Source organism: Pristiophorus japonicus, chromosome 6, assembly GCF_044704955.1.
Source record: "Pristiophorus japonicus isolate sPriJap1 chromosome 6, sPriJap1.hap1, whole genome shotgun sequence".
Lineage (NCBI taxonomy): Eukaryota > Metazoa > Chordata > Chondrichthyes > Pristiophoridae > Pristiophorus > Pristiophorus japonicus.
In genome coordinates this window covers 157,292,884-157,354,289 of record NC_091982.1, presented here as the reverse complement: position 1 = coordinate 157,354,289, position 61,406 = coordinate 157,292,884, and the positions used below count along the sequence as shown (strand labels likewise).

The following is a 61,406-nucleotide window of genomic DNA, read 5'->3' as shown; positions in this document are numbered from 1 at the left end:
TTGTGGTATCTATCAATGATTTAGACTTGAATGTAGGGGGTATGATTAAGAAATTTGCAGATGATATACAAATTGGCCATGTGTGGTTGATAATGAAGCAGAAAGCTGTAGACTGCAGGAAGATATCAATGAACTGGTCAGGTGGGCAGAACAGTGGCAAATGGAATTCAATCCGGAGAAGTGTGAGGTAATGCATTTGGAGAGGGCTAACAAGGCAAGGGAATACACAATAAATGGTACGACACTGAGAAGTGTAGAGGAACAAAGTGTCCTTGGAGTGCAGGCCCACAGATCCCTTAAGGTAGCAGGTCAGGTAGCATACGGAATGCTTGTCTTTATTAGCCGAGGCATAGAATACAAGAGCAGGGAGGTCATGCTTGAACTGTATAAAACACGAGTTAGGCCACAGCTAGATTACTGCATGCAGTTCTGGTCACATTACAGGAAAGATGTGATTGCACTAGAGAGGGTACAGAGGAGATTTGAGGATGTTGCCTGGACTGGAGAATTTTAGCTATGAGGAAAGATTAGATAGGCTGGGTTTGTTTTCTTTGGAACAGAGGAGGCTGAGGGGAGAACTTATTGAGGTGTGTAAAATTATGAGCGGCCTAGATAGAGTGGATAGCAAGGGCCTATTTCCCTTAGCAGAGGGGTCAACAACAGGGGGCATAGCTTTAAAGTAATTGGTCGGAGGTTTAGAGGATATGAGGGAAATGTTTTTCACCAAGAGGGTGGTGGGGGTCTGGAACTCATTGCCTGAAAGGGTGGTAGAGGCAGAAACCCTCACCACATTCAACAAGTACTTGGATATGCACTTGAAGTGCCGTAACCCACAGGGCTACGGACCAAGAACTGGAAAGTGGGATTAGGCTGGATAGCTCTTTGTTGGTCGGCGTGGAAACGATGGGCTGAAATGGCCTCCTTCTGTGCTGTAAATTTCTATGATTCTATGAGGACAGCTGGTTCTTGTTCCACTGATCCAGTGCTACTCCCCTGGAACAACACCTCAGCATCCCCACCAATCTGCTGGAGCACAGTTTGGTGGGCTGCTGCAATGTGTGATCCCCAGCCGACTGTGGACCCAGCAGCGATAGCAGCAGTCAGCCCAGATGTGGCATCCAGCTGAGACTGCGTGAGAGCAGTATGAGACTCAATGACAGCTCTCACTGACTGCACTACAGCACCCAGACTTGCGCGGCATCAAGCTGAGACTGCACGAGAGCAGTCTGAGTTTCCATGTCACCAACCATTGTCTGCATTACAGCACTAAGACATTTAATTGCTTCTGCCTGTGCTGCAATGGAAGCTGCCACGTTGCCCATGACACGTGTTGTGAGGTCTGGATCTTCATGGTCTCTCTGGGAGTCCACCATCGTCTGCAGACCGGCAATGATGGGCTCCATGGTGTGCACAAAGCTCTGTGCAATGTTGGACTCCTCCACGCTCCTTACCACTGCCAAGTGGCTCTCGGGCACCCTGGCCATTGCACCAATGATGTCAGAGTGCATGGCCATCACCCTTTGTGTGAATGCCTTCCCATCTAGGTCCTCATCTGAGTCCTGTGCAGCAGAACACACGGCAAACTTACCCTCCGGGGAGCTGGCTCCTGAGGTTCCCTTTCTGCTTAGCCTTGCTGCAGCCCGCTGGTGCATCACCCAGTGCCGACCCCTCTACTAGCCTAACCTATAATGAACGCGTAGTGCCAGTATCTGAACTGGTGCCTGCAGGTGAGAGAAGCAATGACGAAGTGCTCAGCTCCTCCTCCTCCTGCTCTTCCTCTCCCTCCAGAATCTCTTGTGGCGGGAGTGGGTGGCTTAGGTGCAGCCTGGTTATCTAAAAGCATGAATGGCTCAGGGCTCGCAGTGGGGCAGGAATGGAGCAAGGAATGCAGACAGTAGCAGGAGCTGGAAAGTGATAAAGCCTTATGGTGTGGGGGTGGGGGAGGGTGGTTAAGAGGTATGAGAGAAGGAAAGGAGATTGGAAAGTGATAAAGCACCACCTGCGGGCCAATGAGCCACAGTACTCACTCCTCAAGATCAGTCAATGGCCGTAGTTCAGGTTCCCCTCCAGTCCACAGCTGCTCTCTTCTGTTATGTGCTATCTTGGTCTGCAAAAGAAAGGAACTTGTGTGAGTAAGAGTCCAGCTATGTATGTGGAAGATATGCCTGATGTGGTTGAATAACTGTGAATGTAGGCAAGTCATGAGATGAGGATGTGTGTGTGAGTATCTGCAGATGCTTGGTGGTTGAGTGGTGGGGAAGTGGTGGTTTGCTCAGTGTGCACAGACAGAGGTTGAGAGACTGGTATGGAGGTGGGGGAGTGTTGGTTTGCTCAGTGTGCACAGACAGAGGTTGAGAGACTGGTATGGAGGTGGGGGAGTGTTGGTTTGCTCAGTGTGCACAGACAGAGGTTGAGAGACTGGTATGGAGGTGGGGGAGTGTTGGTTTGCTCAGTGTGCACAGACAGAGGTTGAGAGGCTGGTATGGAGGAGGTGTGGAAGCTTGTACTCACCTTCACCACTGACATCGATCGTTGAATTCTTTGTTGCACTGGGTGAGGCTTCTCTGCATCTGTGGCTGACACCTCCCAGGCCATCTCTTGCCACACGGCCCGGAAAACCTCCAGTGATGGCCTCCTTCCCGATGCAGGGAACAGCGACTCCCTCGTCTCCAGTGCCGCCACCAATGCCTCCAGAGCTACATTGGTGAATCTTGTAGCCTTCTCCCTTGAAGTGGGATTGCCAGCAGCCATTTCACAAGCTTCCCCAGCTCCAGAGATGAATGACTGAAGTGTAGCAATGCTGAAAATGAGCAGCAGCAGGTTGAAACGACCTCCCCTTTAAGAACTAGATTGAGCTGGAGTCAAGGATTGAGGCTGATTGCTGGATGGAACTCAGCTGAAATTGGGTAAGTGGCTGCGAATAGCTCCTCTGCAGCGTCTAGCTGAGGTCATTAGCATCTCATTTACCGCCCCCTTCACTCCTGGGCGGAAGTGGCGAATTTCACACAATTTGGCAAGGCATTTCGCCGGGCACTAAATTTTCTAAAAGTAAATACTTACCGACCCAAACGGGAGCTGCTAAATTTCGTCACCCCAATATCAGTAACTTAGGAACAGAAAGAGGCCATTCAACCCCTCAAGCCTGTGCTGCCATTCAATCAGATCATGTACTTCAACCCCATTTACCCACCATTGCTCCATATCGCTTGACAACCTGACCTAACAAAAATATCGCAATCTCAGTAACCTCTTCCTCATATATATCACCAACAGATTCATCATCACACTTTTTAAATATGAATCAACTGAAATGGGTATAAAAGCAAAATACTGCCGATGCTGGCATCTGAAATTAAAACAGAGAATGCTGGAAATCTCAGCGGGTTGGGCAGCACCTTTAGAGAGAAAAACCAAATTAACATTTCGGGTCGACGACCCTTTGTCAGAACTGCCGAATGTTCGAAAAGGGCACATTCTTAAACACTGAATGGGGGAGGGGAAGAAAGAACACAAGGGAAGGTCTGTGATAGGGTGGAAGGAAGGAGAGATTAGAGAGACAAAAGGGATGATGGGCCGAATTGGAATGGTAATGATAGAGGTTAGAAAAAGGTTAATCTGGATAGGGTGTGAATGGCGTAATAATGACCAGCTGCCATTGGAGAGAAAGAGAAAAAAAAAAGCAGGAAAAAGAAAAAAAGACATAAGATAGGGGTGGTCGGGGGGGGGGGGGGGGGGGTGGTCGGGGGGTGGAAGGGAGCCCAAATGGCCAGAAGTTACGCTCTGAAATTGTTGAACTCAATGTTGAGTCCAGATGGCTGTAAAGTGCCTAAACGAAAGATGAGGTGCTATTCCTCGAGCTTACGTTGAGCTTCATTGGAACAGTGTAGGAGACCGAGGATGGAGATATCAGAGTGGGAGTGGAGTGGAGAATTAAAATGACAGGCAAACACTGCCCTTTTACCTCCTCCCTTCCCACTATGCAGGGCCCCAAATGCTCCTTCCAGGTGAAACAGCGATTTACTTGTACTTCTTTCAATTTAGTATACTGTATTCACTGCTCACGATGTGGTCTCCTCTACATTGGGGAGACTAAGCGCAGATTGGGTGACCGCTTTGTTGAACACCTCTGTTCAGTCCGTAAGTGTGACCCTGAGTCTCCGGTTGCCTGTCATTTTAATTCTCCGCTCCATTCCCACTCTGATATCTCCATCCTCGGCCTCCTACTCTGTTCTAATGAAGCTCAACGTAAGCTCAAGGAACAGCACCCCATCTTTCGATTAAGCACTTTACAGCCTTATGGACTCAACATCGAGTTCAACAATTTCAGAGCATAATGTCTGGCCATCTTGGGCTCCCTCCCCCCCGCCCTCATCTTATGTTTTTTTTCTTCTTTTTTTTTCTCTTTGACTCTAATAGCAGCTGGTCATTATTCCGCCATTCACACCCTATCCAGATTAACCTTTTTCTAACCTCTATCATTACCATTTCAATTCGGCCCATCATCCCTTTTGTCTCTCTAATCTCTCCTGCCTTCCACCCTATCACAGACCTTCCGTTTTTTCCCCTCCCCCTTTCAGTGTTTTAGAATATGCCCTTTTCGAACATTCTCCAGTTCTGACGAAGGGTCGTCGACCCGAAATGTTAACTTTGTTTTTCTCTCCACAAATGCTGCCTGACCCGCTGAGATTTCCAGCATTCTCTGTTTTTACAACTGAAATGGGTGTTGGACAAGGTGATGTTGGAGGCAATTCTCATGATACTGTTTGATTTTGGAAGCCATATGGGTGTGAAAATCTCTCTTTAAAATTCCCACAAGAATAAGGGCTTGATAGCATTTTGTGCCAACTTTGCTGTTACATTTCAATCAAAATGTTCATAATATCAATGTTTATTTACAGAACTCAAAAGACACGAATCAATCGTCAAATAAATCCCTCAAGCCTGCTGATCTAGGACGGGATTAAAGCTGGATATCGATTGGCTCATTAAACTATTGACATGTCCCTTTAACTGTACCATTGCGACTGGATGACGTTTACTTTCGTGACTCAGATCTCAAATCCAAGGAAAAGTACATCAACTGTCAGCGACTGGAAAGTGTGCAGAAGATCACTGTGTCAACAGCAAGCTGAGAGGTTGTCATTTCTGAATGCTGGTACCATTCGACTGGAAGCACAATGACTTTTCTTGGGGTCAATGTTTCCCATTTTAGAGTGACCTTGTCAGCCATTGTGCTTTCCAATGCTGCCAACAGTAGTGAGAACTGCAGCGATTCACTGAAAGGCATCCCTTACCAGCACTTAAATTTGTTGCTGATATCTATCGCTCTGTGCCTCACAGGCACATTGTCGGCCAACCCACTGCTCCTGGTGCTAATTTTGTTAAAAACAAGGTTTCGCCAGGAGACGAGGTATCTGCTTCTGGCCAACATAATGGTCTCCGACCTTATTTTCCTCCTATTTAACAGCTTTATAGCTATTAGCAATGCAGCGCAGCAGTGCATGCCCAAGCTCCTTTGTGATGCCGCACTGATTGGGCTGACCATAGCCTACGCCAGCAGTGTCATTACCATCACCATCATGGCCATTGATACCTACGTGGCGGTTAGCTTGCCGCTGCGCTACATGTCACTCGTACCCCCGTCACGGACCATCAAACTTATAATGGTCATTTGGATTCTGGCATCAATGTATTCGTTCTCCCTCTTAACGGTGATTCTGGCCAGGCAGCCGGCCCTCTCTCGCCAGCAAAAGCTGTGCATCATGCTGCTGACCCTGGATTCGGCTCATTTCGGCTATCAGCTGACATTAGGCGTCCACATCTTCCTCGTGGGCAGTACTCTGGCATGCTTGTCGCTGGTACTGTCCTGCTACATTATGCTGTACTACAAAACCAGGAGTTCGGGGATCTGGAACAGTGTCCACTCCAGGGCAAGAATGACCCTGCTGATACACGGGATCGTGCTCTTCTTGTACTTCGTTCCTGGTTTGTTTATTGGCATCACAATACTGTTTGACGGCATGCACCTCATCAACAACAGCACCAGACTGTGGCTCAACACCATCAACAGTCACGTTTTCACCATGCTCCCACGGCTGCTATGCCCTTTCCTTTATGGGTTGAGGTACAGAGAACTAGCAGGGACAGTCAAGAGTCTATTCATTGTGAGAAGGCATCGCGTACATTCAATCAACACATAGGGGTCCAAAATTTCTAGAGGGTGTAGTTTGTATTTATTAAAAAAAAACATTTTGGGGATTATGGGCTCGCTGGCAAGGCTGGCATTATTGCCCATCCCTACTTGACCTTGAGAAGGTGGTGGTGAGCCGCCTTCTTGAACCGCTGCAGTCCGTGTGGTGAAGGTACTCCCACAACCCTGTTATAAGAGCATAAGAAATAGGAACAGGAGTAGGCCATACGGCCCCTCGAGCCTGCTCCGTCATGGCTGATCTGATCATGGACTCAGCTCCACTTCCCCGCCCACTCCCCATAACCCCATATCGTTTAAGAAACTGTCTATTTCTGTCTTAAATTTATTGAATGTTCCAGCTTCCACAGCTCTCTGAGGCAGCAAATTCCACAGATTTACAACCCTCAGAGAAGAAATTTCTTCTCATCTCAGTTTTAAATGGGCGGCTCCTTATTCTAAGATTATGCCCTCTAGTTCTAGTCTCCCCCATCAGTGGAAACATCCTCTCTGCATCCACCTTGTCAAGCCCCTCATAATCTTATATGTTTCGATAAGATCACCTCTCATTCTTCTGAATGCCAATGAGTAGAGGCCCAAACTACTCAACTTTTCCTCATACGTCAACCTCCTCATCCCCAGAATCAACCTAGTGAACCTTCTCTAGACTGCCTCCAAAGCAGGTATATCCTTTCGTAAATATGGAAACCAAAACTGCATGCAGTATTCCAGGTGTGGCCTCACCAATACCTTATATAGCTGTAGCAAGACTTCCCTGCTTTTATGCTCCATCCCCTTTGCAATAAAGTCCAAGATACCATTGGCCTTCCTGATCACTTGCTGTACCTGCATACTTTCCTTTTGCGTTTCATGCACAAGTACCCCGAGGTCACGCTGTACTGCGGCACTTTGCTATCATTCTCCATTTAAATAATAACTTGCTCTTTGATTTTTTTCTGCCAAAGTGCATGACCTCACACTTTCCAACATTATACTCCATCTGCCAAATTTTTTCCCACTCACTTAGCCTATGATTTTTTTTGTGTCCTCCTCATACATTGCTTTTCCTCCCATCTTTGTATCATCAGCAAAGCTGGCTACATTACACTCAGTCCCTTCTTCCAAGTTGTTAACATAGATTGTAAATAGTTGGGGTCCCAGCACTGATCCCTGCGGCACCCCACTAGTTACTGGTTGCCAACCAGAGAATGAACCATTTATCCTGACTCTCTGTTTTCTGTTAGCAATCCTCTATCCATGCTAATATATTACCCCCAACCCTGTGAACTTTTATCTTGTGCAGTAACCTTTTATGTGGCACCTTGTCAAATGCCTTCTGGAAGTCCAAACACCACATCCACTGGTTCCCCTTTATCCACCCTGTTCGTTACATCCTCAAAGAACTCCAGCAAATTTGTCAAACATGATTTCCCCTTCATAAATCCATGCTGACTCTGCCTGACCGAATTTTGTTTTTCTAAATGTCCTGCTACTGCTTCTTTAATAATGAACTGCAACATTTTCCTAACCACAGATGTTAGGCTAACTGGTCTATAGTTTCCTGCATTTTGTCTGCCTCCTTTTTTAAATAGAGATTTAAAGATAGAAAGATCCCGGATTTTGACCCAGCGACGATGAAGGAACGGCGATATAAGTCCAAGTCAGGATAGTGTGTGACTTGGAAAGGAACTTGGAGGTGATAGTGCTCCCATGCGCCTGCTGCCCTTGTACTTCTCGATGGGAGAGGGCGCAGATTTGGACCCTCTACTGGCGCAGGTGAAGCGAAGTGGAATCCCTTCACATCCTAGCTCCAGGCCCCTAATCCCAGTGAAGAGGTCACCTGCACAGCTGGAGGTGGTTGCTCGTTCCTGCAATGGCGTATCAGTGGTGCCCAGCTTGAGCCACTGTCGGAATGTCGGAGCGTCGCCATGCCACTCCGACGGCGGAGAGAAGGCCCGGCGAGATGCCGAGAAAAGGAATCTTCTTCTAATGGAGCAAGTGAGCCTGTTGGGGAGGTGATCAATTCCCTCTAGGATCGATTATTTTTCCCGAGCAACGATGTGTGTTTTTTTAGTGGGGCTCGGAAAATGTTTGCGATACAAGATCGGCTGGGATTGTGCCTGGGCCCCAATTGGAATTTTAGGGCCATTGTTTATTTGGGCTGTTGGTGATGTTGCCCCTACCTGCTCCTCAGCCCGTCTAAGTCCGGGTCATCTCTTGAAGCTCAGAGCAACTATCAATAGCCAATCGGGACAACCATAAAACATTGATATTGGATTGACAAGCTTGAAGACTGTCCTGCTTTAAGGTGCTCCTGTCCAGAACCCAGATCTAGAACAGATTGGTCTGAACCTTGATATGTGACCTTGTCGCTTTGTTTTTTAAAGAATATATTTTACTGGAAACATTTGAAAAATAAAATGCCAGACAGGTGGAGAACTGTCACAAATTCTTAAATATATTTAATAAATGACTGGAGATATGCTGCCTTTTATTTGTACAGACATGTAAATATATTCTTAACATACATACTTGACAGATCAGTTAAGAATTTGTAGACATTGCGAAACTGGAATGTTGTTGGAGAGAAGAAGCTGAATCACACGGCATTTTAATATTGCTTTGCATTTGTAAGACAGAGTGAGTATGGGAAGTAGAAAGGGTGACTTATCCTAATTGAAAGAATCATCTATAGATTATTAAAATTGTCACATCTTCCACAGAAAAGTCTCATGTAAACTTCCTTTAGAGTTTTGCATGTTAATTTAAAGTAATTGGTAGGTTTGGAGGGGAAATATTTCCGGAGGGTGGTGGGGATCTGGAACTCACTGCCTGAAAGGGTGGTAGAGGCACCACATTTAAAAAGTACTTGGATATGCACTTGGAAGTGCCGTAACCTACAAGGCTATGGACCAAGAGCTGGAAAGTGGGATGAGGCTGGATTGCTCTTTGTTGGCTGGCGCGGACACGATGGGCCGAAATGGCCTCCTACCGTGCTGTAAATGTCTGATTCTATGAATTATGCTTACACATTGTCTGATTCTATGAATTATGCCTGCACATGCCTTCTCGATTTGTACGGAGTCTACAGCACAGAAACAGGCCATTAGGTCCAATTGGTCTATACTTCACATGAGACTCCTCCCACTCTAACTATCTCCTCACACTCTGGCCCTCATATCGCACTATTCCCTGTTCTCTCGTGTATGCCAGATTGGCAGGATGTGCCCAGCTGTGTGCAATGCTGCAAGCTTAGCGGCCATCATTGCCCCAATGTCATGGCCCGGATTCAAGCCTGTGCTTAAAGGATGAGAAGCCTTAACCATTTGTCCACCTTGGTTTGGAAGTAACTGCTTTCCCCTGCAATGCCTGTAGGTGGTGCTGAGTAGGACTCTCCCAGCTTAGTGGAGTTTGGTAACATTACGGATGTCACAAACCCTTTGACCTTCCACAGTCCAAGTATTGGGGGGAAAAATGCTTTAATTCTATGCAGTTGCAGGCTTTGGCCACATGGTAGTGCTGTAGTTTCTTTTACCTTTTACAATCCCCATGCTCTCCGCCATCTTCCTTCCTACAGAAGGTGGGAAATTGTGAAGGACCGCTTATTTGCAACAGAAAAATGCTCTGATTGGGTTCCCTTGATCACGTGACCTGATTGCTGATTGGTCACCTTGGAAGACAAAACACACCCAGTAGTTTCTCTGGAATGTGTAATTAGCACCGCCTTGCGTATGTAATCAGTGACTTTGCAAAGTGTAATTTGAGCCATTCTGACTGCAGACTCCAGACAGGAGCTCACTCTCCCCTCAGTCTCTCTCTACCCCACTCTCTCCCTCTCCCCAGCCTTGCTCTCTCTCTCTCTCTCTCCCAGCCTCTCTCTCTGCTCACTCTCTCTTTCTGCCTCATTCTTTCTCTCCCCAGTATCTCTCTCTCCAGTCTCTACCCAATCTCTCTCGCTGCTCCACTCTCTATCTCTCTCTCTCCCCAGTCTCTCTCATAGAAACATAGAAAATAGGTGCAGGAGTAGGCCGTTCGGCCCTTCGAGCCTGCTCCACCATTCAATATGATCATGGCTGATCATGCAACTTCAGTACCCCTTTCCTGCTTACCAAGGTATGTTTTATCTGTAGGGTTTTGACATCTTCCTCCCAGTCTCTCTCCCACTACCTCTGATTTTTGCTCTCTCAGAAGGCAGCAAAAATTTTCTTGTAGATAATCACAGCAATATTTTAAGCAAAGGTCCTGGAGATAATCCAAAAGCCCGAGAAGCAGCTCCATGTGGCTCGTGGTCGACACCACTTCTGGCTTCCTCCTATGTTGCATTGCGCATGTGCGACTGAATTCTACCACATTCTACCCTGCGTAAACTTGAGGTCATTCAAAACTCGGCAGCCCGTATCCTAACTTGCACCAAGTCTCACTCATCTATCACCCCTGTGCTCGCTGATCTACATTGGCACCCGGTTAACCAACACCTCAATTTCAAAATTCTCATCCTTATTTACAAATCCCTCCATGGCCTCGCCCCTCCCTATCTCAGTAATCTCTTTCACACAAAAAACTGTTGCAAATAATCACTCTGAATTGTGAAGTGGCAGAGAGTCCAATTTGCATTCAATGCAACCTTAACATTTAAAACATATATGGTCAGCTCCCTTCACCCTTAAATTGAAATTAATGTGTGGCTTTGCAGACATGGCACAAAAGGAATGGATAGCTCATAAGTCTTCATTCTTCTTGTATTTCCCACTTTACACAATTGCTAAAATTGTCTAACGTGTTATTGATTGGGGGTATATAGGACCTGACAGAAATAAAGAAAAATGTAAAGTATAATACATTATTACACTTAATAATATCTCCACTTAACAATATCTTTGCCATCTCCAGGTTTCAGTACTCCAACGTTCTCCTGGCTGGCCTTCCATCCTGTAAGTGGTTTCCCTTAGGTGTATTCGACGCACCCCTATGTTACAATAGTTCTAAACCTGGGAGTGATTACTGAACAGATGAGTGAGTCACGGACAAATACCCCGGTCTCAACCGGCAATGCTTTATTCAAGTTAAAACACACCTGCACCCAGTAAGAACACATTCCGGTAGTATAATACAGGCAAGTCTCGATTATCCGGATCCCTCGGGGATTGGGCTATTCCGGGTAAATGATTTTTCCGTTAGGGTGAGTCTACATTTTAAACTTTAATGAATCAATACAATCAGCTACAAACAGTAACAAAAGATTTTGGACATTACCAGCATGCATGTACAGGTTCTGCGCCTGGAACCTGGTGCCGGCCCTGCCCCCATTCCCAATGTCAGCGGCGGCCGCGAGAGACAGCGGCTGCAGCAGCGCACACACACACACACTAGCAAAGCAAGGGCTTGCTCACTGCTTCTCCTGGTAAAAACGTGTCTCTTCTGCTTTCTTCTCTCCGTCCCATGCGGAGTGCTCGGTTCTTGTAGAGGTGAAGCAGTGAGAGCAAGAGAGAGAGAGCTGTGGCCACATGGCCCCTTTTATATCCCCACACTGTGTCTTTTCAGGCCGAATAAAGTTTTTCCTTGTTTCGAGACTTCCTGTTTGTGTGGCTTCTTCTGGCCCAATAAAGTTTTTTCCTTGTTTCGAGGCTTCCTGTTTTGAGTCCAGTGATGGGTTTTCGCTTCCGACTGGTCTGGGGCTTAATGGCTTTCTTTTGTTCTGGTTTCCCGCCTCTCAGGGTTATCTCATTCCAGGTAATGGCTCTAATCACTGATCAGTTCATATCTGAACTAACTCTGACGAGTTCATATTGCTTAACAATGGACCCCCCATTCCCCCATTACCTGTGGTGAGTTACCCTATCCTGGCCATTGTCTGCCCAGACCAGCGTGGAAAAGTACCTGGGCCCCTCCCACAAATAGGCTTCCAGTTTTTTTCTGCAGTGAGAAAATATTAAAACGCAATGTCCAGATATTGTCCAATAATTCTTGGGGACCCTCCTCCACATCCTACATCCTCCACCCTCCAATACCTTCAACTCATCTGCTGCCTATATCCCATCCCGTACCATGTCCCGCTCACCCCTGGCCTCACTGACCTAAGTTGGCTCCCAGTCCCCCAACAGGTCAAATGTAAAATTCTCCTAGCTGTGTTTAAATCCCTTCATGGTCTTGCCCTCCCTATCTCTGTGTTCCCCCCCCAACATAATAATACCTCCTGCCAGGAGCTCTCTGTTTTTCTTGACTCTGACCTACTGTGCAATCACTCTTTCCTTCATCCCTCCATTGACAGTCTTGCCTTCAGCTACCTAGGCCCCACATTCTGGAAATCCCTCCCGAAATGAATCCACTTCCCACCTCGTTCCCCTCCTTATAGCTCATCTCTGACCAAACTTTTGGTTATCCCTCCTAATATCTCCTTATTTGGCTCACTGTCCATTTTTCCTTAAGCCTCTGTAACATGCTTTGGGACATTTTTCTATGTTAACGGTACTATATAAATGACATTTATTGTTGTTCCAAGCTCACTCTGCAATTTGTTTCTATGTTATTCCAGTCTTACTCTGCTGTCTTTTATTCTAAACTCATTTCTGTCTATTAATCCAGAGTTGTTCTGCTCTCTGCTTCCTGTTACTCTAGGTTCACTCTGCTTTCTGTTTCTCCGTTATTCCCATTTCAATCTGCTGTATGCTTCCTGCTATGCCAGGTTCATACTGTTCTCTATTTCTTTGTTATTCCAGGCTCACTCTGCTCTCCATTATCCCAGACTCACTCGCTCTCCATTATCCCAGACTCATTCCATTATTCCAGACTCACTCTGTTATCCCAGACTCACTCCATTATCCATGATAGAAACATAGAAACATAGAAACTAGGTGCAGGAGTAGGCCGTTCGGCCCTTTGAGCCTGCACCACCATTCAATAAGATCATGGCTGATCATTCCCTCAGTACCCCTTTCCTATTTTCTCTCCATATCCCTTGATTCCTTTAGCCGTAAGGGCCATATCTAACTCCCTCTTGAATATATCCAATGAACTGGCATCAACAATTCTCTGCGGCAGGGAATTCCACAGGTTAACAACTCTCTGAGTGAAGAAGTTTCTCCTCATCTCAGTCCTAAATGGCCTATCCCTTATTCTAAGACTGTGTCCCCTGGTTCTGGGACATTCATCGGGAACATCCTTCCCGCATCTAACCTGTCCAGTCCCGTTAGAATCTTGTAAGTTTCTATGAGATCCCCTCTCATCCTTCTAAACTCCAGTGTATAAAGGCCCAGTTGATCCAGTCTCTCCTCATATGTCAGACCAGCCATCCCGGGAATCAGTCTGCTGAGCCTTCGCTGCACTCCCTCAATAGCAAGAACGTCCTTCCTCAGATTAGGAGGCCAAAGCTGAACACAATATTTCAGGTGAGGCCTCGCCAAGGCCCTGTACAACTGCAGTAAGACCTCCCTGCTCCTATACTCAAATCTGCTAGCTATGAAGGTCAACATACCATTTGCCTTCTTCACCGCCTGCTGTACCTGCATGCCAACTTTCAATGACTGATGAACCATGATACCCAGGTCTCGTTGACACCTCTTACACCAGCCATCCTTCCAAACTGCTTCCCCGCTCAGGGCCTTGTTGCAAAACCTGACCTTTAAAAAGGCCAGGAGCAGCTGGCTCATTAGAAACCCTTACCTCCATGCTGAATTTCTCAGTGGTGATAACGCTCAAATTAAGACAGCCACACTGCTGAAAAATCCACTTTGGAAGGGTTCATTAGTGCTGGGACCCATTTGTTCACTATTGGAGCTGAATATGGGGTGGCCCAACCACATAAAAATTTCAGCACTAATGGCCACAAAAAGGTTGGGGGAGCACCAACTTTCCAGCGGTACTGAATTTCGGGCCCAATATCTCATAGATGGTGAGAGTCAGTAAAGAAAAGAGAGAGCTATACTCGCAGTGTGCCTGGACCAAGCTGAAATCTTAACTGTTTTGTTCCTTTTGAAAACAGGCTGATAAAAACCTTTTGTTAAGATTAATGGCGCTGTTTACGCATTCATCGGAAGTCTCTTTGCTTTATTTGGTGTTTAGTGTACTCTGTTACTGCACAAAGGTACCATGCATATTGATCCCCAAATGCACTGAGTGTTTTTGCTGAACACAGCTGGGTTCTCATCTATTATGCGCTGAGCAATGTTCCCTAAGCAACCGTGCCGCCCGCAATGAAAATCCTAGAGATAGGAGATCTAAACAAGCCAATAAATCTGTGCTCGATAGTCCTGACAATGACCGTGTATTCTCCATGACAGAATAATGTCAGTGCATGCTACATCACATGGACTTGTGGTCAATCCACCCTCAGTTTGATTAAGATTTTCAAAATGTTCTCATTCACACCATTCACTCTTATATCCAGCATCTTTATCTCAAGGGGTCATGATTATAAAAGGGAGGAAGTTATGCTTCAGTTGTATAGAGCATTGGTCAGACCCCATCTGAAGTACTGTGTTCAGTTTTGGGCACCGCACCTCAGGAAGGATATATTGATATATTTATGGATTGAGGGGGTGCAGCGCAGAATGATACCCGGGCTTTGAGGATTAATTTATAGAAACATAGAAACATAGAAAATAGGTGCAGGAGTAGGCCATTCGGCCCTTCTAGCCTGCACCGCCATTCAATGAGTTCATGGCTGAACATGCAACTTCAGTACCCCATTCCTGCTTTCTCGCCATACCCCTTGATCCCCCTAGTAGTAAGGACTTCATCTAACTCCTTTTTGAATATATTTAGTGAATTGGCCTCAACAACTTTCTGTGGTAGAGAATTCCACAGGTTCACCACTCTCTGGGTGAAGAAGTTTCTCCTCATCTCGGTCCTAAATGGCTTACCCCTTATCCTTCGACTGTGACCCCTGGTTCTGGACTTCCCCAACATTGGGAACATTCTTCCTGCATTTAACCCGTCTAAACCCATCAGAATTTTAAACGTTTCTATGAGGTCCCCTCTCATTCTTCTGAACTCCAGTGAATACAAGCCCAGTTGATCCAGTCTTTCTTGATAGGTCAGTCCCGCCATTCCGGGAATCAGTCCGCTGCACTCCCTCAATAGCAAGAATGTCCTTCCTCAGGTTAGGAGACCAAAACTGTACCCAATACTCCAGGTGTGGCCTCACCAAGCCCCTGTACAACTGTAGCAACACCTCCCTGCCCCTGTACTCAAATCCCCTCGCTATGAAGGCCAACATGCCATTTGCTTTCTTAACCGCCTGCTGTACCTGCATGCCAACCTTCAATGACTGATGTACCATGACACCCAGGTCTCGTTGTACCTCCCCTTTTCCTAATCTGTCACCATTCAGATAATAGTCTGTCTCTCTGTTTTTACCACCAAAGTGGATAACCTCACATTTATCCACATTATACTTCATCTGCCACGCATTTGCCCACTCACCTAACCTATCCAAGTCGCTCTGCAGCCTCATAGCATCCTCCTCGCAGCTCACAATGCCACCCAACTTAGTGTCATCCGCAAATTTGGAGATACTACATTTAATCCCCTCGTCTAAATCATTAATGTACCGTGTAAACAGCTGGGGCCCCAGCACAGAACCTTGCGGTACCCCACTAGTCACTGCCTGCCATTCTGAAAAGTCCCCATTTACTCCTACTCTTTGCTTCCTGTCTGACAACCAGTTCTCAATCCATGTCAGCACACTACCCCCAATCCCATGTGCTTTAACTTTGCACATTAATCTCTTGTGTGGGACCTTGTCGAAAGCCTTCTGAAAGTCCAAATATACCACATCAACTGGTTCTCCCTTGTCCACTCTACTGGAAACATCCTCAAAAAATTCCAGAAGATTTGTCAAGCATGATTTCCCTTTTACAAATCCATGCTGACTTGGACCTATCATGTCACCTCTTTCCAAATGCGCTGCTCTGACATCCTTAATAATTGATTCCATCATTTTACCCACTACCGATGTCAGGCTGACCGGTCTATAATTCCCTGTTTTCTATCTCCCTCCTTTTTTAAAAAGTGGGGTTACATTGGCTACCCTCCACTCGATAGGAACTGATCCAGAGTCTATGGAATGTTGGAAAATGACTGTCAATGCATCCGCTATTTCCAAGGCCACCTCCTTAAGTACTCTGGGATGCAGTCCATCAGGCCCTGGGGATTTATCGGCCTTCAATCCCATCAATTTCCCCAACACAATTTCCTGACTAATAAAGATTTCCCTCAGTTCCTCCTCCTTACTAGACCCTCTGACCCCTTTTATATCCGGAAGGTTGTTTGTGTCCTCCTTAGTGAATACCGAACCAAAGTACTTGTTCAATTGGTCCGCCATTTCTTTGTTCCCAGTTATGACTTCCCCTGATTCTGACTGCAGGGGACCTATGTTTGTCTTTACTAACCTTTTTCTCTTTACATACCTATAGAAACTTTTGCAATCCGTCTTAATGTTCCCTGCAAGCTTCTTCTCGTACTCCATTTTCCCTGCCCTAATCAAACCCTTTGTCCTCCTCTGCTGAGTTCTAAATTTCTCCCAGTCCCCGGGTTCGCTGCTATTTCTGGCCAATTTGTATGCCACTTCCTTGGCTTTAATACTATCCCTGATTTCCCTTGATAGCCACGGTTGAGCCACCTTCCCTTTTTTATTTTTACGTCAGACAGGAATGTACAATTGTCGTAGTTCATCCATGCGGTCTCTAAATGTCTGCCATTGCCCATCCACAGTCAACCCCTTCAGTATCATTCGCCAATCTATCCTAGCCAATTCACGCCTCATACCTTCAAAGTTACCCTTCTTTAAGTTCTGGACCATGGTCTCTGAATTAACTGTTTCATTCTCCATCCTAATGCAGAATTCCATCATATTACGGTCACTCTTCCCCAAGGGGCCTCGCACAACGAGATTGCTAATTAATCCTCTCTCATTACACAACACCCAGTCTAAGATGGCCTCCCCCCTAGTTGGTTCCTCGACATATTGGTCTAGAAAACCATCCCATATGCACTCCAGGAAATCCTCCTCCACCGTATTGCTTCCAGTTTGGTTAGCCCAATCTATGTGCATATTAAAGTCACCCATTATAACTGCTGCACCTTTATTGCATGCACCCCTAATTTCCTGTTTGATGCCCTCCCCAACATCACTACTACTGTTTGGAGGTCTGTACACAACTCCCACTAACATTTTTTGCCCTTTGGTGTTCTGCAGCTCTACCCATATAGATTCCACATCATCCAAGCTAATGTCCTTCCTAACTATTGCATTAATCTCCTCCTTAACCAGCAATGCTACCCCACCTCCTTTTCCTTTTATTCTATCCTTCCTGAATGTTGAATACCCCTGGATGTTGAGTTCCCAGCCCTGATCATCCTGGAGCCACGTCTCTGTAATCCTAATCACATTATATTTGTTAACATCTATTTGCACAGTTAATTCATCCACCTTATTACGGATACTCCTTGCATTAAGACACAAAGCCTTCAGGCTTGTTTTTTTTTAACACCCTTTGTCCTTTTAGAATTTTGCTATACAGTGGCCCTTTTTGTTCTTTGCCTTGGGTTTCTCTGCCCTCCACTTTTCCTCATCTCCTTTCTATCTTTTGCTTTTGTCTCCTTTTTGTTTCCTTCTGTCTCCCTGCATTGGTTCCCATCCCCCTGCCATATGAGGACAAGTTGCATAAATTTGGCTTGTATTCCTTTGAGTTTAGGAAATTGAGGGGTGGTCTGAGAGGCTGTAGAGGAGGTTTACTAGATTGTACCAGGGATGTGGGATTTCAGTTATGTGGAGAAACTAGAGAAGCTGGAATTGTTCTCCTTAGAGCAGAGACGATAAAGGCTAGATTTAATCGAGATGTTCAAACTTTTGAAGAGTTTTGATAAAAGTAGCGAGGGGTAAAATGTTTCCACTGGTAGAAGGGCTGATAACCCAAGGACACAGATTTAAGATAATTAGCAAAATTACCAAGGGCAAGAGGAGGAGAAATGTTTTTTACACAGCAACTGGTTATGATTTAGAATGCATTGCCTGAGGGTGTTGGAAGCTAATTCAATAGTAACTTTCAAAAGGAACATAACAACATAAGAGCATAAGAAACAGGAACAGGAGTAGGCCATTTGGCCCCTCGAGCCTGCTCCAACATTCTATAAGATCATGGCTGATCTGATCCTGGCCTCAACTCCACTTCTCTGCCCACTTTCTGTTATGTATGCAATAAAGGTTCAAACTGAGTACTGTTTAACTAAGCAAGGTACAACCTTGCTTCTGCTTTATTTAGGCCCAAAGTGCCTGACTCACAAAATGGCTGGCCTTTTATACCAGAGCAGCACCATGTGCATGCTGCTCAGTTGCCTCCAACAATGACACCATCTAGTGACTACAAACAGCATCTACATATATGACACGTCCCATAACCCTTGACTCCCTTATCTTTCAAAAATCAGTCTATTTCCATCTTAACTACATTCAACGAACCAGCTCGCTGAGGGACAGAATTCCAAAGATTCATGACCCAGGAGAGAAGAAATTCCTCCTCATTTCCATTTAAATTTTATTCTGAAACTAGGGATTCTAGAACCCCTCGTTCTAGATTCCCCCACGAGGAGAAACATCCTCCCTGCATCTACCCTGTCAAGCCCCCTCAGAATCTTATACATTTCAATAAGATCAGAAGAAGTCTTCTAAACTCTAATGAGTATAGGCCCAACCTGCTCAACCTTTCTTCATATGAAAACCTCTTCATCTCAGGAATCAACCTCGTGAACCTTCTCTGAACTGCCTCCAGTGCAAATATATCCTTCCTTAAATAAGGAGACCAAAACTGTACACAGTACTCCAGGTGTGGTCTTAGCAACACCCTGTACAGTTGTAGCAGGACTTCCCTACTTTTATACTCCATCCCCCTTGCAATAAAGGCCAACATTCAATTTGCCTTCCTAATTACTTGCTGTACCTGCATGCTATCTTTTTGTGTTTCATGTACAAAGACCCCCAAATCCCTCTGTTCCATCGCATTTTGTAATCTCTCCCTATTTAAATAATTAGATTTTTTATTTTTCCTACCAAAGTGGATAACCTCACATTTTCCCACATTATACTCCATCTGCCAAATTTTTGCTCACTCACGTAGCCTATCTATATCCTTTTGTAGATTCTTTGCGTCCTCCTCACAACTTGCTTTCCCACCTTTCTTTGCATCATCAGCAAATTTGGCTGCATTATACTCGGTCCATTCATCCAAGTTATTAATATAAATTGTAAATAGTTGAGGCCCCAGCACTGATCCCTGTGGCACCCTACTAGTTACAGTTTGCCAACCTGAAAATGACCCATTTATCCCGACACTCTGCTTTCTGTTAGTTAGCCAATCCTCTATCCATGCTAATATATTACCCCCAACCACGTGAGCTGTTATCTTGTGCAGTAATCTTTTATGTGGCACCTTATCAAATGCTTTCTGAAAATTCAAATACACGACATCTACTGGTTCCCCTTTATCCACCCTGCTTGTTATATCCTCAAAGAACTCCAGCAAATTTGTCAAACATGATTTCCCTTTCATAAAACCATGCTGATTCTGCTTGACTGCATTATGATTTTCTAAATGTCCTGCTACTACTTCCTTAATGATGGGCTCCAGCATTTTCCTAATGACAGATATTCGGCTAACTGGTCTATAGTTTCTTGCTTTCTGTCTCCCTCCTTTCTTAAATAGGGGCGTTATATTTGCGGTTTTCCAATCCGCTGGGACCTTTCCACAATCCAGTGAATTTTGGTAGATTACACCCAATGCATCCACTATCTCTGCTGCCACCTCTTTTAAGACCTAGGATGTAGGCCATCAGGTTCAGGGGACTTGTCCACCTTTAGTCCCATTAGTTTGCCTAGTACTTTTTCTCTAGTGATAGTGGTTGTTTTAAGTTCCCCCTCCCCCCAATAGCCCCTTGATTTTCAATAATTGGGATGCTTTTAGTGTCTTCCACTGTGAAGACTAATAGAAAATATTCATTCAAAGTCTCTACCATTTCTCTGTTTCCCATTATTAATTCCCCAGTACTTTGGCTACTCGCTTCCTTTTTATGTACCTGTCGAAGCTCTAACTGTCTGTTTTTATATTTCTTGCTAGTTTACTCCCATAAGCTATCTTCTCTCACTATCATTTTTTTAGTTGTTCTTTGCTGGTTTCTGAAAATTTCCCAATCCTCTGGCCTTCCACTATTCTTCACAATATTGTATGCCTTTGTTTTCAATTTGATACAATCCTTTATTTCATTACATATCCACGGATGGTTCCTCCTTCTCTTTGAGTCTTTCTTTCTCACTAGAATATATCTTTGCTGAGAGTTATGAAATATCACCTAAATGTTTGCCACTGCTTTTCTATAGTCTTACCCTTTAATATATTTTCCCAATCCACTTTAACCAGCTTTGCCTTCGTACCTTTGTAATTACCTTTATTTAAATTCAGGACACTGGTTTGAGAACTAGCTTTCTCACCCTCAAACTGAATTTGAAATTCTACTATGCTATGATCACTCTTCCCAAGAGGATCCTTCACTACAAGATCATTAATTAATCCAGACTCGTTACACATTACCAGATCTAAAATAGTCTGCTCCCTGGTTGGTTCCACAACGTATTGTTCCAAAAACCATCCCACATACACTCTATGAGCTCTTCCTTCAGGTTACCTTTGCCAATTTGATTTGTCCAATCAAAATGAAGATTAAAATCGCCCATGATTATTGATGTAGCTTTCTTACAAGCCTCTATTATTTCTTGATTTATACTCTGCCCTACAGTGTGGCTACTGCTTGGGGGCCTGTAGACCACCCCCACCAGTGACTTCTTACCCTTATTATTTCTTATCTCCACCCAAACTGATTCTACATCTTGATCTTCTGAGCCTATATCATTTATCACTACTGCACTGATCTCATCCCTTATTAACAGAGCTACCCACCTCCTTTTCCTTTCTACCTATCCTTACGAAATGGCAAATACCCCTTATTATTTTTGGTCACCATGCAACCATGTCTCTCTAATGGCAATCAGATCATACCCATTTATTTCTACTTGTGTCGTCAACTCATCTATCTTATTACGAATGCTGCGTGCGTTTAGATATAGAGCTTTTAATTTTGTCTTATATGTATACACTCTGTACCTTCCTGTCACATTGGAAATATACTTGAAAAGGAAAAAATTCAGGCCCAAGTGGAAAGAGCAAAGGAGTGAGACTAATAGGTAGCTCTTTCAAAGATGGTCCAAATGGCATCCTTCTGTGCTGTAAGATTCTATGGATTCTATCCTCACTTTACACTGTGGCATTTCGATCCCTGTCTCATTAGGGAGGCTTTCTTTGGCTGTCTTTTTTCTGGGGAATCGATTTGAACGGTTTAGAATTTTGCCTTTTTGAAATGCTCCATTTATAATTCCATGTGGAATAATTTACAGATGGGAATGATCACAAGGCCATAATCAAAATGATTGGTTTGGATCATGTTACAATGTCTGAGAGAAAAACTTCAGGAACATCATCTGATTAAAGCCTCAAAGCACCTCAGGATGTTTGCTTTTTTATGTAGCACAGACTGTGAACTTCAAAGGATAGTTTTCGTTCTATGTTCTTTTTACCGGGCAAGTAGCAAAGGTGCGCCACATCAATGTTGCATGGTGATGTGGATGATTGATATCTGTGTTACAATTATTGCAAATTTACCTTGTGACAACCAACAGTTGTTTACTTGGAAATGATAAGCTTGCTATTGCCTCAACAGGTTACATAATGTAGGATCAAAACATACTGAGTCAGGATATACTATACAATACATGGTCAATATTTATCAGTTACCAAGTCGGAATATATTATATATACTGCGTACCAAGTTGGAATATATTATATAACAAAGACACAGGCCTAGTACATATTAGGTACTGAGTCAAGAAATATATAATAAAGGCTCAGTATATATTAAGTGCTGAGTAAGAACACGGTATATAATTGGCAAGTTTCGGGATCTTTTGACTGTTTTTCTGCAGAAAGGATTTGGAAAAAAGTTACTTTAAACATTGGGGGAGAAATTCGGCTGCTTTGTGCTTCCCGTTAGCGCATGTGGCGGCAGTAACAGGATGCTAAGAGGTTACCAACTGGGTGTGGCGAATTCAGCAATGCCCGCAAACCTCCCTGGCGATTTTGCATTGGCACTAACACTTCCCGCCTTGCTCGCTAATGCATAGATCGTGACATCATCAAGCGCACAGCGCCCTGTTACCGCCCGGATGTGAAATTCACTCCCACCCCCTGCTGCATCGCCAGGCGTCAAACAAAGGCAGCAACAGGAGGCATTGTCACCTCGGCCGAAGAGTGATAATTAAAGGCAGTGGTGGTCAGGTAGGGCAAGTGTTATTCTTCGCACCAGTCTGGTGCCTGCAAGATCGTAGAAGATTGGCTTTTACTTATGGCACTCACTGTAAATAGCTATATAAACATTTCTAATGGAAATTCCAATGTTAAAATATCAACATTCACGTGTTATACTTACCTATAACAGCTCCCTGTCACACCATCACATGGTGCTGTACAGTCTGCTCAATCCCTTCCAGTTTCCTCTGCTCAGCTTCATCTCCATAGCAGTCGGTAAATAAATATGAATTTTAAAATTATGTCCCCATAGTGCCTGCTTTATCTGTGCGCTGGATTGAAACTGCTTCCTTGCGCCCTGATTTAATTCCTCCCCACGAGTTCTGCTACAGGACCTGTTCCCTGCCACCCCATCTCCTCATGCCTTTTCTCCCCATTGGATTCAGTGTCAACACTGTTTTACTTTATTTTTCAAATACTTCTCACTCCAACTCTTCACAAATCGCTACTTTCCTGGTAGTTTTATTTTCTATTAGTTTACTTGTTAGACTCCACCTCCCCACCTGCTCTTTAGAAACCTGTGCCACCATTGAAGCTTTAGCACTTTGTCAGCTTCCCAGCTGATTCAATTCATTTTCTACACTATTCTGAATGATTGTGCACTGTTCCTAACTTCCTTTCCATGTTCTGCTGAAGTAAGTTTCTAAAAATTCATTCTCGTGATGTGGGCATCGCTGGCAGGGCTGGTATTTTATTGCTCATCCCTAATTGCCTTTGAGTGGTGGTGGTGAGCCGCCTTCTTGAACCGCTGCAGTTCGTGTGGTAAAGGTACTCCCACAGTGCTGTTAGATAGGGAAATCCAGGATTGTAACATAGGATCGATGAAGGAACGACAATATATGTCCAAGTCAGGATTGTTGTGACTTAGAAAAGAACGTGGAGGTGATGGTGTTCCCATGCGTCCGCTGCCCTTGTCCTTCTAGAAGGTGGAGGTCACAGGTTTGGGAGGTGTTGTTGAAGATGCCTTGGCGAGTTGCTGCAGTGCATCCTATAGATGAAACACACTGCAGCCACGGTGTGCCAATGGCGGAGGTCGTGGATGCTTAAGCTGATCGATTGGGTGTTGATCAAACAAACTGCTTTGTCCTGGATGGTGTCGCATTTCTTGAGTGTTGTTGGAGCTGCACCCATCCAGGCAGTTGGAGAGTATTCCATCACACTCCTGACTTGTGCCTTGCAGGTGGTGGAGAGGCTTTAGGGAGTGAGAATGAGAGCCAGTCACCAGAGAATACTCAACCTCTGTAGTAACCACGACAGTTCTGTGGCTGTTCCAGTTGAGCTTCTGGTCAAAGTTGATGGTTACGCTATTTGTGAGTTCATTTGACTCGTTTCCATGCTGTACTGAATTAACTTACTGACCCATTAATGCCGAAGATAGACCAATTTTCTGGTAGGCCTGAAAATGGGCCTGCATCCTGGCTGCCTGGAACAGATGGGAGACTGCTTAGCTGTGTAAATCGGAGTACTACACCGGTTGTGGGACTCCAATTGCAATTATCAGGTACAAATGGACAGACTGTGTGCTGAGCTTGTTCCACCCATTTATATCGATGGGACGGCTGGAGGCTGCTCACTGAACGACCCAGGAACGTAAGAACATAACATAAGAATGAGGAGCAGGAGTAGGCTATACGGCCCTTCCGCCATTTAGTAAGATCATGGCTGATCTTTGACCTCAACTCTACTTTCCCGCCCGATCCCCATTTCCCTTGATTCCCTACAGCTCAGAAAGCTATCTCTCTCAACCTTGAATATATTCAAAGACATCCACAGCCCTTTGGGGTAGAGAATTCCAAAGAAATTCCTTCTCATCTCAGTCTTAAAAGGCCGGCCCCTTATCCTGAGACTGTGCCCCCTAGTTCCAAACTCTAGGGGAAACAACCTCTCAGCATCTGCCCTGTCAATCCCCCTCGATGGGCCTGAAATTACAGTGGTTTCACAGGCGCGAAAACCCAGAACTTGTGATCTGTCACATTTTGCTGGTGCAGAGTTGGGCTATTTACCCAACTACTGCCCAGCAAATGCCCATGATACCCTTACGCCTGGCAAACATAACCAGCAATCTGGCCTGCTTTTACCAGTGCAAGGGTTAAAAGAAATGTTAAAATACATTTTGAAAATGATTAAAACATACACATACATTTAAAATTAGCTAAGGTAAATTTTGGCCTGTTTTAAAATGGTTAAATTTATTTTTCAAAAAATTAAACTTTTATTTTAAATGGTCTTTAAAGGGTCTTTTAATTCATGTTGAACATGGGAATGTTTATTTTTATTTAAGTGGTGTGAATTCTTATTTATTTGGGGATTTCTAATATGCTTATGGGGATGTTAATGATATTTCCATAAGTATCATAGGAATCCCCATTTTGATTGGTTGACCGGACCCACATGCTCCAAGGGATGCTTGCTAACCGCCTGCGCCCCTGGGATCCATGGGCCTTTACTGCCGGTACGAGGAGGAAACTCTCCGTTGCTGTGGAGCCAGGAAGTAAGTACGGAAATATTTTGTGGGTCGAAAGTGCGGGTGTGGCCGCAAATTCAGGGCCAATATCCTATATGTTCCAATGAGATCACCTCCAATTCTTCGAAATTCCAGAGAGTATCGGCCCAATCTATTCAATCCTTCCTCATAGGACAATCCTCTCAGCCCAGGAATTAATCTAGTTGCATCACCTCAAAGGCAAGTATATCCTACTTCAGATAAGAAGCTTTTATTTTTTTCCTTTGTGCTCCTCCTAGGCCCCAAAAACATCTGGCCTGCTGCTGACCAATTCGGGACCGGTACCCCGCCCACCCCCCGTCCTCTCCCTGGGCCCGACCTGCCAGCCGGGTGTGGGAGCCAGCTAAATTCCTGCCCTCCCGGAACAGGCAAGTCGTATCCCAGTGCCCAGTTGGAGCCGCAACCGAGACTCCAGGATGGTATGTTGCCTCCCTGGTGCAAGGGTCAAGGATGTCTCGGAGCAGGACATTCTGAAAAGGGAGGGTGAATAGCCAGTTGTCGTGGTACACATTGGTACCAACGATATAGGTAAGAAAAGGGATGAGGTCCTACGAGACGAATTTAAGGAGCTAGGAGCTAAATTAAAATGTAGGACCTCAAAAGTAGTAATCTCGGGATTGCTATCAGTGCCACATGCTAGTCAGAGTAGGAATCGCAGGATAGCTCAGATGAATAGGTGGCTTGAGCAGTGGTGCAGCAGGGAGGGATTCACATTCCTGGGGCATTGAAACCGGTTCTGGGGGAGGTGGGACCAGTACAAACCGGATGGTCTGCACCTAGGCAGGACCGGAACCAATGTCCAAGGGGAAGTGTTTGCCAGTGCTGTTGGGGAGGAGTTAAACTAATATGGCAGCGGGATGGGAACCAATGCAGGGAGACAGAGGGAAACAAAAAGGAGACAAAAGCAAAAGACAGAAAGGAGATGAGTAAAAGTGGAGGGCAGAGAAACCCAAGGCAAAAAACAAAAAGGGCCACTGAATATAAAGGGGCTGCAGAAGGGGTCAAAACTAAAAATTATGTTTTAAAAACTAGTATTAAAACACTCTACCTAAACGCACGCAGCATTCGAAATAAAGTAAATGAGTTGATGGCACAAATCATTACAAATGGGTATGATTTGGTGGCCATTACAGAAACGTGGTTGCAGGATGGCTAAGACTGGGAATTAAACATACAGGGGTATCTGACAATTCGGAAAGATAGACAAGAAAGGAAAGGAGGTGGGGTAGCTCTGTTAATAAAGGATGATATCAGGGCAGTTGTGAGAGACGATATTGGCTCTAATGAACAAAATGTTGAATCATTGTGTGTGGCGATTAGAGATAGAAAGGGGAAAAAGTCACTGGTGGGCGTAGTTTATAGGCCCCCAAATAATAACTTCACGGTGGGGCGGGCAATAATCAAGGGAATAATGGAGGCATGTGAAAAAGGAACGGCAGTAGTTATGGGGGATTTTAACCTACATATCGATTGGTCAAATCAAATTGCACGGGGTAGCCCGGAGGAGGAATTCATAGAATGCATACGGGATTGTTTCTTAGAACAGTATGTTACAGAACCTACAAGGGAGCAAGCTATCTTAGATCTGGTCCTGTGTAATGAGACAGGAATAATAAACGATCTCCTAGTAAAAGATCCTCTCGGAATGAGTGATCACAGTATGGTTGAATTTGTAATACAGATTGAGGATGAGGAAGTAGTGTCTAAAACGAGCGTACTATGCTTAAACAAAGGGGACTACAGTGGGATGAGGGCGGAGTTGGCTAAAGTAGATTGGAAACACAGACTAAACGGTGGCACAATTGAGGAACAGTGGAGGACTTTTAAGGAGCTCTTTCATAGTGCTGAACAAAAATATATTCCAGTGAAAAAGAAGGGCGGTAAGAGAAGGCATAACCAGCCGTGGATAACGAAGGAAATAAAGGAGAGTATCAAATTAAAGACCAATGCATATAAGGTGGCCAAGGTTAGTGGGAAACTAGAAGATTGGGAAAATTTTAAACAACAGCAAAGAATAACTAAAAAAGCAATAAAGAAAGGAAAGATAGATTACGAAGGTAAACTTGCGCAAAACATAAAAACAGATAGTAAAAGCTTTTACAGATATATAAAACGGAAAAGAGTGACTAAAGTAAATGTTGGTCCCGTAGAAGATGAGAAGGGGGATTTTATAATGGGAAATGTGGAAATGGCCGAGACCTTAAACAATTATTTTGCTTCGGTCTTCACAGTGGAAGACACAAAAACCATGCCAAAAATTGCTGGTCACAGGAATGTGGGAAGGGAGGACCTTGAGACAATCACTATCACTAGGGGGGTAGTGCTGGACATGCTAATGGGGCTCAAGGTAGAATAGTCCCCTGGTCCTGATGAAATGCATCCCAGGGTATTAAAAGAGATGGCGGAAGTTATAGCAGATGCATTCGTTATAATCTACCAAAATTCTCTGGACTCTGGGGAGGTACCAGTGGATTGGAAAGCAGTTGATGTAACGCCTCTGTTTAAAAAAGGGGGCAGACAAAAGGCAGGTAACTATAGGCCGGTTAGTTTAATATCTGTAGTGGGGAAAATGCTTGAAACTATCATTAAGGAAGAAATAGCGGGACATCTGGATAGGAATAGTGCAATCAAGCAGACGCAACATAGATTCATGAAGGGGAAATCATGTTTAACTAATTTACTGGAATTATTTGAGGATATAACGAGCATGGTGGATAGAGGTGTACCGATGGATGTGGTGTATTTAGATTTCCAAAAGGCATTCGATAAGGTGCCACACAAAAGGTTACTGCAGAAGATAAAGGTACGTGGAGTCAGAGGAAATGTATTAGCATGGAGAGAGAATTGGCTGGCTAACAGAAAGCAGAGAGTCGGGATAAATGGGTCCTTTTCGGGTTGGAAATCGGTGGTTAGTGGTGTGCCACAGGGATTGGTGCTGGGACCACAACTGTTTACAATATACATAGATGACCTGGAAGAGGGGACAGAGTGTAGTGTAACAAAATTTGCAGATGACACAAAGATTAGTGGGAAAGCGGGTTGTGTAGAGGACATAGAGAGGCTGCAAAGAGATTTAGATAGGTTAAGCGAATGGGCTAAGGATTGGCAGATGGAATACAATGTCGGAAAGTGTAAGGTCATCCACCTTGGGAAAAAAAACAGGAAAAGGGAATATTATTTGAATGGGGAGAAATTACAACATGCTGCGGTGCAGAGGGACCTGGGGGTCTTTGTGCATGAATCCCAAAAAGTTAGTTTGCAGGTGCAGCAGGTAATCAGGAAGGCGAATGGAATGTTGACCTTCATTGCGAAAGGGATGGAGTACAAAAGCAGGAAGGTCCTGCTGCAACTGTATAGGGTATTGGTGAGGCCGCACCTCGAGTACTGCATGCAGTTTTGGTCATCTTACTTAAGGAAGGATATACTAGCTTTGGAGGGGGTACAGAGACGATTCACTCGGCTGATTCTGGAGATGAGGGGGTTACCTTATGATGATAGATTGAGTAGACTGGGTCTTTACTCGTTGGAGTTCAGAAGGATGAGGGGTGATCTTATAGAAACATTTAAAATCATGAAAGGGATAGACAAGATAGAGGCAGAGAGGTTGTTTCCACTGGTCGGGGAGACTAGAACTAGGGGGCACAGCCTCAAAATACAGGGGAGCCAATTTAAAACCGAGTTGAGAAGGAATTTCTTCTCCCAGAGGGTTGTGAATCTGTGGAATTCACTGCCCAAGGAAGCAGTTGAGGCTAGCTCATTGAATGTATTCAAGTCACAGATCGATAGATTTTTAACCAATAAGGGAATTAAGGGTTACGGGGAGCTGGCGGGTAAGTGGAGCTGAGTCCACGGCCAGATCAGCCATGATCTTGTTGAATGGCGGAGCAGGCTCGAGGGGCTAGATGGCCTACTCCTGTTCCTAATTCTTATGTTCTTATGTGCCTGTAGCTCACTGACAGCCTGACGATGAGGTTCGGGCTTCACGCCAGCAGAAACGAGTTGGAAGTGGAGCCACTTTGCTGCCGTTTTGGGCACTACTTGAAAATTGCCTGCGAGATGTCAGAGGCCCTTGTCGTGTCAACAGGTACCACCAGATGAAGTAGTACAGGAAGTCTGATCCTAAAACACAAGCATCGTCATCATCATAGGCAGTCCCTCGAGTCGAGGATGACTTGCTTCCATGTCAAAAAGTTCACAGGTGTTTCAATGAAGGGCCTAAAATTCCAGGTCCTGAACTAAATCTTGAAGGGCGGAAGATGCCTGTTCGTGGAATTTTTTAATGTATGGTGACCGTTGCACACCAGCCACCACACGGGCTTGACAGAGCTAGGTCTTGGTCCAGTGGCAAGGTTTAACCAAGACGACTGGAGACCAGCTCTGCTGCACGGACCTAGTGCGCACACACATCGCAGTGTGGGCTGGCCCGTGTTGTCTCTGGGCCCTCGCCTCTTCCGGGCCCCGAACTCACACCTCTCCCGGGCCCCAATCACATCGCTTTACAATCTCTCATCGCTCCTTCGCCCTGATCTCGCCACTCCTGCTGTACCTGCCCACGCTACAATCACTGACCTGGATCTCGGTGATGTCCCTCTCCGATGGTGTTCGCAGGCCGGGGGCCGTGCAGACTGCTGGGCCAGGCCGCCACGCTGCTCCTGCTGCTCCCCAGCCTGCTCCGATGGTGCTCGCAGGCCTGGGGCCGCGCAGACTGTATGGATTATCTGTCTGCAGTATGCCTTTGTATTGGCTATAGAAGCCTTGAGCTGAGTAGTTGGCTTGAGACGATGATAGCTGTGGCTAACAATGAACCTTGTTTCTTATTTACAAATAGTTGGGCTAAAAAGAACTTCCATTGAAAAATTATACTGAAATGCATTGTATTTAATCTGTACTACTGCATTAAGACCTCCCTGCTCCAATACTCAAATCCCCAAATCCCCTAGCTATGAAGGTAAACATGCCATTTGCCTTCTTCACAGCCTGCTGTACCTGCACACCAACTTTCAATGACTGATGTACCATGACACCCAGGTCTCGTTGCACCTCCCCTTTTCCTAATCTGCCGCCATTCAGATAATATTCTGTCTTCATGTTTTTGCCGCCAAAGTGGATAACCTCACATTTATCCACATTATACTGCGTAATATGGATAAATGTGAGGTTATCCACTTTGGTGGCAAAAACAGGCAGGCAGAATATTATCTGAATGGCGGCAGATTAGGAAAAGGGGAGGTGCAATGAGACCTGGGTGTCATGGTACATCAGTCATTGAAAGTTGGCGTGCAGGTACAGCAGGCGGTGAAGAAGGCAAATGGTATGTTGGCCTTCATAGCTAGGGGATTTGACTATAGGAGCAGGGAGGTCTTACTGCAGTTATACAGGGCCTTGGTGAGGCCTCACCTAGAATATTGTGTTCAGTTTTGGTCTCCTAATCTGAGGAAGGACGTTCTTGCGGGAGTGTAGCGAAGGTGCACCAGACTGATTCCCGGGATAGCAGGGCTGATATATGAGGAGAGACTGGATCGACTGGGCCTATATTTACATAAGAATGAGAGGGGATCTCATAGAAACATATAAAATTCTGACAGGACTGGACCGGTTAGATGCAGGAAGAATGTTCCCGATGTTGGAGAAGTCCAGAACCAGGGGACACAGTCTAAGGATAAGGAGTAAGCCATTTAGGACCATTTAGGAGGAAAAACTTCTTCACTTAGAGAGTTGTTAACTTGTGGAATTCTCTACCGCAGCGAGTTGTTGATGCCAGTTCGTTAGATATATTCAAGAGAGAGTTGGATATGGCCCTGACGGCTAAAGGGATCAAGGGGTGTGGAGAGAAAGCAGGAAAGGGTAACTGAGGTGAATGATCAGCCATGATCTTATTTAATGATGGTGCAGGCTCGAAGGGCCGAATGGCCTACTCCTGCACCTATTTTCTATGTTTCTATGTACTTCATACTTTTAGTAGACTTGCTAAGTTAAATATAATATACGGACTGAGTCGAGGTCACTTTGTCAAGGACTGAGTATCACAACAATGTGGTAATTCATTGAAAATAGCATTGCAAAACAGTGCAGTAGTATTACAACAGTAATTACACAATGTGACAGATTGCAGCACATCATTGAAATCTAAAAAACTTACTTTATGTGTTAATACAAGGTGCAAGCACAGGAATTGTGTTATGAGCAGATGGCTTGTATATTTGACCGTGGTGGTTGCTGGAAGCACAGGAAAACAAAGAAGCTGTACGGGGACTTTGCAACGGAGAAGTCAGAGTTTTCCTATACTTAATGGGCCGAAAATTGTGGCCTCTCCCGGTGTGTACGATGTGCACATGCACCAGAAGAGACCCCGCAAAAGCCGGTTCTCGGCGCGCAATGCGCATGCACTAAAAACCGGCTTTTGTGATCTGTCAAAATTTCTTTAGGCAGTCCCTATGCATCCCCGCAGGAAGGACATCCGTGGGGCAGAGAATGGGCTATTTGCCCAGCGAATGTCCTTCAAACTCTTACACCTTGCAAAAGCAGGTGTATAGCTTACTTTACCAGCATAAGAGTTTTAAAACATTGATTAAATTAAATTTTTCTCTCATTTTCGTATTAAATCCCTGTCCATTAATGCAAGTTTATTTTTAACCCTCGTAAAAAAATTCAAAAAAGTATATTTTTCTGAAACGTTTAATTACATTCAATCCAATGAATTTAAATATGGGAGGTGTTTTTTTTAATTTATTGTGCTGTGTTTCTTGTTTTAGGAAGGTATTCTCATTGATAGTATTGGAAGGCCAAACAAACAGAGTTCCCATTATTATCAATAATAATATGAGATAGTGACTGGTGGTCCAGGCCCGCATGATTCCAGCAGATGCATTCTGAGCACCTCGGTGTCTTTGCCCAAGTTCAAGTAAGTTTTTAGCTTTTCCTTCTAGTCTTAAATTTTTTTTGTTAAATGTTTTACTTGCTATCTCCCACTCCTTCCCCAATGCTGCTCTCCACACACTCTGCCTCCTTTTACACACTCATTGCCTTTGCCAACTTTCCTGAGCGTTCTCTCCATTTACAACAACAACTTACATCAACTTGCATTTAAGTGCAGTCAAACATCCCTCACGGGAACTTAATCAGACAAAAATTGGCACCGAGTGAAAGAACGAGACATTCGGACAGGGACTTGGTCAAAGAGGTAGGTTTTAAGGAGCGTCCTAGAGGAGGTGGAGAGGCAGAGAGGTTTAGGGAGGGAACTCCAGAGCTTAAGGCATAGACGGCCAGAATTGGAGGATTGCAAAGTTCCCGGTGGGTTGTAGGGGTCGAGGAGGTTACAGAGTTAAGGAGGAGCGAGGCCAAGGAGCTATTGGCATGAGCGATTTATTTGCTGCACCATGTTGGGTACATTTGAAAAACAATCTTATAACCTGCTGCCCTGAATACAATTTTAACTTTGGACCTCTGGCCTTGCTTTCTGCTACTGTCTGCCCTGACCCTGCCTCACTATTAATAAACCTCCCTCATCTAAATTAATAAGTCCACACTTTTCCCCATGCTAAGAAAAAATAAGTAAATGATCTCACCTTAAATACATCCCTACAAATCTCTTTCCAAGTGCTGCCTTCTACAAATTTATCCTTCTCCCCATCTTAATGACAATTCATTCTATTCCTATTCCAAGGCTGGCACGTCAGAGAAATACTGAGGGAGTGCTGCACTGTCGGAGGTGCCATTTAGTAAATGAGATGTTAAACAGAGGACTCGACTGCCATCTCATAAAAGGTCCCAAGACACTATTGGAAGAGCAGGAGAGTTGTGCCGGTGTCCTGGACAACATCTATCCCTCAACCAACAATTAAGAGAGATGATCTGGTCATTTATTTCATTGGTGTTTGTGGGAGCATGCTGCGCGCAAGTTGTCTATCAAGGTTCCGTACATTATAACAGTGACTACACTTCAAAATTATTTAGTTGGCTGTAAAATGTTTGGGACATCCTAAGATTGTGAGAGGCGTTATAGAAATGCAAGTACTTTCTTCTTTTACTCTAACTTACTATGAGCAAAGCCGAGGCACATTCACTGGTATATTATACAAGTCAGTGAATATATTGTATAATGTGTAACTGGTATACTTTATAATCAATTACTTTCAGTGCATTTAAAACAGAGAAAGAGAGACACATATAACTGTACAACACGTTTCCCACATTAAAACAGTGACTACACTCAAAGTACTTTATTGGCTGTAAAGCGCTTTGAGACGTCCGGTGGTCATGAAAGGCGCTATATAAATCCAAGTATTTCTTTCTTTAACACTTGTAATAATCCTAGTTTTGTTTAAATGCATTCTGACAGCCCTGAGGGAGGGTTATGCAAATACTGTGACCTTGCAGGTTTAACATATAGGTTCCACTTGATTGATGTCTTTTAAAAAGATGAAAGATTTGATGACCTTTGCTAACTCTCTGTACCTCATTCCATACAGGTAGGGAGCCAGGGCCTTTGGTGCCATCATTATTATATTAGACATGGTCTGAGCTATGAACATAGTGGACTCGAACCTGACCGTGCTGCAATTATACAAAATCCTTTCCATCAACAACAACAACATTGAACAAAAGTAGAAAACAAAGACAACAGAGTGCATCAGAAAGGTGAGTCTCGCCCGGGAGGAAAAGCCGTTCCATATCCCGGAATTCCTTGTCTTCCAGTACAACATGAAATAGCAGCTCAGCAGCAAACACAAGCATGACAGCAGCAGGACAATGATGAAGCTATAAAAAAGCTGGGCGAGGACTGCACCGTGCGGGACGATCATGAAAATGTAGTCTATCTCACAGAATTGTAGCTCGCAAAACGGAGACTGTTGGGTTGTTAGCATTACTACGGTGATGATGAACTGCGGCAAAGCAACCAAGATCCACATAAAGATGGCCAGTCTAACAGCCCTGGAGGGAGGAAACAATGTGATATAATGCAGAGGCCAGTTAACAGCTAAGTAGGTATCTAGCACCATGGCTGTGATTGTCATTATCCCACAGCAGCATGTGGTCGCTAGAGTAAAAAGCAGCAATTCACACACCACCTTGGGAATGTTCAGCTGGGAAATGTTGCAAAGCTGGATGCAAAAGTTTAGCACCGAGTAAATGAAGTCGCTGATCAAGGTGTTGCTGAGCAGCAGGTATCTGGATTCTTGGCGGAGGTGGCTGCTGGTAAAAATGGCTAGCAGGATCAGCGGGCTGGCTACCAAAGATGCAAAGAAGCAGATTGCTCCAGGGATGATGATGAGCCTGCTTTGGCCCTGTATCAAAGCGTGAACCCATTGCAAGTATATTTCCTCAAGCGTACTGGAGACGTTTGTGTAGTTTGTTGATGAGTCGTTGGAGTGGACATGAAAAGTACATTCAACATCGGGTAAAGTCATCTTGCTGCTTTTAGTGAAGATTCACAAATCAACTTCATCCTCTGGAACAATAATTAGAATCCCTTCTTTTCTTTCCAAAAGTTTATTCAGTTCCATCATTTTTCCCAGATGAACCTCAAGATCACATTGCGGATCTTTCCCACAGGAAACAGTTGTTTAAGTTTACATTGTTTGACAGTGCACCTCTCCTGTTACCTGCCCTCGAAATCCAGATTGCCCATATCCTGTGCACACTGTCACTGTGGCCCCTGAATGTAACAGCATGGAAGCCCGATATCTACTTCAAGCTCAAATCTCCTCCCTGCGTCTCTCTGAAACGTCTGAGCAAGTGTCGCTCTCCAAATCGTTGCAACTGATGTATTTTTGTTTCATGGTTGGTGCATGGCAATGAACAGATGGCAGTAGTCAACAAAGCTAATGCACACATTCCACTTTTCCTAATGAGTTACACAAACTCTGGCAGGTGGCTCATGACAACAATGACTTTCTGTTTGTTTAACAAACACATTTATTTATTACCTGTTAATTTATCTGATTATTTCTTTTTCTGAGAATGTCTAAAAATATCCTTTGTAACCCCCTGGTAATGATTCCTTGCAGTGCCATTTTTCTTACCTTCGAACAACAGAAAGAAGACTTGGGCCCTTGGAGTTCATTGACACTTTGAATTTCACTGCGAAGGAAGGCAAACCAAAGCCAAGAGATCACTATTAGCAATATCAGTGGGAAAATGCTTAATGCCTTCATATGACATTCCTGTTGACTATTTTAGCTGAGGTGATAAACAATCTTAACTATGAGGATTATCCTTTGTCAAAGTAGCAGACCGTGGAATGTCATCCAAACATGCCAAATGTTCACCCGCTAAAATCAACCACCTCTATCCTTAACTTCCCAGTGTCCTGTGTCAGAGTTACTGTTGACAGAGGCGCGCAATTTCCTTATGCTGCTCCTGTTCCACCACTGTAACTTAACCAGAAGTCGAGTGGAAACCCTGTTTACACTGCACTTCCGCCGAAGTTACAGCGGTGGCACAGGAGCAGCTTCGAAGAAATTTCAAGCTGATAATCTAGCAGAATCTCTGCTATGTGCTGTACATATGGTGTGTTGTGCCTGAAGCAACTGTACTCTTATACTTATGGGGCCAGCATAGTACTCTTAACTTCATCACATAAAGGCAAGATTCTCTCGTGCACCAGATTGAAAGCTCTTAACCTGCAGTACCAAAAGGTCGTAGTGACGAGATCAGACCTGGATTTCAAACACAACCTCGCCAATTTTTGGTTCATTGGGGAGCCCTTAAATTTTGCCTATTTTGGATAGAAGTTAGCCTGTCCTTTTAAAGCAAATGGCACAGCAGAGGCAGAAGATACCCTGGCTGTGAGCATTCTGTACTGCCATGTACACTCGTGATGAAGTAGTGACTGTGATTTGTGGCTGAAGTCTGGTGTGGGGTGGACAACCAGATTCTTGGCCACTGAGAGTTGGGGAAGGAGCAGAGGGAATTTATATTACATTTAGCCCATCAGCCAAGCATCACTGGAGAGGTAACTAGTTTGGGAAAGAGCTGGGAATCTGCAGCAGATTCCTGGTAAATGTGGCGGTTTAAACTGATCAGCCTGCTGAATGGTAGGATCAGAATAATTGCTGATTTTGCAAATGGTCAACAACTAAATCCTTACTTGTACCAATTTGCACAACTTTGGTGAAGATGGTGTTTGACAACATGAACTAGAAACATGTCGAAAAGAACCTGTTAAATGATTCACAGGGAGAAAATAACAGATAACAGCTTGGAAAGTACTGCTGATGGCATTCTCAGTGCATTCTTCTTACATTCCTTGGTCCACTATAGTAAACTGGGAAACTGTAATGACTAGAAAAGACGGTACATGGGATTTGTCTGTTAAGGACAATTTTCAAAGAGACTAGATTTATATCAGAGGCAAAAGACACATTAGTTCGATCTGGGATTCTGAACCTGGAATCCATTCAGATTGAGGTAGAATCATTGAAATTTACAGCATGTAAGGAGGCCATTTTGGCCCACCATGTCTGCGCTGGCCGACAAAGAACTATCCAGCCTAATCCCACTTTCCAGCTCTTGGTCCGTAGCCCTGTAGGTTATGGCACTTCAAGTGCACATCCAAGTACTTTTTAAAGGTGGTGAGGGTTTCTGCCTCTACCACCCTTTCAGGCAGTGAGTTTCAGATCCCCACCACCCTCTGGGTGAAGAAATTTCCCCTCAAATCCCCTCTAAACCTTCTACCAATTACTTTAAATCCATGCCCCCTGCTTGTTGACCTCGGCGAAGGGAAATAGGTCCTTCCTATCCACTCTATCTAGGCCCCTCATAATTTTCTACACCTCAGTAAGGTCTTCCTTAAGAAAAAGATTAGTAAAGACAAACGTAGATCCCTTGCAGTCAGATTCAGGTGAAATTATAATGGGGAACAAAGAAATGGCTGACCAATTGAACCAATACTTCGGTTCTGTCTTCACGAAGGAAGATACAAATAACCTTCCGAAGGTACTAGGGGACAGTGGGTCTAGTGAGAAGGAGGAACTGAAGGATATCATTATTAGGCGGGAAATTATATTAGGGAAATTGATGGGATTGAAGCCGGATAATTCCCCGGGGCCTGATAGTCTGCATCCCAGAGTGCTCAAGGAAGTGGCCCTAGAAATAGTGGATGCATTGGTGATCATTTTCCAACAGACTATTGACTCTGGATCAGTTCCCATGGACTGGAGGGTAGCTAATGTAACACCACTTTTTAAAAAATGAGGGAGAGAGAAAATGGGTAATTATAGACCGGTTAGCTTGACATCAGTAGTGGGGAAAATGTTGGAATCGATCATGAAGGACGAAATAGCAGCGCATTTGGAAAGCGGTGACAGGATCGGATCAAGTCAACATGGATTTATGAAAGGGAAATCATGCTTGATGAATCTTCTGGAATTTTTTGAGGATGTAACTAGCAGAGTGGACAAGGGAGAACCAGTGGATGTGGTGTATTTGGACTTTCAGAAGGCTTTTGACAAGATACCGCACAAGGGATTGTTGTGCAAAATCAAAGCACATGGTATTGGGGGCAATATACTGACGTGGATAGGGAACTGGTTGGCAGACAGGAAGCAGAGAGTCGGGATAAACGGGTCCTTTTCAGAATGGCAGGCAGTGACTAGTGGAGTGCCGCAGGGCTCAGTGCTGGGACCCCAGCTCTTTACAATATACATTAACGATTTGGATGAAGGAATTGAGTGTAATATCTCCAAGTTTGCAGATGACACTAAACTGGGTGGCGGAGTGAGCTGTGAGGAGGACACTAAGAGGCTGCAGGGTGACTTGGACAGGTTAGATGAGTGGGCAAATGCATGGCAGATGCAGTATGATGTGGATAAATGTGTGGTTATCCATTTTGGGGGCAAAAACACAAAGGCAGAATATTATCTGAATGGCGGCAGACTAGGAAAAGGGGAGGTACAACGAGACCTGGGTGTCATTGTTCATCAGTCACTGAAAGTGGGCAGGCAGGTACAGCAGGCGGTAAAGAAGGCAAATGGTATGTTGCCCTTCATAGCTAGGGGATTTGAGTATAGAAGCAGGGAGGTCTTACTGCAGTTGTACAGGGCCTTAGTGAGGCCTCACCTGGAATATTGTGTTCAGTTCTGGTCTCCTAGTCTGAGGAAGGACATTCTTGCTATTGAGGGAGTGCAGCGAAGGTTCACCAGACTGATTCCAGGGATGGCTGGGCTGTCATATGAGGAGAGACTGGATCAACTGGGCCTTTATTCACTGGAGTTTAGGAGGATGAGAGGGGATCGCATAGAAACATATAAGATTCTGACAGGACTGAACAGGTTAGATGCGGGAAGAATGTTACCGATGTTGGGGATGTCCAGAACCAAGGGACATAGTCTTAGGATAAGGGGTAGGCCATATAGGACTGAGATGAGGATAAACTTCTTCACTCAGAGAGTTGTTAACCTGTGGAATTCCCTGCTGCAGAGAGTTGTTGATACCAATTCACTGGATATATTCAAGAGGGAGTTAGATATGGCTCTTACGGTTAAGGGGATCAAGGGGTATGGAGAGAAAGCAGGAAAGGGGTACTGAAGGAATGATCAGCCATGATCTTATTGAATGGTGGTGCAGGCTTGAAGGGCCGAATGGCCTACTCCTGCACCTATTTTTCTATATTTCTATGTTTCTTCCCTCAGCCTCCTCTGTTCCAAAGAAAACAAACCCAGCCTATCCAATCTTTTCTCATAGCTAAAGTTCTTAAGTCCAGGCAACATCCTCATAAATCTCCTTTGTACCCTCTCTAGTGCAATCACATCTTTCTTGTAATGTGGTGACCAGAACTGCACGCAGTACTCTAGCTGTGGCCTAACTAGTGTTTTATACAGTTCAAGCATGTGCAGGGCTGTCGATGGCTCAATGAAGAAATAAATTGCCTGGTGTGGTATTGAGCTGTACAGACCAGGAAAGTGAGAAGTTCAATCGCAGGTCTGTGCTGATCTCGGCTGGGGGTAGCAGTGGCACGTCTGCCTCAGTATCTCGAGGCTCAGCGAGGGAAAAATAAAGAAGCGATGTACATTTTCTTGACTCACATTCAATGAACTCCCAGTGGGGAAATTAAGAAGCAACATTGGTAGAGAGCTAGGAGCAGGATTCCAGTGTGTACAGTGTCTCTGACTGGATATGTCCATGGTGTTGAGGGGATATAATAAACTCACTAAAAAAACACAATGGGGGTGACATTTGTCGTGGGTGATAGCGTAAAATGGGTGAGAGCAGATCCGCAACCCATTTTACACTCCACCTGATTTCCTTTTGTATTGACTTCAATGTCACCCAAGACAAATTTTACCCCCATAAAAATAGTGTGCTTGCTCGGAGCACTTGAGTAATTTGCCATTAATTATGTCAGTAAAATTAGTCAAAGGCACATAGGTGCAGGAGTCAGCCATTCAGCCCCTCGGGCCTGCTCCGTCAGTCAGTTGATTATGGCTGATCTGCATCTCAACTCCATTTTCCCGCGTTTGCTCCATATCCCTTGAAAGTCTTGCAAAACAAAAATACTATCGATCTCAGTCTTGAAAGCTCCAATTATCCCAGCATCCACAGCCATTTTTTTTGCGGGGGGAGGGAGGGGGGGGGGCGGGAGAGGGGGGAAATGATATTAAAGTGTTTGAGCTGCCAGAGGCGAGCCTCGCCCACGAGCGCCCAGAATGGGAAATTACGGACGTGCTAGCCGCAGTTTTCTAACATTTGATTTGAGGCTCACCGCCAGCCGCACAAATGCGGTAAATGACCCCATAGTTTACATAGGATTACATAGGTTATATGGCACAGAAACCGGTCATTCGGCCCAACCAGTCCATGCCAGCGTTTATGTTTCACTCGAGCTTCCTCCCGTCTTTCCTCATCTAACTCTATCAGCATAACCCTCTGTTCCCTTCTCCCTCATATGATTGTCTAGCCGTCCCTTAAATGCATCTATACTATTTGCTTCAACCACTCCCTGTGGTAGCGAGTTCCACATACTCACCACTCTTTGGGTAAAGAGGTTTCTTCTGAATTCCCTATTGGATTTCTTGGTGGCTGTCTTATATTGATGGCCTGTAGTTATGGTCAGTTCTTTCAGCAGACCTATCACATCAATTACAGATGGTGCAAACTTTGAATGTTCACGATTGCTGCTGGATTCACGGGCCTCTGATTTCCCTGCCCGAGGAGCCATTCTTCAACTGTGAATCAAGGCAGTGAGGGTCAGCAGCTCCCGTTCTTACCTGCCGCCCACCCACACTTGCGTCCCAATAGGGATCACGGGATTGTGGTCACGAGGGGGAGCCCTGGCTCATTTTCCCCTCTCGAGTCTGGGGAAACTGAGGCTAGTTATTGCATCCCCACTGCAACCCCAGCTGAGATGAGTGATCGCAGCTATAAGGGTTACACGTTTCGTGATCAAGGCACAGCAAGAGGCCACGGACTAAAATGGTTTAAAACAAAAACCCGTGGGACTGTTAGGTGGGAGAAAGAGCACCAGCCTGGGGCAGGTGGTGACTCATAACTGTTTAATACAATTTCTGCGGTCAGGAGCGAGTTCTGATTAACATTGAGACAAAGGGTTTTGATCAAATCAAGCAGAGAAGCCCATGGATTAATTGGCCAGAGGGGAAAAAACAGTTCCCTTTGGAGACTACAAGTCTGCGAAAACCAGGACCACAAAGATCCCACAAGGCGTGCATTTTTGGATAGCGAGGCACAAAAGATAAGGAGTTATCTTTTGCCCTGCTGATTCCATGCACAGAGTGGTGGAAGCAACAGTTAACGAGGTGCGAATTGTGACCATCTGAACAGACCCAGACCCATCATCACAGCCATCAAGACTCATCCAGACGCATCAACTAGAAGCAGCTCAGCAGGAAACTTGTATAATCAAATGGATATATATGAAGGAGCTCACTGAAGTAAAACACCTCAGAACAACAGATCGAACAACACCTCAGAATGACAGGTCAAAGGTTCAACGACCACGAAGGGGAACAACGGAAAGAAGACCAAGAAGAGAGAGACGATGAGAAGGAAACAGAAGCAGGAGGAGAGACAAGCAGAGAAGCATGCAGCTGGGACTCAACATCTTCCCGAGCTCCACGAGCCTACAATCGACAACAGCAGCAACTGGCTGGATGGGTGATTGTATGTCTTCGATCAATCTCTAAGAAGTCTAGTTCTGTAATTTTTGGTTGGTTTTTGTGTAATAAACTAAGTTGGGTTTAAGCCTAAACTTTGCGTTACGTGGAGTCCTTCCTGTAATTCCCGAGATCTATGAATCAAAGTAGAGTGGAAAATGAACACCCTACACAGCACTGGCGAGAGACTGGAGCTGGGGTCTTCTGATCTGTATCACTTAGTACTAAACCAGGCGATGTCCAAGTTTTCTGCCTTCATGGACTGCCATGGTACCTTGGTGTCTTAGAGGCCAAAATTCTATAAAGTTTAAATTCATGCTGCATTAATTTACATCTTAAGTTGTTGATAATAAAGTATCTCATTCTGATTTGGGATTTATCCAGCAACGAGGCAACCGTGCGAAGAACAACCCTTTTCAAACCTCTAAGTACACAAGATTATAATTAGAGAAGACATGCACAAATAGGATGGAGCTACCAGAACTTGGGGCCTGCTTGGGACCAGGGCATTTGTTTGGGCCTGCATTAGGCCACTGAAGCAGCTAACCAAAGAAGTTGATTAAAAAAAAAGTTTAACATTCAACAAATTCCTGAGATCAACTCAATGTGAGGATTTAAAGAACCCGATGGACTGGAACTTGCTTGCATCAATGGCAGCACACCGCTCATCCCAGGTTTCTAGGTCACAGCAACCACTCCTGGACCCTGAGCACTAGCTAGTGAGTCATTGTGGTATACGGCTATGGTCACCAACCCTCTAAATCATACTCTGACCTTCAGGGTGCTCTGCTCTTCGGTACCTGTTACCGAGTTCTTCCCCACTACAGGAGGCAGTGCTCGTTTGACTCAGTCTGCCCCTGCATTGCAGAATATTTGATTATTTCCCACAGAAAAGTAACCAGAATTAAAGAGGAATTAAGGGCAGCACTGGTTACCTGCTGGTAGAATATCTATCTTGCAATCCAGGGCTCTGCATGTTAGAGCACCGACACTGTGGACAAGTATAAAAGGCACTTAGAAATGTTGCCGTTTAAACAAAATGGACATAAATAAGTGATTGTTTTGACCAGAAACACCTCCCTCTCATTCTAAGGGTCTTGGATTGTGTTGGCGCTGTGGGGGCTGCTGCGTGGAACACTTTATAAACAGCATAAAGATCTACCCAATAAATTGACCATTCAGTGGAAGAGTCACAGTCACCTGGCACAGTGAATAATTTCAGTCAGCTGGTTCTGCATCACCGAAGCACATTAATTTGTCTGCAATTAAGAAGTTTCTCACTTAGAGCTGTTTACACAGCTACTCTGGTACACAAGGTATGTCTGCATTAGTCATTTTCAGTCCACGCAATGAAGATAAGCCATCCACTGCGCCATCTGTGCACCTGATTCCTCAGTCGATGAGCATCAAAGAGGCAGCATCTCAGTTCTCAAATATTACCCTGAATGCTTTGTGATTTTTTTAATGCAACTTGTCCTCATAATTTAACCCTTTAACCCATGGTATAATTCTGCTGAATCTACGCTAAACATCTCTAAGGCCAGGTGCAGTGCCCAGAACTGAACACAGTGCACCAGATGGGGTCTGACCAAGGCGCTGTAAAACTGAAGCATCACTTCCTCCGCCATTGTATTTCAGCCCCCTTGAGATAAAGGTCAATGTTCCATTAGCCTTTTTGATTTCTTTTTGACAGCTTTTAGTGATTTGTGTACCTGGACACCAAAATCTCTTTGCTCCTTCACAGTTCCTAGTTTCTCACCATTTGACAATATTCTGATTTGACCTTCTTGGGTCCAAACTGGATGACATAAAAACATAAGAATTAGGAGCAGGAGTAGGCCATTTGGCCCCTCGAGCCTGCTCCGCCCTTCAATGAGATCATGACTGATCTTCTACCTCAACTTCACTTTCCTGCACTATCCCCGTAACCCTTGACCTCACACTTCCCCACATTGAACTCCATTTGCCACAGTTTTGCCTACTCAATTAATCTGTCTATATCCCTTTGTAACTTCCTGCTCCCATCTGCAGTACTTACCGTACCTCTCAACCTGCGCCTGTTTTCGGGCACAATCGAGTTTTTACACCAGGGTTTATCCAGCTTGTGCATGTCATTAATCGGTCACCTGATGAGATGTTCTTGCACAAGTTGGTTCTGAAATTGCAAAATTGTAGCCTGCTCATAGAACTAATTATGCTAGTTTATATTTGTGGCAAATTTCTTTTATCAATGGGTCCTGAACCAAATAATGTCCATTCACAGGCTGGCCTGGGTAAACACAACATATTGTTCATTGGGATTGGCCATGTATTGTGTGTGTTCACTGAAGTATCAAATCAAACAGTTAGTCAAAGATAATATCGCAGAGGAGGGAAAACACAGCAATGAGTTGCAGTGAATCTCTGCACAAGTGAGAGCGACAGATCTGGTGCTGTTCTCTCCATGAGGATTTGCCCATTCTCAGTAAGGATCGCAATCAATGATGTTCACAAGAGGACGATGACGCTCGGTATGTAGATGGAATGGCTTTGGGTGGCACTGGGATAAGTCTGACCTCTTTGCTGTCTTCAGCTTCTGCAGAATTGTCTTCTCCGTACATGATCCTGTGAACTAAACAGGGCAATATTTTGAAGCTAGATTTGTGTCTCACGCAGAAACTGAGTGGTTCCTGACAATTTGTACAGAAGGATTTGTTTTCTTCATGTTTGGAGAGTTTACAGCATTGCCTGTACCTGACTGCAGAGATAATCTGCAGTAACCCTGTAGCAAATACCCAGAAGAAAAGCTTTAGCCAAAGTCAGAGCATTAAGTAGGTTGACGAATTTGGAAACCATTGCTACACTGGATACAGGCAGACACAAATCCTCGGAATCGTGAACTTCTTTAAGCAGCACAGAATGAATTTATCTAAATGTGAAAATTGTGATTCCTACAATGAGATGTCTCCTCTGGGGCAAGAAATCATCACTGTGCAATTCTCTACAAATGCCTCCCATCTTGCAGAACGCCGTGTCCTATATAACCTGGTGCAGGAATGGTTTCGCAATATGCCACACTGGGGAATGGATGGTTTAGTTATTCCTCCTGTAATCTGTCTCTTTGCCTCTCTGTTGGCCGCTCCTCTAGTCCTGCTGGCCATCTTTTCGAACAACAGCCTTCGTCGGGAGACCAGGTATCTGCTACTTGCCAACACTTTGGTTAATGATTTGATTTATTCAGTACTGAACACCTTCATTGCCGTCCTTAATGCAGCAGGTGTAGGAATGCCTAAAGTAGTTTGTGAAACACTCTTGTTCTTGCTAACGGTGGCTTATTCTAACGGGATTCTGACAATCACTGCCACAGTGGTGGACACTTACGTGGCAATTAGTTGGCCCCTTCGCTATACCTCACTTTTACAACATTCCAGGACCATTAAGATCATCGCCTGCATATGGATTCTCTCTGTCAGCTTTTCTTCTGTCCTGTTCATAATAATACTGGGGACACAAGAGAATCCATTCTCCCTGTTATCGATGTGTACAGGGCCTTTAGTGTTTTTGTCCACTCCACTTGGAACATTTTTGTTGAAAAGTTCTTATGGTATTGTAGTACTCTATTTTCTAATATGTTTAGTACTGATCTCAAGTTTCTATGTCATGTTATACTGCAAAACTAGGACATCGGGGATATGGGCTAGAAACTCAAGGGCAAGGCAGACCTATCTCATCCATTCAGTGTTGTTAATTGTTTACTTCTCACCTCTGGTGTTGCTGGTAGCAGGGGGAGTGCTTTATGAGATGCACTCGATTAGGTTGCAGTCAGCAGTCTGGATCATTGTGATGGTAAATAATATACTGATGTTACCAAAGGCAGTCAGCCCTTATGTCTATGGGCTGAGATATCGAGAAATCACAAACACAATCCGATCGTTCTTCATTTTGAAGGCCATAGCTCAAGTAAGGCCGCTGTAAGAAGAAGCTACATGACTGTGAGAGTCTTTACTTTCCCTTATCATTTCCATATTGTACTGAGAACAGGATTTTACACAGGTAATACACATTCCACACTACATTACACAGTACCCAAGTGCATCCTGGCTTAATGCTAACTGATATTTTGCAGATCCTGCCTGCGAGATATCTGAAGTCCAAGCAGTGGTGGCTTCTGATTTACATAGAATTTACAGCATAGGATAAGGCCATTTTGCCAAACTGATCTATGCTGGTGTTTATGCTCTGCATGATGTCAGCAATCAACATGCCCAAAAGATGCTTAAAACATTTTTAAACATCTTAAAGTAAAGTTAAATCTTTAGACTTACAAAACCCAAGTTTGGTGTCACCTAATCACTACGTCCTGATCTACCATATCTTCTGTTTGGGCCTTAGCCCTTTACCTCGGTTTCTCAACTTAAAAAAAATCTATGGAGGGCACACGTTGAGTGTCGGAGCGCAGGGATAAATAATCATAGCATGTTACAGACCTCATCAGAGTTCGTTCAACACAACAGGAGTGGATTATTTTTTGTGAAGCACTTGTATTCAGTCTGTATTCTATATGGGCACAGAGGCCTAAGTTTCAGCCTTCAGTGCTTCTGACAACCAGGTTTCCAATCGGAGGTCTTGGTGGACAAATCTCTACAACTGAAGGCTAAAGATGCGATTTGATTTTTTTTGGGTTGGTGTTTTTTGAGGAGGGCTCAATGATTTGGGCGGGGGGATTGACTTTTTGGGGGGTAACTTTGATGTTTTGGAGGTTGAGTGTTTTTGGGGATGCTTTAGGTGTGCATTATTATTAATAATCTTTCCTTTACTCCAAATTCAATGTTTATCAGTATTTTTCTTCAGCGGGAGGGGGGGATTTTAACTCCCTCTGCCCTCTAGAAACAGGGTGGTAGCAGAGTTAAAAATTGTGGTGGTTAACTTACTGCCCCGTTCCCACTCGAGCCATTTTTCCTGAGGTCTTATGCTGGGCAGCCGGTGTGCCTGCCTAAATCAGAGGGGGAGCTTAAATACTGTCTGCAAATAGGGGCTCCTATTGTGTACATAATGGGCGGAGCATGAGCCGTGGGACCTGGCGGTACAGCAGAAGACACCCAAAAAGGTAAGTGGAGCAGGAGCTCCACAAGAATAATGTGGTCTGCTGCCGCCCCAGGCTCCCCATCCCTGAAAGCCTGTGAGCCTTTTGCAGTAGGTTATGCTTGAACTGTACAAAACACTAGTTAGGCCACAACTAGAATACTGTGTACAGTTCTGGTCACATTAAATTACAGGAAGGATGTGATTGCACGAGAGAAGATACAGAGGAGATTTACGAGGATGTTGCTAGGACTGGATAATTTTAGCTATGAGGAAAGATTGGATAGGCTGGGGTTGTTTTCTTTGGAACAGAGGAGGCTGAGGGGAGACTTGATTGAGGGATATAAAATTATGAGGTGCCTACATAGGGGCCAAGTTTCGGCCTGAGTTGCTCCTGTTTTTTTGGAGCAACTGGTTTAGAATGGAGTATCTTAGAAATTTGAATTCTCGGCATTTAGTTTGCTCCAGTTCTAGTCAGTTAGAACAGTTTCACTTTGGAACAGAATTTATTTTCAAAAGGGGGCGTGTCCGGCCACTTACACCTGTTTTCAAAGTTTAGGCAGTGAAAACTTACCCCAAACTAACTTAGAATGGAGTAAGTGAAGATTTTTATACGTTAGAAAAAACCTTGTCAACACTTTAGAAAATCAGGCGTAGGTTACAAATTAGGCATAGGGAATGGGCGGGGGGGGGGGCGGCAGTGGGTTTAAAGGGAAGTTTACAAACATTAAACACTTCAGTTTTACAAATAAAGAGCCATCATCAATAATAAATGATAAATACGTCAATAAGTCAACCAATAAATCAATAAAAAAAAATAAAAAAAAAAACATTTTCTACTTACCGACTGCAGCACCGGGAGTCCTCCAACAGTATGCTGGGACGGCCCCCCCAGTGTGTCTCTGTCAGTGTCTCTATCTCTCTGTCTGTCTGTGTGTGTGTCTCTCACTCTCTGTCTGTCAGTGTCTGTGTTTCTGACAGCGAAGGGAGGGGGAGAAGGGGAGGGGGAGGGGGAGAAGAGGGTGGGGAGAGAGGGAGGGTGGGGGAGAAGGGAGGAGGGAGGTAGAGGGGGGTGGGGTGGGAGTAGAGGGGGTGGGGTAGAGGGGGGTGTGGGTAGGGTGGGATGGGGGGGGAGGAGGGGGGTGGGGTGGGGGGGGAGGAGGAGGGGGGGAGGAGGAGGAGGGTGGGGGGGAGGAGGAGGGGTGGGGGGAGGAGGAGGGGGGTGAGGAGAAGGGGTGGAGGAGAGGAGAGGGGAGGGGGGGAGGTGGGGAGGAGGGGGGAGAGGAGAAGGGGGGGAGAGGAGGGGAGAGGGGGAGAAGGGGGAGAGGAGGGGAGAGGGGGAAGGAGGGGGAGGAGGGCGGAGGAGGGGAGAGGGGGAGAAGGGGGGGGAGAGGGGGAGAAGGGGGAGATGCGGGGGGAGAGGTGGAGAGTGGAGGGAGGGGAGGGAAGGAGAGAGAAGGGAGGGAAGGAGAGAGGAGGGAGGGAGGGAAGGAGAGAGAAGGGAGGGAACGGAGGGAAGGAGAGAGAAGGGAGGGAGGGAAGGAAGGAAGGAGGGAGGGAGGGAGGGAAGGAGAGAGGAGGGAGGGAGGGAATGAGAGAGGAGGGAGGGAGTGAGGGAAGGAGAGGAGGGAGGGAGGGAAGGAGAGAGGGAGGGAAGGAGAGAGGAGGGAGGGAGGGAGGGAGAGAGGAGGGAGGGAGGGGGAGAGAGGGAGGGAGGGAGGGAGGGAGGGAGGGAGGGGGAAGGGAGAGAAGGAGGCTAAATGGCCGGGCCCAAGACTTCGGGCTGGATTTACAGGTAGGTGGCGTTGGGTCCCATGGGGGGAGTCGCGGAGGTCCGGGGGGAGGGAAGAGTCGCGGAGGTCCGGGGGGGGGGGGGGGGGGGGGGGAGAGTCGCGGAGGTCCGGGGGGGGGGGGGGGGGGAAAAGAGAGTTGCGGAGGTCGGGTCGCCGGGGGGGGAAGAGCAGGGGTCGGGTCCGGTCGGGTGGGAGGAGCCTTATCTACGCAGCCCCAGTGAGGCCATTCGGCCAGGGTTTAATGCTGCGTGCTTCGGGCCCCTCCCATAATTTTGGCCGCCTGGAGCTACTGCACATGCATGCCCACTGTAGCGCGCATGTGCAGAGGTCCCGGCACTGTTTTCAGCGCAGGGACCTGGCTCTGACCCCTACAGCTCGTGCTGCACCACGCCCAGCTCCAGAGGACCTGCAGGGAGCAGGAGAATAGGTTGGTTTTTTTTAGGCGCACCTTCTGGCGCGAAAAACGGGCGTCCAGGTCCGGGCTGCGCCATTTTAGGTACGGCCCGAAACTTGGGCCCATAGAGTGGATAGGGAGGACCAATTTCCCTTAGCAGAGAGGTCAATAACCAGGGGCATAGATTTAAATTAATGGGTAGAAGGACTAGAGCGGATTTGAGAGGATTTTTTTTCACCCAGAGGGTGTTGCAGGTCTGGAACTCACTGCCTGAAAGAGTGGTAGAGACGGAAATGCTCATCATATTTAAAATGTGCCAGGATATGCACTCCCGAAGTGCCACAACCTACAAGGCTACAGGCCTAGAGCTGGAAAGTGGGATTAGGCTGTATAGCTCTTTTTAACCGGCACAGACACAATGGGTCAAATGGCCTCCTTATGTACCATAAATTTCTATAATCCTATACTTTAAAGCCTGTGAGCTACTGAGGGAAGCCCCGTTCACAGATACATGGTAATAAGGCCATTGCCCACTGCCTTTACAGGTTAGAAGCAAAAATGACACCTGTACACACCCGGACTCAGCCTGAATGGCTGACAGTCACTGTGGTAATGAGTGCAGAGCACACACTCAGACTCCCCTGAACACAGCCTGAATGGTTAACGGTTGCTGTGGTGACAATTATGGAGCTCACTCTTGGACTCCACTGCACTGAGCCTGAATTCTAACAGTCACTGTGGTGACGACCGTGGAGCTGACTCTCAAACTCCTCAGGCTCCACTTGAGCAGTTGCCGTGGTGACGACTCATTGTCCATAATGCTTCTCAATTTCTAAATTTTTACCACTGAAAACTGGTTGAGTGAAAGAAACAAACCTTAGGATGTGTTGTTAGCACGGAATAAGTTCCATGGAGCTGTGCCAAAACATCTTATAGTAGTGAAGAGAAATGCTGTGCTTAGAATGTCCTATTTCCAATTTTATTTGTGCTACCGAAATAAATGACTTCAAGTTTTTCTACCTTGTGGAGTTTTATTGATTAAACCTGAAAACCGGAACCATACAATAGGTACATGGATAGAAATACTTTTCATTATTATTGATTAATAGAGTGTAGCAAAGACAGGAGTAAATTTGCACAGGAGTCAGGTGAGTCATCCGGCAGAATCCTGCCAATATAAAATTTCAGAGCGCAGTGAGAGGCGACTTGAGTTGTGAGAGGCTGACTGAGTGAGATACCAGTGGAATGAGTTTGTGCTGAGAGACGATAAAGGCGGGAGTTTGAACTGAGTAGGAATTCACACGGAGATGATGTGGGTTTGAATCTACGAAACCAGGCAGGAAACTGAGAAAATACACATAGTTATGGCATTGGACTAGCAATTCTATGTTCAAATGCCAGCAGGGGAAGTTCTTAAATTGAATTTTGTAACTGAAGGATGTTACCAAGATTGGGAGGGGCGAGGTCATGAAGGGGTTCAAAAACAAGGATGAGAATTTTAAAGTTGAGGTATTGGGGGACTGGAAGCCATTGTTGGTCAAGGAGAACAGGAGTTACAGGTGAGCTGAACTTAGTGTGGAATAGGATATGGGTAGCAAAATTTCATTTCCTAGAACTAATTCCAGCATTGTCTCCTGCCATGTTGGGCTAAAAATAGAGGGGCTGAATTTCAATGAGGTCCTCCTACTCGACCATCATAACATAGAAAATAGGTGCAGGAGTAGGCCATTCGGCCCTTTTAGCCTGCACCACCATTCAATATGACCATGGCTGATCATGCAACTTCAGTACCCCATTCCTGCTTTCTCTCCATACTCCCTTTTGAATATATCTAACGAACTGACCTCAACAACTTTCCGTGGTCGAGAATTCCACAGGTTCACAATTCTCTGAGTGAAGAAGTTTCTCATCTCGGTCCTAAATGGTTTACCCCTTATCCTTAAGACTGTGACCCCTGGTTCTGGACTTCCCCAACATCAGGAACATTCTTCCTGCATCTAGCCTATCCAATCACGTCAGAATTTTATATGTTTCTGTGAGATCCCCTCTCATTCTTCTAAATTCCAGTGAATATAAGCCCAGTCGATCCAGTCTTTCTTTATATGTCAGTCCTGCCATCCCGGGAATCAGTCTGGTGAACCTTTGCTGCACTCCCTCAATAGCAAGAATGTCCTTCCTCAGATTAGGAGACCAAAACTGCACACAATACTCAAGGTGTGGTCTCACCAAGGCCCTGTACAACTGCAGTAAGACCTCCCTGCTCCTACTCAAATCCCCTCACTGTGAAGGCCAGTATGCCATTTGCCTTCTCTACTGCCTGCTGTACCTGCATGCCTATCTTCAATGACTGATGTACCATGACATCCAGGTCTCGTTGCACCTCCCCTTTTACTAATCTGGCACCATTCAGATAATAATCTGCCTTCCTGTTTTTGCAACCAAAGTGGATAACCTCACATTTATCCACATTATACTGCATCATGTCATGCACTTCGGTGGAAGAGCCACGGAAGTGCCAGATTTTTCTGCGAATCATCCGCTGAAGTTACAGAGGAATGAGCAGGAGAACGTTGGTGGGAATTCACTCCCATATTGATCTAGAATGCAGCCCTGGACACATTATTGACACTCCTCCACTTCTTTGCCACTTACATTACTTAACCCTAGTCTATCTTTGGATCATTAAAGCCACTCATTATTATAGCCCTATTAATTCTGCATTTTTTTCTAATTTGTCTATATAGCGTTTCCTCTATCTCCTTTCCAGTGTTCAGTGGTCTATAATATACTCCCCGTTACAATTGTGACTACACTCCAAAAGTACTTAATTGGCTGTAAAGCGCTTTGAGACATCTGGTGGTCGTGAAAGGTGCTATATAAATGCAATTCTTTCTTTCTTTTAGCAGTTCCGTTCTTATTCCTTCACTCTAACCAAATAGATACAGCGTTTTAATTACCTGCTTTATTATCTTTATATTGTAGTGTTGTAATGGAATGTCTGAGTCGATCCCTTCCCTTTTCTTACTCTAGTACTCCTGAATATTTTGCAGGAATGTTTAGCTTCCAGCCCTGCCTTAGTTTGAGTCACATGTCTGTTAACGCTATTATCTCACTGCAAACTCATTCCTTTTAGTGTGGAAGCAGGTCATCCTCGTTCGAGGGACCGCCTATGATGATGATAACCAGCTCCATTGTAATTTGTGTCTCTAGGTCACCAGTTGTATTCACAATACACACAACTCAAACCTGCCTCTGTCGGTTTATCAATCTTACTCTTTTTAGTCCCTCTTCTCTCTGAATTGTTCATTAAAACACTCTTATTTCTCTATACCTTTTCTATACCTTACCCCTTTTGCTTTCCTTTCAGCTTCAATGTCTAGATTTTCCCTTGCCAATATTAGCTTAAACCCTTCACCATAAAACCAGTTACTCTCCCAGCTCTGTTCGGATGGAGTCTGCTCATCCTGTACAATCCAATCTTGGCATAGAACTCGTCCTACTGTCCCAAAAATCTGAATCCTAAGTTATAGATTTATAACAAAATTCATGTGTAGCCAGAGAGCGAATCCCTAATTGTCCAATTAAAAGGGCTTGTGTGCGTTGAACTTCATCCATAGAAACATAGAAAATAGGTGCAGGAGTAGGCCATTCAGCCCTTCGAGCCTGCACCACCATTCAATATGATCATGGCTGATCATGCAACTTCAGTATCCCATTCCTGCTTTCTCTCCATACCCCTTGATCCCTTTAGCCTGTAAGGGCCACATCTAACTCCCTTTTGAATATATCTAACGAACTGGCCTCAACAACTTTCTGCAAACCAATATCAGCAAACTCACATGCATCCAGCAATAAATATGTTGCTAAATGTACTAAATATGTATATGTACCATTAAATGTGACACAGCGGAATATAGTGTTCCATTACAATTTACGTTTAATGGTACATGCTTACTGTATGCCCGAATGAAATGGAACTATCCCTTCCGCTGCTCTTCCTTTAAAAAAAATGTTTGGGTTAATGTCTGTGCTGGAAAATGGAAGACATCATTTACACCCAGTGTCAGCATCACGCTACAGTACGGATTAGATACAGAGTAAAGATTCTTCTAAATTGCCCCATTAAGCACTCCAAGGCCAAATCTTCACTGGTTAGATGCTGAGTAAACCTCCACCTACATTGTTCCATCAAGCACTCCAAGGCCAGGAATAAAATAAGACAAGGTTCCCCCTAAGTCAATCTGACCCCCTCCCTCCCCCATCTTAAGGAGACTACCCATTACTTGAACAATTTAACACCAACTGTTGCTGAGCTACAGGTGGCTTTGTTCTGTGTGCCAACGCCCAATGCACCAGGCATCTTGAAAGTGATGATGTATCGGGTGGATTAGTCTATATAATTTCAGATGGTGCTTTGTACTCTATGGCAGATTTTGATTGGGTAGCAGTAAAATCAGCAGCGTATCTCATTCTACAAAGATCAAATTTCTGGCAATGAGTGACTTATAGTTACATCCATGTATCTAGGGACACCACCTTTACTCAAATAGTCCTCTTTTTTTCATTTTCTGTCTCCATTTGAATCATAGATTCATAGAATGGTTACAGCATGGAGTAAGGTCATTCGGCCCATCGAGCCCGTGCTGACTCTCAGCTAGTCCCACTCCTCTGCCCTTTCACCATAGCCCTGCAATTTTTTTTAACTTCAGATACTTCTCCAACTCCTTTTTGAAAGATAAGATTGAGTCTGCCACCATCACCCTTTCAGGCAGTGCATTCCAGATCCCAACCACTCGCTGCGTAAAAACGTTTTTTCTTATGCTGCCTTTGGTTCTTTTGCCAATCACCTTAAATCTGTGTCTCTGGTTCTCGACCTTTCTGAGAATGGGAACAGTTTCTCTCTATCTATTCTGTCCAGACCCCTCATGATTTTCAAATCTCCTCTCAATCTTCGCTGTGCAAAGGAGAACAATCCCAGCTTCTCCAGTCTATCCACATAACTGCAGTCCTTCATTCCTGGAATCATTCTTGTCAATTTTTTCTGCACCCTTCCTAAAGTGCGGTGCCCAGAATAGGACACAGTACTCCAATTGAGGCCGAACCAGTGTTTTATACAGGTTCATCATAAGTTCCACACTGTTGTACTCCATCCCTCTATTTTTGAAGCCCAGGATCCCGTAAGCTTTTTTAACTGCTTTCTCAACCTGCCGTGCCACCTTCAACGATTTGTGCACATCTACCCCCAGGCCTCTCTGTTCGGTACCCCCTTTAGGATTGTACCATTTAGTTTATATGTCCTCTCCTCATTCTTTCTACCAAAATGCATCACTTCACACTTTTCTGCATTAAATGTTATCTGCCACATGTCCACCCATTTCACCAGCCTGTCTATGTATTCCTGAAATCTAACACTCTCCTCCTCACGGTTCACTATACTTCCAAGTTTTGTATCATCTGCAAATTTTGAAATTGTGCCCTGTATACCCACATCCAAGTCATTAATAGCTAGAAAAAAAAAGTGGTCCTAGAACCGACCCTACACCACTGTATACCTTCCTCCAATCTGAAAAACAACCATTCACCACTACTCTCTGTTTCCTGTTTTTTAATCTCTCAAACATACATCACAAGTGAGTGGGTGTCAGGCCAGTGCCAAAAAGTATTAGATTGATGTTAGGTGATCCATCCAGTGATTTTTCACTCTCTGCCTTGGAGACGCACCTGGCCTCTGAGATCAAGAACGGATTATGTGGGGGATTCCTCTCGTGAATATACTTCTTCAAGCTCTCTGGTCTGATCCAGGCATCAACTAATTTACCATCGTTATCTAAGATAGGTATCACTGACATTGGAAGCACCTCTGTGATCTATTCTTTGGACAAACCTGTGTCCTCCCATTCTAGCACCAATATGCTGCCTCTTCAGACATTTTGAACAATACTCTTTTGAACTATGCCATAGTTGTTCAAAACAAACTGTATTACTGTATACTAATATAGGTAAGTGTGACGTGGTGCATTTTGGTAGGAGGAATAAGGAGACCACTTACTCCTTGTCAAATACGAGTCTAAATCGGGTAGAGGAGCAAAGGCATCTAGAGGCACACAAAAACAAAGCACTAGTGTTCATTTCGAGAAGGATAGAATTGAAAAGCAGATAAGTTATATTGAACTTGTGTAGGATCTTGTTTAGACCACACTTAGAGTACTATACACAATTCCGGACTCCATATTACAAAAAAGATAGAGGCGCTGGAGAAGGTGCAAAAAAGATTTACAAGCATGGCACCGGAACTAGGAGGCTATAACTATCAGGAAAGGCTGAACAGGCTGAGGCTCTTTTCTCTAGAAAGGAGAAGGTTGAGCAGTGACCTAATAGAGGTCTTTAAAATGATAAGAGTTTGATAGGGTAGATGTAGAGAAGATGTTTCCGTTTGTGGGGGAGTCAAAAACTAGGGGTGATAAATATAGGATAGTCATTAATAAATCCAATAAAGAATTCAGGAGAAACATCTTTACTCAAAGAGTGGGGAGAATGTGGAACTAGCTAGCACATGGAGTTGTTGAAGTGAATGGCATAGATGCCTTTAAGGGGAAGCTAGATAAATACATGAGGGAGAAAGGAATAGATAAATATGCAGATAAGGTTAAATGAAGTAGGATTTGGGGGAGGCTTGTGTGGAGCATAAACACCGGCACAAACCAGTTGGGCCGAATGGCCTGTTTCTGTGCTGTAAATTTGATGTAATTCTATGTAATTCAGGAGGTAACTCACACATTTATCAATCTGCATGGAACTTACACAACAGTACAAGCAATTTGCCACTCATTTACACAGCACTGAAGCCACTGGTGGAAGTTTTAAGATTAGTGAAATCTGTTCCTCATCAAGTGACAACCTCATCATCAACTGCAACAGCAGGTGCAAACCAAATATTGTAAACCTGTGACTGTACCACTGCCAGAATGGTTGTGAGATGTGCTGATCTTCTCTGATGCTGTAGCAGGAATGTCCCCCATCCTTTCTTTTTCTTCTCCTTGTTGAGATCATGAACAATCTAAAGATTTAAAACTTACCACGGCCTCTGAGACAGCCAGAACCATAACTTCACATCTACTGCTTCATCGTTTTGCTTTAACCTGCAATACTCAAAGTCTCTCCTCAAATATTGATTCTGTCCGCTTCCATTGCCAATCATTTTGGCTTTACCGTCTGTTTCTTATTAAAACCAAGTTTCAACTTTCTGTTTCTTCACCTTTCTAGTTTCCCTTTTATTCTTTCTACTTTATCTTCTGGTCAAAGAGAGTTGCTATCTCGATTATAAAACTGACCTTTTGGCTCCATTCTCTCATCCAACTCATCTTGATGCTTTTGATAAAGAGCTTCCAAGCATTACTCAATAATGTTTGACCATATGGCCAACATTAAGCTGTATCTCTGTCAGATCCTGTACTCTCTGAATTGCAATAAGACAGTTAGTCTTGATAGTACTTCCAACTATCCTCAAGATGTGTATCTCCAAAAGTAATTTCATCAATCTTTCATGCTCTGAGTCCACCTTCCCTTCTCCTTGGAAATGTTCATGTATTCACTCTTTAACCAATCAAGATTTCTTCTTGCCCTTACATCGGTACTTTCTAAAGTTATGGAAGTTGCTGTAAGCTCTTAAAACAATCATCATCTAGCAAATTCTGTCTTAATCCATGATCACTCTGCTCTTGAACACTTTGGTCAATTAAAAGTCACTTCCCTGAATAGCTCTAAAGAATTCAACTTGGTCTGGTACCACACACTTCGAAACAAGTCGAAACAAGTTTCCATCATATATTTATGCTCATCAAGTTCCCTCTTAAATTGTTCAATCTGTTCTGTGACTGGTGCGTCACCCACTGACTCTTTTCCCATTAATTTTGAGTTTCCCAGGGCTCTGTCCTCCCTACCACTCCAGTCCTTTTTCATAGCAAAGGCCACCTGCACTCATGATCGAACTGTCTTGCAATGTAATGGCTGAATCACTACATCTTTGTCTTTTGCAAGCCTCTTGAAGGAGCCGGGAAAATCTCTTGTTTTTCACATATTTTGTAAAGTTTGATAACTTCACGCATAGTCCTTCTTTGATCAACATTCCTGGTCTTATTGTCTTCTCTTGCCACAAATGTAACTCCCACATCTCCTTCATTGCAAAAGTTGCCTCCAAGATCTTGTCTTCCTTTTTCATGCCGACCTTTTCTACCGCCTCGACAGGTCAATTTTCTATAAAGCTCAAGTCTTGCTCCCATATAAAGAGAGCCTTTTCTAGCAATTACCTCACACTCCTAGATAGGATATAAGGAAAAGCATATTATCTGATAGCCGATCCCTCCAAGCCAGCTCTTCACTGCAATTTTTCTTCCTTCTTTCAGCTTATCGATAATACTGTGGTAATTTCTACTCTGCACTTTTCTCTCATTCCTCCTAAGCTCGAAACATACTATCCTAGATACTCGTCCTCATCCTTACTATGTTGAGATCCAGACTCATTGCACCACCGGGCAATCCAGGCTCAAATATTCAGTTATTTAAAATTGAGTTACTCACAGGTGGTGGACTAGACACGCTTATTAAAAATGCTGATTTTTTTTTGTGATAAAGCCATTTTTAGCTGTATTAATACAACTGCACCAGGTTACCACTCTTAAATATATCAAGAAATATTTTTTAATGCAAGGCGGGAAAGAATATTTATCTTCTAAAATGCTATCCACTGCGCTGGTTCATGGAAGATTTTACGTTTATAATTAGACAAAGGAGTTTGAATGAAACTTGAACCTTAACTTCACTTTGGAAAACTAGCACAATTTTGAGCACAATTTTCACCCGGATTGCCGATTGCGCCTCAAGTGGAAACTCTACCCCACAAGGCTTAAAATAATTATATGAAGCATCGCGCACACAGGAACAGAGTGTAAGGAAGCTGGGTTTTGACATCCTGACAAATAAATGCTGAGGTACCAGAAATATCCTTAGCACACTCCTTTCACTCCTCACAAAGGGCTCAATTTTCCCAGGTCATTTGCGCCGTTTTTTTTTGGCGTGTGCCGTTTTTTCTGGTGTAAGTATTTAATTCAAAGTTTCCCATTGGAATCTGCACCGGAGTAACTGCTTTAGTTACGATTTTTCTAGGTTAGGTTTTTTTGACGTTCCCTCATGTCTGTTCCAGTTTTCATAATTTTTCACAGTTTGCCCCCAAATCCTAGGTCGGCATATCTGGCCACTCCTGAAAAACCTTCTGGTGAGTTAACAGAAAGTAGCGCACATTGAGAAATCGATGCTGAAAGATACCATTATTTTTCATCAACGTTTTTGGAAGGAGTCAAGAACACTTTAAATATCCATAATAAAGTTCAACTTCTTTTACCTTTCAACGGAGTACATGGAAGTTTCTTGGATTTCTGAAGTTTTCATTTTTTTTTTACTCACATGCCACCGCCGTGGGTCTTCAAGCAGAGCTGGAGGGTCATAGTGTCAGCCGTCAAAATCGGCCCCGCGCCCAGACACAGGGGCTCGGCTGGAAAACAAGCTCGGGGGGAGGAGGGAGGTGCCGATCAGAAGGCTGCTGCACTAGGCACAAGACTGCAATGAGTTTGGGGGGGGGGGAGAAGGGGAGAAGTCACAAGACTGCAATAAGTTTGGGCGGGGGGAGAAGTCACAAGACCTGGGTGTGGTTCATCCATACAGACCTTGGGGAGAGACAACAAAGAACCAATCCAGCTCAGATTTTTCCAATGCTCTCACACAGCACTCAATGTTGTCACACACACAACTGGCTCTTTAAAAATGGCCGATTGCCAACCCGAAGCTGTACTGCGCACGTGCATCCATTGAAATAACGTCAAAAACGTCACTTTTTTTCCCACATATGCGCAGAAGGTGCGGCATCATTTTTTTGGCACAGACAGCAGGCTCCGCCCCCTGAGGCGACTGGGCACGCTGCGCGGCGCCAAATTTGAATTATACATCAGGAAAAATTTGGCAAAATATTTCTGGTGCATTTCTGGCCTAGAAAAACAGGCGTAACTCTGGCAATGCGTCAGAAAACGGGCTTGGGCAAAATTGAGCCCCAAGGAACTGTCTGGGGGCTTACCTCCAAGCATAGGTCTAGGGATGAGTGATGCCTGACTTGGCTCGTCAAACTGTCTTACATTTAAAACAGTTCGGATCAAAATGAATTTAATTTACTAACACTCTGTTAGGTTACCCTCCAACTTCTGAGTGAGTGAATGAACTCTTTCTTGCCAAATCATCAAGGAAGAAGCCAGACCACAAGTCACGCACTAAACGCTATTTATTGGTCACAAATCACTAACTTAAAGTTGGGTACACGAGCACTTAATAGACATACATAAATATTACCTAGCAGTTCAGTAGAAAATCATTAACGGACAGTTAGTTAACAAAATGAGTAGCAAAGGTTACACAGGCAATTCAATGCATCACTATAAATCTGCACCAACAGATGCTGAGTATTAACTATAGCAGTTTCTAAAGTCTGAGGTTATAAATTGGTCACTTTACTTTAGCAGTAATTCCTTAGATAACTGACAAGTTAACAGCTTTTCAAAACTAGTCTATCAACTAGCTCAAGTTTGTGTGTGTGATTAACAATGTTCAGAGCTTACACAACCTCACCCTCACGCGCGGCATGGTTGGTCAGTCTCTTTGCTTTCCTGGGACACAGTTATTAGCTTCTGGAGTGTTGCATTGATGAACCCCTTTGCAACGGGGTTATCTGTTTCACTTGAATCTTTGGCTCCTTACATGAGTGGCAGTATCTCAGCAGTCTTCCCTCTTAGATTACTCGCAATTAAATGACACTCTTAGCACTGCCTGAACAGCTGCTGTAGTCACAATTTAGCTTCTAAACTGACAATCTGCCCTTAAAGGTATGTTGTACTTGTAAGGATATCTATTACATCTGCTAGATAAAACTTCCGACAGAAGAAGAATTGAGGAAATTAAAGACTTCTTCGGATTAACACAGAAAGATTGCTACTTTTATCAAAGTCAAAGAAAAACTCTACTGAGTGACTGACATTCAGAAGGGCTCGCCCAATCAATCACCCCCAACAAGAAATTACTGAAGCATGAATTTCCAGACAGGTTGGTTCCATTCTTTCAACCTGCCTTTATCTTATAATACCTATTTAACAAAGAGACTCACACAAATATAAGGGGTCGTGATCTGTTTACGACTCACTAAGAGCTTCTTCTCTTGAGCCGAGCAAGGGATAATGACTTTACAACTTAATCGCTTAAAAGCCTGTATTCACTGTTTACTTCCCACTACTCAGTTCAACAGCTGAACTCCATACTATAAGTGTACCCTCAGCCAGTTTATAGGGTAATTCCCCATACGAATCTTGAAGGCAACCCTTTGGCAATTTTACTGGGTGCTGTTCCTACAATAGCAAACAAAACGCTTTGCTCGATGGAGTCACACATCAGCAGATTTGCTCAGTCTAATGTACTAACCTGTGGGATTGACTCGCCTAACGTGCCTTAGCATTGCTAAAGATCGGATTGTTTTGGTGACTTCTCGGTACCTCAGTGCATAAACATATGGGGAAACTGCCTTGGGTATCATCATAAGCATGTTCGCCATTGACAGAGTGATCCAGAGTTCTGTCATATAGGAAATCAGGTCCAGTTCTTGGAGTATACCCCCTGTCACAAGCACAATCAGGGGAAAGAAATAAAAAACTAACAGCACTGAATGGATGATGTAAGTCTGCCTTGCCCTGGAGTTGCCAGCCCATATCCCCGATGTTTTAGTTTTGCAGTATAACATGACAAAGGAACTGAAGATCAGCACTAAACATATCAGAAAATAAATGATTGTGAAACTGTAATAAATTTTTAACAAAGGTCTTCGAAGGACAGAGAACACAAATATTAAAGGTAATATACAAATCGACAGTGTGGAGAACGGATTCTGTTGAGTTCCCAGTGTTATTATATAAATGACGGATGGAACAACGGCAGAGAGAATCCATATACAAACGATGATCTTAAGAGTCCTGGAATGGGGTAAAAGTGAGGTATAGTGAAGGGGCCAACCAACAGCCACATAAGTGTCCACCACCATTGCAGTGACTGTCAGAATCCCATTACAATAAGCCACCGTTAGTACGTACAAAAGCGTTTCACAAATTACTTTAGGCATTCCTATACCTGCAGTGTTAAGGATGTCAATGAAGGTGTTCAGTATTGAATAAATCAAATCATTAACCAACGTGTTGGCAAGTAGCAGATACCTGGTCTCCTGACGAAGGCTGTTGTTTGAAAAGATGGCCAGCAGGACCAGAGGAGTGGCCAGCAGAGAGGCAAAGACACAGATTACCAGGGGAATCATCAAAATATCTGTCTTGGAGTGCCCCATAGCACTGATCCATGCCTGGATAACTTTGTGTTGAAGGTGAAGGTCCTCAGGATGGGAGGCATTTGCAGAGAACTGCACAGTCACGACTTCTTCACCCTGTGGAGACATCGCATTGTTGGAATCACAATGTTCACATTTAGATAAATTCATTCTGTGCTGCTTGAAGAGAGCTCATGATCTCACAGATCTGTGTCTGCCTGTATCCGGTGTAGCATCGCTTTCCAAGCTCTTCAGCCAACTCAACTCTCTAACTTTGATTAAAGTCTCATCTGGGTCACTGCGGATTATGGCTGCAACCAGAGGCAAGCAATATACAAAGCTGTATATTCTCCAAATATGAAGAAGAAAAATCCTTCTGTACAAATGAAATGGGAACCATTCTTCACTCAGTTTCTCGATGCAGCATAAAATCAGTTCCAATATACTGTATTGTCCTGTTCAGTTTTCAGAACCACATGCGTAGAAGTCAATCCTACAGAAGTTAAAGACAGCAAAGGGATTCAGACTTATTCTAGCGTCTCCCGGATTTATCTTC

The 61,406-nt window shown here is 44.5% G+C and overlaps 4 protein-coding genes across 4 annotated transcripts; 2 read left to right on the top strand and 2 right to left on the bottom strand.

Annotated features, from left to right (window-relative positions):
• Nucleotides 1-5,177: 5,177 nt before the first annotated feature.
• LOC139266207 (probable G-protein coupled receptor 148) lies at nt 5,178-6,200 on the top strand. The gene has a single exon (XM_070884037.1). The coding sequence runs from the start codon at nt 5,178-5,180 to the stop codon at nt 6,198-6,200; it is 1,023 nt and encodes a 340-aa protein (XP_070740138.1).
• A 27,274-nt stretch (nt 6,201-33,474) lies between these two features.
• Nucleotides 33,475-34,503, bottom strand: LOC139266206 (probable G-protein coupled receptor 148). Its single transcript, XM_070884036.1, has one exon. The coding sequence runs from the start codon at nt 34,501-34,503 to the stop codon at nt 33,475-33,477; it is 1,029 nt and encodes a 342-aa protein (XP_070740137.1).
• Nucleotides 34,504-44,103: 9,600 nt separating this feature from the next.
• Nucleotides 44,104-45,159, top strand: LOC139266205 (probable G-protein coupled receptor 148). Its single transcript, XM_070884035.1, has one exon. It carries the CDS (start codon nt 44,104-44,106, stop codon nt 45,157-45,159), a length of 1,056 nt encoding a protein of 351 aa, XP_070740136.1.
• Nucleotides 45,160-59,821: 14,662 nt separating this feature from the next.
• LOC139265267 (probable G-protein coupled receptor 148) lies at nt 59,822-61,046 on the bottom strand. The gene has a single exon (XM_070882211.1). It carries the CDS (start codon nt 61,019-61,021, stop codon nt 59,960-59,962), a length of 1,062 nt encoding a protein of 353 aa, XP_070738312.1. The 5' UTR covers nt 61,022-61,046; the 3' UTR covers nt 59,822-59,959.
• Between the last annotated feature and the right edge of the window lie 360 nt (nt 61,047-61,406).

Bases quoted from the DNA above. Each gene is read 5' to 3' on its own strand.
- LOC139266206 (XM_070884036.1), bottom strand. From the start codon at position 34,503: ATGACTTTACCCGATGTTGAATGTACTTTTCATGTCCACTCCAACGAC.
- LOC139266207 (XM_070884037.1), top strand. From the start codon at position 5,178: ATGACTTTTCTTGGGGTCAATGTTTCCCATTTTAGAGTGACCTTGTCA.
- LOC139266205 (XM_070884035.1), top strand. From the start codon at position 44,104: ATGAATTTATCTAAATGTGAAAATTGTGATTCCTACAATGAGATGTCT.
- LOC139265267 (XM_070882211.1), bottom strand. From the start codon at position 61,021: ATGAATTTATCTAAATGTGAACATTGTGATTCCAACAATGCGATGTCT.